Source organism: Juglans regia, chromosome 16, assembly GCF_001411555.2.
Source record: "Juglans regia cultivar Chandler chromosome 16, Walnut 2.0, whole genome shotgun sequence".
NCBI classification, from domain to species: Eukaryota; Viridiplantae; Streptophyta; class Magnoliopsida; order Fagales; family Juglandaceae; genus Juglans; species Juglans regia.
The window spans coordinates 23,748,565-23,809,731 of record NC_049916.1 but is presented as its reverse complement, the minus strand read 5'-3'; the positions used below and the strand labels follow the sequence as shown (position 1 = coordinate 23,809,731).

The window sequence follows — 61,167 nt, the reverse complement described above, 5'->3', positions numbered from 1 at the left end:
TTAAATTATCGTTATTTATTTTATTTTTAATTATTTTTATTACTCTCTTAATTATATATAATTTTTATTCAACTTGTAAATTATAAAATTAGTTAAAATAATTAATATTAATTAATATGATTATCAATAAAAAACAATTTAAAAAAAGAATAATATTATAATAACTCGATAGGTAGGTTATTATATTACATCATAATTCTCTATCTCACGCCAGCTCGATTTTTATTATTTTTTTAATAAATTTATGAATTTTTTTTTGTCATTTTTTCAGAGTATATATTTTATAGGACTGGAAGAAGAATTTGATCATTATGTGTATATATATATATATATATATATAGATATTCATCCAGATGAAATTTCTCTGAAGAAATTATAAATAAATAAATAAACAATTGCAAACATTTACAATATAATAATATATGGGACGAGCCTCCGTAACGAGGTTAGTATTTTAGTAGGACTTCGGATGTCGCTCCAAAGTTGAGAGCCAAAAAGAAGAAGATGATGATAAGATTAGGAGGCAGCTATCTTAAATTGCCTCTACCCATACAAGTTAACCGCCACCAACTACCGCCGCCGCCACAAATACTTACTCCATTATCGACCAAATGCACACTAACCAAACAAGCTCACCGCTTCCTCTCCACCCTGACCTCCACCGCTTTGCGAGACTCATCTGCCTCCGCCATTGATAAGTTGATACGGAAGTTCGTGGAAAGTTCACCCAAATCCGTGGCTCTTCGCGTCCTCTCCCATCTACTCTCTCCCCGCATCTCCCAACCCCATCTCTCGTCTCACGCCCTTCCCGTAAGTAGTATCACAGTGTGATCACATTGAGCTTTCATTTTCTCAATATAACGTGCATGCAATGAAATCTCACGTTGAGCTGTGATATAAGATTGTTCGATCCAAACGTTTGTCAACGATTAAAATGATTGCTTCATATATCGATCATTGTTTTTCACGGTTACCAAACAGAAAATTACTACTCCAAACAACAATCTCAGTACTGATGCAGTTTTTTTTTTTTTTTTTGTCATTTGGTAGTTGTACAGGAGAATCACTGAAGCATCTTGGTTCAATTGGAATCCCAAGCTTGTGGCGGCCCTGGTGGCCTTGCTTGATGAACAAGGACGCTTTGACGAATGGGAAATGCTGATTTCTGACGCCGTTTCGAAGTTAGAGCTACGAGAGCGAGAGCTCGCTCTTTTCTACTGCAACTTGATCGAGTCTCACTCCAAGCAAGGCTCACAGCGAGGTTTCGATGCTTCTTACGCTCGCCTAAATCAGCTTCTTCACAATTCTGACTCTGTTTACGTAAAACGCCGAGGTTACGAATCGATGGTAAGTGGTTTGTGCACAATGGATCGGCCTCGTGAAGCCGAGAACATGTTTGAAGAAATGCGCGTGGGGGGACTGAAACCATCACGATTTGAATTCAGGTGTGTGTTGTATGGGTATGGAAGGTTAGGGTTGTTTGAAGATATGCAGAGAATTGTGGTCCAAATGAAGAACGAAGGGGTGGGATTGGACACGGTCTGTTCGAATATGATTCTGTCGGCGTATGGATCTTACTTCGAGCTGGCAGAAATGGCTTTGTGGCTTCAGAAAATGAAAGCTTCGAGCATTCCCTTCACTGTCCGGACGTACAACTCGGTCTTGAATTCGTGCCCAAAAGTCATGGCAATGCTACAAGACATGGATGGTTTACCGCTTTCGATTGAGGAGCTGAGCAGCGTTCTGAATGGTGACGAGGCTTTGGTGGTGAAAGAATTGGTTGGGTCGCGTTCGGTTTTGGGGGAGGTAATGGAGTGGGATTCTTTGGAGGTCAAGTTGGATTTGCATGGAATGCATTTGGGTTCGGCCTACTTGATAACATTGCAATGGGTGGAGGAGTTTCGCCACCGTTTGAAGGATGGAATGCATGCAATTCCGGGGCAGGTTATTGTGGTGTGCGGGTCGGGAAGGCATAGCAGTGTTAGAGGTGAATCACCTGTGAAAGGTTTGATCAGGAAAATGATGGCTCGGATGAAGAGTCCGATGAGGATTGATCGGAAGAACGTTGGCTGTTTTGTTGGCAAGGGAAAAGGTGTGAGAGACTGGTTATGTTGATTGATATAAAAGCATGCATTGTTACTGTGGTGGTGGTTATACATCAAGGTATATGCCTCACAAATAAGAACAATTCAAATTTGAATGAAGGGAAAACTCGTGGGTTTAGTGTCAAATTTAAGATAGTATAGCTAGGCAAAAGATCAGCCGATTCTCCAAAATGAAGTTGAATGTCAAGGCATCGAGCGTACCGATGTCAGCCAGCAGATTTATGTAAAGCTTTATAACTTGCAGCTTCATCCAAGGTGACATGAAAGTAGCTGACAACATTACAGAAACAGAAATTATATACAAAGAAATAAATTACAATGAGGTACAAGTAGTCGTTTTCCACAATCTATATACACTACACAAAAGACCTATGCCTACCCAAAGGGGTATACAAAACGAAATATCTCGTATACAGAGGGTCCTTATTCTCTCTGTATCCTGACCCCTGGTAGACACCTTAAAAAGAAAGAATTAAAAAAAAAAAAAAAGAGGGCCAAGCCATTGGATTTGAGGGTATACTCTGGTGGAGATGCTGCCGGCACATCTATAGTTTCAGCGGTTGAGGTCGGCATACAGCGTACAAAAATGAGCTTCCTTCGACGGTCTCCTTAATTCATCAACAGTTTTCCACATTTCAATTCAATACTAAAAATGCCCTTGCCGAAACAAAAGCCTCAAAACTTTATAAGCAGAAGAAGAAATATCCAGCCTATCTCACCTGGACTCAAGTACAGGAGAAACCTTTCTATCCATTTAAATCCTAAAACCATGGCATCCACCATATATACATCTTACCAAGATTCTTGTGAGATACTGCTTCCGCTATTAATCGACGAGCCTGACCTTCTACAGCCAGAGGCAAAGATGGTGCTGCCCCAACACCAACAACAACTCCTTGCAACCGTGCCTCAATATTGTTGATGGCTCGCTGTAAAGATTCAGACAGAACATGGTTAGTTGTTAGCATACGACCACATATTTTACCCACAATCTGATTTCTTAAAACCAGAACCTCGCTTCAATATTTGATTAGCAAGTCACCTCAGCAATTCTACTCTTGAAAACCCTTTAATTGAAATAGATGCTGATCATAAAAAATACGTGAAAGAATATACTCTCCTGTTCTTAAAGGTTAAGAATGCTAATATATTCTACTGTTTGAAGGTTAAGGGCCTGAGGTTGCTTGCTTAAACTATCAACCCACATGTTGTATTGGCAGAAGGTTATACATCTTCCATCTCTATAACTTAGCATGTTCAAAATCAATGGTTGTAACTATTTAATCGATGAGTTAATATTTGCTATGCAACTCTTTGAGTCATAGCTTCTCTTGACCATTATATGATACCCTCTTTGAAATTTCAACTCGTTAACAATGAGTCCTTTCTCCATCAGGGTGATATTAGGTATAAAAGATGCATCAACTTTAAAAAGAAAGCCACCATGTTGCTATAAGTCAATTTGACACTCAGGTAGAATGCGGATTCAAAAACACTGTCCAATTTTAGTAAGGTTCAAAAAGATTTAATAGGTTTGGCCTCAGAATATGTGATAGCCAACTATGTAATGATGAACTAAATGTCATTGATGCTTAGTTCAAGAAAGAATGGCATCGCCACACATGATACAACAAATCAGCTCTAATAAAGGACATCAAGGAAGATCCAAACCTGTGCGTGTGGATTCTGAACTTCTACTCCACTGGACTTGTGAGATTTTGTCCATTCCACAAGCGGGTCATGAATGAAAGTTTCAAGAACACTCATCAAAGTCTCCCTGTGTGTTCTCAGGACAGACAACGTGATTTCACAGACCCTCAAGAAGATACCCTCATACCCTGTGATGCCCAAGCCATCAATCATGTTCTGCAGGTACAAAAAAGTGTCCATCAGTATCAATCCAAGTTCTGGGAATTAACAGTTAGCCAATAATTCAACTCCTTTAAATGTATAGACAGCGGAAACATTTTTGAAATTGAGTGGTCCATATAAAAATATATTTTGGCCTGTATGTGCTTAAAAAAAGTATGCTAAGTAAGAATACCTTGCCGCTCTAATTTAATACCAAACAATTAGTAATTTCACATCTATGGCAATAACTATTACTAAATAGAAAAGCACACAAAAGGGGTTCAAGTTTGCAACCCAATCACACAGAATGTATGCAAGATGGCAAAACATGATATGTTTCAGTAAATAATTCCCAATAAATTTATACCATTTCTGGTTACGCATGCTCACAAATAGTAGAGGATAATTTGGGACTTCTTAACCATTATAGAGAATGATGATAACCTAAAACGCATGTATATGTACACCTCTTTACCTGGGTTAGCCTGAAAGGCACCAGCTCCGGCTTCTCCAACTGCAAGCCTTTGTCAAATAAGCAGCTGAAATCAACATGAACACAATCACCGGTGGTTGAATCAAAAAGAATGTTTTCACCATGTCGGTCACCCAGCCCCACAATATGCCCAACCATGGACCAAACTGCAGTAGTGTGAGCATAAGCAACCCGAGCTCTAAACCAAGCTGCTGGCTCAGAAAAAGTGTTCAAGAACCATTTGTGAAATACTGGTGGAAACATTGGAAGGATTTTGGTTTTCAACATCTCCTCCTCCAGCATTTTACCTTGGCATTGATCATAAATTCGTTTAATTTGAGGATTCGTCTTCTGCCTATCAAATTTCCCACAGGTTATGTAAATGTCTTGAAGTATATGCCGCAGTCCACGAGTGTGGGGCACCCATTCTACCATACCACAGTCCTCTGTTAGAGGAATCACCGCAAAGGTGCGAATGTAAAGATTCCTTCGACGGCTTTCAGGATATTTGGATAACAAACGATTTATCATCGCCGTGAACTCCATCATTCGCGCATCTTTCCTAAGGTCATCCTTGGGTTTGCATAGGAATGGATGTTCCCTCCCATCACTGCCCAAAAGAACAATCTGAAATACAAAAAAGGGCACCTAACATTACAAAGATGACATACAAAATACCAATGGATTATTGAGTAAGTTCACAGGACATGAGAAGAGCAGTGGCCCAATGGCCACCTCCAAGAAAATCTTCACGAATTACTTTTTTTCTTTATACCCATTTCCTGAAACCTATGCTGTCATATAAATACTCCCTCCATCCTATTTATAAAAAAATGAACTTAATGAGAATCATTTTATGCTTGAGTTCAAAATAAAAAGTTACCATTTTTCAAATTCTGAATGGGAATTATTTAACTTGCCTGATTGACTTTTTAAAATGACCTTTACAATGGAACCCCCCAAAATGGAATAGAAAGCAAACAATACGAGATAAATCATAAACACCCATCAATGCACACTATCATATTGATGAAAAATTGATAATTCTACTCCTGGCTTACAGGTTAGGCCATATGAGGTATCTATCTCCATTGATTGATGAACTTTAAAAGACATTTCAAACATGTTTGAAGGCAAAAACTATCAATCCATGCCAAAGAAAGTATCCCTTCCATTGCTGCATGTTTTGTGTGTGGGGGAGAGCAACGAGGAATTATGATGCCTTCTCAAACAGAAAAACTTACTTTCTTAGGTCGCTGAAGAGAAGAAAGAATCTCAGCTTCATCAGTTATTCCTGATATTGTAGGAAGGTCTGTGGCAGAAAAGATATTAGAGGTCACGTCTGTGAAATTCACATCATATGTTGGTAGACTCACAGTAAGAGATTGTTGAATTGGCATGATAATTCCCAGTGGCATCATCCTTTTCAAGGCACTAAATTCAGTTGAGATATTAATTGTCCTTGCTTTTGGCTGACCAGGATGGAAACACAACTTGATTAGATGATCAATCAGGCTAGCAAACTGAACAAACAAATTGTTGCCATTGTTTCCTTGACTGAATCCTTTCCGTGCAGCTTGTATTATTTCTGCAGCTGCCTCCCGCCTTGACGGAACAGTGGATTTTGAAACTGCCGCCATAATCCACAGGGCTTGCTGTGGGTATTGCCGAAGCACTGAGGTAATAATGTGCTTGACCAATCGAACAATTTCTTCATTTTGATGGCAAATTCTGGAAACTAACTGAGGCAGAACTGTTAACCACTGATATATTGGCAAATCATTCAGACAGCCACGCATAATACTCATTACCTGGAAAAATAATATAAAATAAAGAATAGACCGGGAAAATAGAGGAGGGAGTCTCTCAATTTGGATATAAGAATAAAGTTCATTTTGGAAGCATTACAATTACCTTCCCATGGACGCCTTTCAAATCTTTCTTGGATGATGAACCACTTCTCTGATAAATGCTTCCAAAATCAAACCACAGGGTCAACAACCTTGGAAGTGCTTGAAAGAGATTCTTGTGGCCCCTATGTAGCCCCTTTGCATAGAATAACAATACATCAGGCACGTAAGACCACCAATGCTTCTCACTGTTTACATTTGAAGAACCAACAATAGCAGAAGTTGATGGCACCATCCTAGGACCTATATCAAAATTCTCTTCCTGACGTTTCCTGGCATCAGCGAGCAGTTCATCACAATACTTGGCCATATAGAAGTATCCTTTCTCCCACTTAGGCTGCAGTTCTCTCACCCTTGAATAAAGACTTATCACATCTTCTTTCTGCTTCTGCCCAGTGTAGTGGATCCACCTAGAATAGAGGAGAAGGGTCTTTGCAATATCTCGATTTTCATTCAAAGCCTGACTGTCGCAAACCAAGGGCAGTGGGTTCAGTGGAACTAGTGAAAGACTAGTAATTGATGATATTACAGCAGAACCTACAACCTCAACAGGCGTGTTCAGGAGAGTGTGTTGCAGCTCTGTAATGGCACCATCAGATCGCCTAGTACTCCACAGAAGCTTGGCCTTTTCCATGTGCACATTAGATGCTCCTGAAGCCTGAGCTTCAAGAATTGCTCGGTTGGCTGTTTCATAGTGACCAGCCAAGCGACAGAGCTTTGCGTATTGAACCCAGCAGTTCCCAACATGAGCACCAAGACCACTGGAACCAAAAACCAGTCTTCGGAAAGCCAAAAGTGGCTCCCTTGCCCAAAGTGATGGCTGTGTAAATCTGAGACGATTCTCCCAGTTCTCTATCACTTTGGAGAATCCCAGATCACCCAAATGAAATGATTTCTCCAAGAAAGAGTCATCAACAAGAAGACCTTGGAAGTCTTCCAGTTCTCGTAGCAAGTGAAGTTTCGCAATGAATGGATATGCCCTTGTATAGGAATCCATGCCAGCAGCAGCCAGAGGAGCAATCAGAGCTTGTTTGGACACTGCAATTTTCTCAGCAACTGAGAATTGATCCTTCTTCATCATTGCTTGGAGAATCTTTGCAACATCCATGTCAAAGGAGGCATTACTCTCAGAGCTGCTACAAAGTAAACCCTCTTCATCAGCTTCATTAAGGTATTCATCCATCAAATCCCACCTGCCAAGCCTCCATGCTGCTTGCACACCTTGCATGCACCATGTTTTCTTGTATTGTGGAATCCTTGAGATCAAACCATCCACATGAGTTACCATGGCCTGAAGGTGGCACATGTTTAGTAAACAGTTAAGCACATCTGAATGCCTCTGAACTGAAGTTGGTTCCATTTGCAGAGCCTGTTCGCATGAAGTTAAAACCTCTGCCCAGTTTCCTGCTTTTTTGTTGATTAAGAGTTGGTCTTGTAACCTTAAAGATTTACGTAAACAAGCCAATCCAGAAAGACCATCAGGCTCATCCAGACAGCTGTATATTTCCATTAGATATGAGATATCTTCGTCCTCAAAAACGCCACTCCTCTCAGCTGCAGGGTTGAAAGAACCTGACTTCTCCTGTACATGAGACTCATAGTACATTAGAGACCTTGCATAAGCCTGGCAACTAAAAGAGGCTCTGGCAAGTGTCACCTTTGGGATTGCAGTCAGCAGTTCGGAAACATATTTATACTGTACGAGGAGCTGATCCTGATCTGTCAAAGTTGGATGTTGATCCTTTGACTTGGATGCCTGCTGCTTAGAAGCTGATGACTGAAAAGACCGGGAAAGAGCTAGCTCTTGTTCAACATCATCCACCCATTGGCCAAGATTATCAAGAAGAGTGAACACAGCCTGGACGCAAACTTCATTTTGCCCACCACTGACTCCATGAACTGTAGCCCCACTATTTTCTGATGCGGCAGCATCAAGAACATATAGTATTTCTTCTGTTATGCCACTGCGTGCTTCCCTTGTACCATGACAAACAGCATCAAGGACTAAATATGGCAGCAGATACATAGCTGTTTGCATATCATGGCGCACTATACCTCGACAAGAATTAAAAATACCAGCACGAGATCCAGTTGCATGCACAGTTAGTTTTTTTATCCAAAAGAAAATCCACCTCCTGAATGACATAGAGGGGCGGTAAATTGGGCCAGTGCATGCAGAATCAGCCACATTTGGAAGCTGAAATCTAGAGGTTAAGCAGGGGGCAATTATCTCTTTAACATAATTAGAAAACCGGTCCCACAGTTTCTGACCCCTCCCATTCATCTCACTGCTACCAGTAGCACTCTTAATCCCAGTTGCAGCAACTTTCAAAGATCCTTTTTCCTTCAGTGGCTGTGACATAGAAGCAGAAGCATTGATGTCCAGTGATGCCTCACAACCTGCAATTTTTAGCAGCTCCTGTATAGCCAATGCAGCTGAGTCTTGAATAATGGTATCTGGTGCAGCTCTGAAAGCCCTGGCCAGATGCTTGTGGATCAACTCAAATATGAGGTCATCATCAGAACATTCAATTTTAAAGCGTTGGCATGAAAAACCCTTCACTTTGGCAGGGTCAACTGCACCCAGTGCTCCTAGGCAATCCGCACAGATCAACTTCAGCCGCTGTCCTACTGCAGTCCTTGATTCTTCTGCACATCCTCTTAGTAAAGATGCGATCAAAGAGCTCAAAATATCCATGTCTGAACCAGCTTCGGCAGTGATCAGAGCTGTAACCTCACCCCTTCTTAGGTTTAGCAACTTTCTCAACTCGAACACTACCATATACCTCACATTCAAGTTCTCATGATTCAAACCATCAGCAACATCTCGCAATTGATCCTTCAAGATCATGGACCCACGGGCATCTTGTATTGCTCTGTTAACTTCTGTCAAAGCAGGAATACTGGGTAATGGAGGGAACTCGCGAATACGTTCCTTTAGCGTAACCTTGTTCTTTAAAACAAGTTCTTCCAAAATTCTAACCACTTTATCCAACTTCGTTGAAGGATTTTCTTTCTCTCTCTCCAACAAAGGAATAAGAGCAGCAAAAACTTGAGAAATTACATGTTTTGTGCTAGATGGTGATACTTTTGCTAGCTGCTCAATGAAAAAAAGCAAGACACAGAGACCCTCAGTCTGTAGCGATTCTTTATCAACAGCATGCATGAGAAGAACCATCAGTTTTGGCACATAAGTACTAAGGTGAGTTTCCATCATTTTAATCAGCATCTCAATACGTTTTAAGGCTTGTTGCTGCAGCGATAAATCATCGGCATGGAGCATTTTTCTATCAATACTGTTAAGGAGGCCAACAAAATGATTCCTCAAAAATCCTGGAAGATCTTCGCCACCAGTTAGAACTCTAGCAACTTCTTTAATCATCTGAGGTACTCTTCCTAACCTGTAAACAGATACAAAACCACAACACTTGGAAGAATTACCCATTTTTTAATCATACACATAATCTGGTAATATTGTAAGTACAATATATAAGTTAAAGCTTCTAACTTCACTCTGTCGTCACTGGTCAGTGGCCTCATGAATCAAGACATACGAGTGAGAGAAAAGATAAAATGAAGTACAGCAAATGCACAGGCAATATATAAATGAATCATTATGGCCCGCATATTCACGAAGCCAACACCTACAAAAAACATGCACGGAAAACCCCAGACCAGGGAGTTTCACAAAACACAAAAGGAAGAAGAATAATCAGAGCAGCTATAGCAAATTCCAAAATTACTTGTGCTCTCGTGAACTTGTGTGGACCTTTATACCTTTCAGTTATCTCATCCGAATCACCACCATCCAGAAAGCAAACCAGTTCATCTAAAAGGGCAGGTAATGCTGCCGCAAATATTTCTTGCTTGTCAGAACCAGTATGTGTATGGTAAAATTGCAAAGCTGAGAGTAACTCTTGCTCATCAGCACGATGGAGAGCAAAAGCAAGCACTTTTGGCAGCCAATTAACTATCAGAGGCACCATATCGATATTCACACACTTGGCCAACTCATATAAGGTATCAACTGCTTGATCATTATCCTGCTGAGACACCACTACCTTTGGAAGAACAACAGGAATCATTTTCTTCACAAGTTCTTCAGTTTCAATACCAAGAACAGCTTCTGCAAACTCCCTGACCATTTTTGGACGGCTGGCAAGCCTCGCAGATAGATAATCAAATAGTTCATTTCGTATATGAACAACTTTAAGAAGGGTAAGCTCGAATCCTCCTTTAAGCTGAAAGTAGCAAGATTTGTGTATTAACCTCGATGCACTCATTCTCACTGTAACATGTTGGTTATCAAGCTGATCAACTAACAAGATGAGAGACAACAAGAAAAGTTGGCTGTGAATATCAACTGCAACCATGATTTCTGCAGTAGATTCCAAAAGAGTTTCAAAGATTTGGGGATCTTCAGCTGCTGCCAAGGCATGTTTAATTATATCCAGAAAATTTTGTTCTTTGCTTTGGTTGGATCTGCCCTCACAAAAAAACAAATAGCTGAAAATATGATCCTCAAGAAAGGAACTAATCTGAGAGCAAAAGGCTTCCCTCACAGCCTTCCTTCGATTAAGGAGCAAAAATTCAATGCATTTGGTCCATTCAGATCTTGTTTTAAGCAGAAGATCTGGAGTCCCATGTATAAGAATCCTTCGAAGAATTCCCACACAGGCAACTTGAGCCTCTTCTGATGACTCATCATAAAGAATTTCAAAGAAAAGAGTCTGTAGATGGAAGAAATCAGAATCCAAACTAATTTCTGTCTGATGCAAATCGGATGGATCTATTATTCTTGAATATAGTTCATGATTGTGTACAACATTTCGGTCACACTTCGAACACCAGAATCCTTTAGGCAAGTAATCCAATGTTTGACTATGTTTCTCATTGTTTATATTCAGAAATAACTTGCATGCACTTTTATGCAGACCATCTACAGCAGCAAAAGATCCATGAAGGCATGACAAAAAACCAAGAGAAAGGGGAATGATACTCTTAACCTTCTCATCCTTCTCTCTCCCTAAGAACCTGCAAATTGAAGATAAATAAAGAAAGAAAAAAAATTAAGTTAGAAGTCCTTGCATTAATAAACTTAAGCAAAAAAAACACAAGGGCTTTAGTGCATCTCACTTTGGCACTTGCTTAAAAAAGTTACATGAACCTAGACTGTGAGTGCATGCATAGAGCAAAGAAAATCCACAAAATCTCAGCTGACACTCAAACACCCCTCTGACCCAGAAAAAGTGCACAGACACATGTATCTATGTATATGTATATAATATTGAAACGAATAACTCTATTCTAAGGCCTTTACACCACACACCATCTACATGGCATAATTTGATTTGAAATATATAATTTAAAATTTGAATCTTACATATCAAATTATGCCATGCGGATGGTGTGTGGTATAGAGGCCTTAGAATCGCAAATATTAACCCCTTATCATAAAATATCAAGCCTCTTACTTGCACCATGATACTTCTTATTGACAGGGCTTGCTAGTAATGTGCAAACAATATTGTGCACAACTATATTGTGCACTTTACAAGTGGCCCAAGCCAAGCCTGAATTATCCATGAGCTAGAATCTCCAAGAACAGGAAAGGTATGCAGCTAGGATTTCAAATGAACCAAGCTCTGACAGCTGCATAAGCTCATTGTTTCCAAGTTATTCCATGCATCAGAAATATAAAAAAGAATGATCATGGGATCTAAGTCCCATGCTTATATGCAAACTCATTAGATCAAAGACCTAAACATAACCCCAACTTATTTTATTTATAACATCAATGTCTCTTACTTGTGTCATGCTACTTCTTATTGCCTTGAACTTGCTAGTGACGTGCAACATTCTATACATTACAACTAAATTGTGCATTTCACAAGTGAACTTGGCCAAGCCTGAATTATCCGTGAGTTAAAATGTACAAAAACAGAGGTCATGCGATGAGTATTTCAAATGAACCAAGCTTGAACAACTGCATGAGCTCATTGTTTCCATGTTAATTCATCCATCAGAATTATAAAACAGGATGATCTTGGAGTCTGACTCTCATGCTTATATGCAAACTCTCGAGACCATACACCTAAGCAATAACCCTAATTTTGAGCATGAATCTTATTTTGATTTAGTTGAATTTAGACAAGATTTAAGCCTTCGTTCTTGGTTTACGAACTATTTAATGTACAATTTTGATGCCTAAAATAATGAAATGGTTTCAAGGAAGAAAAAAAATTCATGAATTCATAAAATTTTCTCAGAGAAGCCTCCAAAAGAATTTTGATCCCTTATTCACTTCCTAGCGTTATCAATGACGGTCAAGAAATGAAAAACTCAATCAAATTAATAACAGTTAATATGTAAATACTGTGCTAACAAAAACAACTAAAAAATAAAAGAACTACAACAGTTCTTACTCCAGCCTTCTGAATATATGTGTTAGTGCACCAAGACCAGACCACAAGACAATCACTGGCATAGAAACAACGGCTTCAAGTCTAACTTCTTCAACTTCATCATGAAGGCTCAAGTCCAAGACTTCAAGACCAATTTCAGTTATTAAGCTAGGACCAAGCTTGGAAGCCACTTGAACTGAGATACATTTAGTTGTCCATCTATGATGAGGTTCAGTAACCACAAGAGAATGGGACCATGGTAGCTTTAGTACCACAGGTAAAAGGTCTGCCTTATTATCTGTATTTTTTAATATCTCGGTCTCCAAAAAAGGGGTACCTAGCAGAGAAGATATAATCGACATTACATCACAGATATAGAATGGAAGCAAAGGAGATACAGGTAGCTAATCTTCATAGGATGAGCAGTATATGGAATAGAATATCCGATTTTTTTTCAATGTAGTAAATACTCTTCTCTGTTCACAACCCTAGAGACGAGAGCTATCAAATTTTATACTTATCTCACCATCATATTTATAAGCAGCACCCTTCATGATTTCAACGTTGTTATGATTAGTTTTATAAGCACATTCAACTTAGGACTCAGAAAGGCCTGTACCATCATCCATGTACCAGAAAGCAGCACCTAGATCAATTGAAAGAAGCACACTTGCCTTAATCTATGAGAAATTTGGAGACTGCAATGAAAATTAAGAATTCAGAATGCTTTAAGAACCAGAACCATGATAACATTAACATATACATTATAAACAAGGTCGGGAAGCCTTGCTGAAGGTTAGATTCACTGCCTTACTTTGCAAAAGCAATATGCTGTGAATTCCTTCCAAGTAAATGGAAACATCAAGTGCGATCGAATTTCCTTGCTTTGCCTACATTATGTAAACCTCAGTCAATATTATGGTAAAAAGCAGTACATTTATTACCAGAGTTTGCACATTAAGCCTACCTACCAGATCGCATATCCAGGGTATCCATGCATACATCTGTTGGAAAATGCAGATTGACAGATTGGTCTCTGGGTATCTATAGAAGGCAATGCATAGCATGCTAAGAGCTGTCAATGCAACATGAGGGCTTAAAGTATCACGTCCAACATCAGGAGAGCTTAGATATCTAACAAATGAATGAAGTGATTTATGCATATCATTCGCATATTTGTCTTCTCTTTCACAAGCGACGATGCTAGTATACTTGCTTTGCATCTGAACACTAGCAACAGAAGCCATCGTTTCTAGATCCAACTTCTGACGTTTGACCTTGAAAGTATCCACATCCAGAATGGGCCTCTTTTCTCCAACCCTCAAGTTTTCAATTGATGTATCACTTGATGTTAATGAATCCTGACCACAGTAATTTGTTGCTTTGCCCCCAACACTATCAGGCCCAAGAATTGACAAAGCAACTTGAAAGCAGTCTATCAGTTGAAAGCAAGGTTCTGGAAAACAGAGCATGTGAATAAGGGATTCTGGCTTCCAGACATGAGGGGGGCAGATTTTAGCAATTCGTATGTATGCATTGCACAATGCAACCTAGATAAAGAAAAGATATAAAATTAGAAATAATTATTAAGTCTCTTGCAATATTTTAATCCCTTACATCTGTCAGCTACCCCAAAATATAAGAGAAAAACCTGATAAAAATAACAAAAGCTTGCCTAACAAGATTTAACCTTAAGCTCCTGGCTTTTAGTTCTCCACATTGACCGAGGAAAAACATTGACTAAATCTACAGCTGTTAGGTTGACTACATCATCAGAACAACTGGAGTGTAGTGCATTAAGGCAGCCACCCAAGGATGAATCATAAGCCATATTTCTGCAGTGTAGGCTTACTGTTAGGATACTAAGGGAAAATAAGCAAATAATACAGTTTCAATAACTTCATCAATATGCTTCCATAGATGGTTTTGTGATAAAAATACCAATAATAGGTGATAATAGTTAGAAGCAATCGAATCTCAGCACCAGATTTGACAGATATATAAGATCTTAAAACTAAAAAGAAAATAAAATCCAATCCAGCAGAAAAATTAACATTTTTTAGTCCAATCATTTGAAGTATAAACAAACTGAATCACCCATGGAAATGGGATTATACTAATTAGGGAATAGTATATAATGTTAAAAATGTTACAGAAAACAGAATATTGTCCAGGAGGTTAATCCACCTAAGTGACATCATGTACAACGTTAAACATTAACAGTACGAGTTCCACTAATAATTATCAAGAAGTCTCAAATACCTGAAAACAGGAAGACCCTCTTTGTCCTCACTTAATATGGTAGTTATTGACTGGATCAGATTGTGACGAGCAATAATATCATAATTTGTCACTGATCCAATGATGCGTGCAAAGTCAAAACATGCCTTCCACAGAATTTTAATTGTCAGGCAACTGTATTATAAGGATACCATGAATCACATACATAAATTAAAAGGAGCAATATTAGCCCAAGAAATCAATTGCATCAACAAGGTTATAAACCAAGTTGTATATACCAACAAGAGTTCATAGCTCTTGTGACCTACCATTTGCAAATCAGCATCGCCATAACATAAAAGAGAACATGCAGCCGAAACAAATGAAGCATGGATTAGTCCTTCAACATACAAAGTTCCTTCCGTTAAGCATTTACTGAGAAGCTTAATGATCCAAGTAGCAAAAGGTCGCCACCTCCTTTTTCCCGTAAGGTTAATCATAATACCAGCACCATCAGATGGTTTATTGCTTTCTGGAAGATCCCCAAGATGAGCAGGGTCACTTAAAATTCCCATAAAGGTCTCACGGAAGCATTTCAAAGTCAAGCAACTGGATTCCGTAATGTTTGAATTGTCAGCACATAGTAAAGCAACATACAAAAGATCTGCATGAAAGCAAAGGCACGTAACTTTCCCTTTTAGTATGGTTTTGACTAATTCATACAACTTCATGAGAAGAAGCAATGGACTTTTTATGGCTACCAAAAGTTCAATCCAGACCATGACATGATAGGATCACACACTACGGACGAACATACCAGAAAACCAATTACGACCTGTAAAACATATGAAAGAAGTGGTCCAACTAGCAGGTTTATAGGCATCAAAACGTCATAAAGATATTTTCTTACCTTCAACAACCAACATGGAATCAACGAAAAATTGTCGGTACGTGTCTCGAGCTCCAGTGCGAAGTAAGGATAAAAGGGATCCAACCGTCTCAAAAATTACTCCGTGTCGAGAGCTGAAAATTAGGAATTGCAAGCAGAATGAGCAAAACACGAAGTAACATCACCAAAAGTCTACACCAAACAGCTGAGACTTCATGAAATTTGCTAACCGAAACGAAGGCTCCGCAAAGAAAGGCAGTACTCGACCGACCGCGGGTAAAATTGCACTAGCCTTTCCGTGGTAAAAGACTCCAGGAAAATTCCTTGCAGTGTGAGCGATTAGCTTCAGTACAGCTATAACTTCTCTCTCATTCGCTGCAAGTATTAATAAAAATAAAAATCAAATCGAGATTCTCGTTTGCTTCAAATATTAATAAAAAAATTAAGATAATAAAATCGAAACAATCACTGTACTTTTAAACAAAACTTTGCGTTCGTTTTTTAAAACTTATTTGTGCATTCATTCAGTTTCAACAAATTAGCTTTAATAATAAAGTAGACACGGTAGAAAATCTCGAGTTCTTGGAGATGACATTCGTTTTCCTTTCATTTTCGTCGGTGGGAGCCAAACAGAGAGAGCCAACATAGAAGTACCAGAGGAAGAGGGGACCACGTAGGCGTGGAGAAGATTGGGGAGAACGGCGCGGAATCTGAGTTCCAAAGCGTCGTCGCCTCCGTTATTTGGAGGAGTCGATGAAGAGGCTGCTATGCGTTCTCGCAGCTCGTGTACAAGGCTGGACAGGTTCGCCATGCCCTTCCTCTCATGCGCCCTTTCCTCTCCTTCGCTGTCCCTCTCTCTCTCTCTCTCTCTCTCTCTCTTCCCTCCCAATTTCGAACGAAATGCACGAGTCAGTGCTGCTTGCTAATGCTAAGCAAGTAAGCATGAGATTTGGGGCCGTCATGGACCCGCCGTGCCTTGCTTTGCTGCAGCCTTTGTTCTTGGGCCCATATCTAATAGAGAGCCCATTCTAAGCAAACCTGAGAGCATCGGCCCAAAACCCGCCATATATTACAACAATTATTTAGTATTTATTAGGGATTGCTACAGGTAACAGAGTTTTTGCATATGAGTTAAGTTGAGTTGTAAATAATAGTATTTTATGAATTCTATTGAGTCTAATATCCTAATATTCAAATTTTAAATCACTAAACTCATCTCAACTCAAAACATCTTTACACGTAGGATCTACAACTTTTTCTAACTCAACACATCTTTATATGTGGGATCCACAATATTTTTTAACTTCTTATAAATATATATAAATTCATCTTAACATCTAAACATATCTAAACTCATCTTAGGTGGGTCCTACAAATCTCATTCTAACACCTCAACTCATTACTATTCATAAATATCTCAATTCAATTCAACATCTAAATGAAGCCTTAACTTTTTAGGTTAAAATGTATAAAATAGATTGAGATAAATTTAATTTTTTTTTATAGAAAGTTAAAAAAATAATTAATCTCATTAATAATTTATTTAAGATGAGTCAAAATAAATTGAATTTACTTCAACAACACAACTCATTTTATAACTTTGTTAAAAAGTTTCAAGTAGTAAATTGTTTAATAAGCATGAGCCTAAAGCACTTTATAAAACTATTATTGTGGTTTTCAGTGTTCATTTTTCAACAAAAATCTTAATTTAGTGTCTTGAAAAACAAAAGTAGGTTTTCGGCTATTTTTAGGTGTTTAAAAGCGTTTTCTATAAATTTTGCAAACATAATACTTTATAGTTAAAGAATTCTTAGAGTGGGTTTCGCATGATTAATGTTAGAAAATTTTAAATGGGTCAAAACTCTCTAGCGTTAACGACCCAGGATTAAAAAACTGTTATACTTAGGTTTTCTTTAGATGTTAAGTTGAGTTGAGATGAATTGAATTTTTTATAAATAGTAATGAATTGAGAAAATAAAGTAAATTTTATAAAATCTATTTAAGATGAGTTTAAATGTGTTTAAATGTTAATATGAATTTAGATATATTTATGAAAAGTTGAAAAATATTATAGGTCTCACGTATAAATATGTATTAAGTTAAAAAATATTATGCGTCTTACATGTAAAGAAGTGTTGAATTGAAAAAAATTATGGCTCACACGTGTAAAGAAGTTTTAAAGTGAGATAAGTTTAATGATTTAAAAATTAAATATTTAAATATTAGATTCAATTTAAAATTAGACTGAACAATCCAAATTCTAAACCACCTAAAAGTGAAATGTATTTTCACAGATTTTTTATTATTACTATTGTTTAGAATTGTAGTAGGAAATGGAATTCGTTATAATATAATTTTTAATTATAGAATTTTATTAAATTATTTGATTATTAAAAAAATATTCAGTATTTACTGTAGGATAAAAGTTAATTACAATAGTTTTTTTTTTTATTTCCTCAAAATTTTCTACATCTTCTCGCTTCTATTACAACCTTAGGGCTGCGATTACACAGAACCCTAACCCTGAAATCTCAAAACACATAGAGCGGCCTGAGCTCTCCTTGATCTCAATTGTTAATATCTCCTTTTTGATTAAACAACCACAACTCAAAAAGTGCAAGCCGGCAATCCATTTTACCCCTTTTGGAGGTACAACGGTCAGAAGCTCCTCTTCAATATGCCCTAGTTGCAAAATTTGTTAAGGGGAGGCCCAAGATGGATGCAATAAGAAATCATGTTATTTCGAAGTGGAACCTTGTGCATCCATCAGTTGTGGGATTGATTGATTATCGTCATGTGCTCATCAAGCTTCAGTCGGCGGAAGATCTGGCCAGAGAATAGACCCGAGACTCGTGTCATGGAGGGTGCCCTTTTTAGACTCTTCAAATGGACTTGGGATTTGTCCCCCAAGACGGAATCCACAATTGCTCCAATTTGGTTAAGATTCCCACCGCTTCCGTTAAATTTTTGTGTAAAATAATACCTAAAAGCTCTTGTTCGACCACTTGGGAAATCTGTTGAAGCCCCTGTCATAAAGGTAAATGATGGGGATAACCCTCCAAATTCATAGGCTAATGTGGACTCTAATAAGCCAACCGAAACCTCCCTATACTCCTAAAACCGATCATGCGGACCACAAGGACAATAACCCGAGCATTGTTGGTGAGGCTTTGCCTATGGAGGAGATACATATTTTTAATTCTTCTTCTATGCTAGCTAACGATCTAAATTTAAATTCTAGTACAGCTATTCCAGAAGATGAATCGCAGCTGTTAAGAATCCATCTATCTGATTCAGAAATTGTGGCACTCTCAGCTAAGAAGAAGACAGGTAAAAGAGTAACTCGAAAAACCGGTATTTTTCCCAACACAAAAACCTAGATTATTTCTTAATGAACTCTAATTTGAAATGTGAGAGACATTGACAATCAAGACACGTTGCTTCACTTGAAAAAATTAGTTCATGTTAATAAACTGCCTTTAATTGCTTGGTAAGAGCCTATGATCCATTTTTCTAAAGTTGATGATGTCCGAAAAAAACTGGGCCTTGCACACGCTTTTTCTAATGAAGCGAATGGTGGTAAAATCTGGGTTTGTGCTAAAGATGATATCCCTATTACTATTATTTTATCTGTGGAACAACATTTCACTTTTTCTATCAATTTTTTTCATTGTTTATGCCATCTGTAATTATATGCTTAGGAGAGTCTTATGAGACTCCCTTTCCAATCTGAATACCTCGGCTTCTCCTTGGGTTATGGTTGGGGACTTCAATATCATAAAGTCAGCTGATGAAAAGCTTGGATGTGTCCCTACCTCTTTGACTGCCAAATCTAACTTTATTCATTTTATCAATCATAACTCCTTTATGACATACCTTTCTTGGGTTCCAAATACACTTGATCTTGTAGATGTGATGGTGTTTACATTTGGGAAAGATTTGACTGGGCCCTCACTTCCCATAGGTTACCATGTTAAGAGAAGAAAAACTCTACTTGCAACTTGCTTGGAACCCTCGCGTAACTGGGTGCATCTTTTGATGATAAAAAATTTTATATTTTCTACCTCTCTCTTCATTTCATTCCCTCTCTCTCTATCAATTTTTTCCTACTCTCTTCTTCCTCTTATTCTCCCTCTTGATTTCACCCATTCTCCCCTTCCCATCCTCTTTCTGCTTTCTCAAGATCTGTGGCAAGGAGATTCAGTGGTGAGCTTGCCGGTGACTTCTAGGTCTAGGAGCAGCACGGTGGGTGGAGCTACGGGATGGATGAGAGGTTGCTGGTGAATAGTGTGGTGGTTGCTAGCCAGCTCGCTGGTCAGTGAGTTAGTTGCCAGACATGCCTCCGTTCATCGAATCCGGCCATGCCATCGTCTAAGAAGCTCCTCCCCGGCGACAGACAACGCCAGCAAGCTATGGAAGTTGCTTTCTCTAATTGAGATGAATGGAAGGCTCCCCAACTGACTGCTTTTTTTTTTATTAATGTAAAAGTTGATCGAGGGGAAGGAGATTGCAAATGTACGAATCAAGAAAAATGAGATTGTAAAAGTTAATCGAGGGAAATGAATAATTGAAATTGAAAAATGACTTTGTGAGAAGCAAAGTTTGTTTGAGGCATTTTACCAAATACTTTTATTGCATTTCATTTCTGCTTTCTTCTTTGGTATCATCAGATTGCTCGACTTCAGTTTTGGTTTTGATTTTTTTTTTTTTAATATATCGGCTAGCGTAGCATAAAGCCACGTTAGCCGATTACCCAGTAGTTCCTCATCGCCAGTTGTACATAGCAGAACTATTGAGAGAAACCATTTTGATCATTCTCCCCTTCGTCTCAATAACAAGAGTGCTATTAGATTCGACCCTTCCTCTTTTAAATTTCAAAGGATCTGGACAAAACACCCTTTTTTTCTGACTTTGTTTCTACTACTTAAGTCAATCATGCCATCTTTCTAGCCTTAATAAACTCAATTTTAAATTAAAATGCCTAAAAATTGCTTGAAATGATTAACTTTTCTATTTTTAGCAATATTTTTTAAAAACTTGATGATCTAAGAGAAAAAATTCAAGTTATTGAACTTTCTTTACAACATTCTCACATCGAGCCTGATAAGCTTATTTTGCACAATCTCAAAAAAAAAAAACTATGATGATGTTGCTTCAAGAAATTTTTTATAAACAAAAGTAAAAAATTCAATAGTTAGTAGAGGGGGAATAAAAACACGAATTTTTTCCATCAAATGGTTGCCATAAGAGGAGACAATCTTCCAATACTTTTCTCACTCTTCTCGATGGCTCTTCTTCCTCAAATCATTTTATCATACATAATGTTGTTTTGGACTTTTTCTGTACTTAACTAACAGTTGAACTTGTTCAGGAAACCAATCACTTACTCGACCTTATCCTCACTCTTCTCTCTTCTCTCAGAAGGTGGTAATAGTTCCATGCTTACTAGGGATGAAAACCTGATGCCATAAGAGGAGACAATCTTCCAATACTTTTCTCACTCTTCTCGATGGCTCTTCTTCCTCAAATCATTTTATCATACATAATGTTGTTTTGGACTTTTTCTGTACTTAACTAACAGTTGAACTTGTTAAGGAAACCAATCACTTACTCGACCTTATCCTCACTCTTCTCTCTTCTCTTAAAAGGTGGTAATAGTTCCATGCTTACTAGGGATGAAAACCAACCCTATTAGCACAATTTTTGACCCAAATCGACGCCGACTGATGGAGGGAATTTGCATGGAACAACTGACCATACCGGCTGATGGGTAGGAAAAATACCAGCCGTATTAACTCTGGCGATTCTCGGTCCCCCTAGCGGCAAGGTTTGTCTAAGAGAGTAGAGAGAGATAGAGAGAATGAGAGAAACTGAGAAATCGAAAAAGAAAATAGGAGGGGAAGAAGATGATTTCAAATCGAAACGACGTCGTTTGGTTTAAAATCAAACAGCATCGTTTCACTCATATTTTTTTTTAATATGTTATGTATAAAACTTAACCTAAACGATGTCGTTTTACTTGTATTTTTTTGTATATTTTAGGTATAAAACGACGTCATTTCACTTAACCTTAAGTGGAACGACGTCGTTTTAACTACGATATATATAAGAAAATATATATTTATTTAATCGGCTGGTTCGGCGGTTTGAACCAGGTTCAAACCGGAATCTAACCAGTCAATGTCTGTTTTATCTATTATCTGTCGTCAGCCAACCGGTTCTCTACCGGTTTCGGCCGGTTCTTAACTCTAATGGCCGATCTCCATCAGCGATTGTCAGTCTGGCCGGTTCTTGTTCACCCCTAATGCTTACTCCTCCCACATTGGACGAAATTAAGCAAGTGGTTGCTACTATTCCTGTTAATATATAAATTCACACAACAGAATGAGATGGAGGAAATAATTATCCCTGGCTCATGATGATAATTTGGTCATCGATACGGTACTCTTCGCAGTCATCCATGAAATAAATAATAAATATGCGTATAAAAATTGTTGAACCCAAGGTTTCAAGTCTCATATAATTATATATCTACATATAGATTTTGATGATAACAAATGAATTCAAGTATAAAGGAATCTCAAGCTCAAGTTGTCTACACAATGAAGCCAAGCACATCGAAGAACCAAGCATGAGCAAGAAAGGAAACAAGCTCGCAAATGAAGCTCTTAGAATAATTTTGTACATCTCTTGATAAAATTCGAAATTGGATTAAGGATCAAAATTAATATTTTATCATAAATCATCAAATTGCATTTTCCACTTGTGCATGACATATTTGAAAATTCAAAATTCAAGATTTGAGTTTTTGATGTCATCTTTCACATGTGTATGACATGATTAAAAGTTTAAATTTTGAAATATGATTGATTGTCATTTTTCACCTGTGCATGTTTTGTATGAAACTTTTCAAAAGTGATTGATGCTCTTTTTGACAAATGTAAAAGGTAGATGATTTGTTTGAAAATTTTGAAAAGTAAATAGTGATCCTTTTGTCATATGCGAAAAGTAAAAGATTATGTTTTAAAATTTTGAAAAGTGGTTGATGTACTTTTTGACATTTGCAAAATGTAAATAATTTTGTTTGAAATTTTTGAAAAGTAAATAATGCTCCTTTTGTCATATGTGAAAAGTGAAACTATGATTTGAAAATTTTGAAAAGTGAATGATGCTGTCTTTGACAATTTCAAAAAGAAGAAACTTTGATTTGAAAATTTTGAAAAGTGAATGATGGTGTCTTTGACAATTGCAAAAATAAAAAACTTTTATTTGAAAATTTTGAAAAGTAAATGATGTTGTCTTTGACAATTTCAAAAAGAAAAAACTTTGATTTGAAAATTTTGAAAACTGAATGATGGTGTCTTTGACAATTGCAAAAATAAAAAACTTTTATTTGAAAATTTTGAAAAGTGAGTGGTGCTCCTTTTTGACATGTGAATCTTTTTAAATTTAAAAATGAAATCTCATATGCCTATAAATAGCTAAATTGAAATCTTCAAATTTAGAACAAAACACAACAACAAGAGCATACGTACATCATTGCAAGTTTTACAACATTCATTAAAAGTTTTCACACTCTCTCTTCTCTAAGCATTTAGACTTAACCCTTTTTCATTTTGAGAAATATATAGTTTGCATTGTATTGTTCTTATTTCACTCATTGATGAGTGTTTTCTGATAACCTACCCATTATCAGCTCTTGTATCAGTAAAAGGGTGTGTATAACCCTTGTGCGTGTAGAAAGTGTTCTACACAGGGAATATACATTGAATCATCACGTGTAAGGTAATTACAAGTGTAGAGGGTATTCTACACGGATTCTTTGTAGCGATATTGCTCAAAGGTGTAATATGTTTTTATCTCCACCTGAAGGAGGTTAAATAGTGAAATTGGAAATCCTCCATGGGCAGCTTGAGGCAAGGACATAGGCAGTGGGGCCGAATCTCGTTAAAATACTGAGTTTGGTTCCTCTTACCCTTACTCTTTATATTTTACTGTTGTTTCGTATTTTGTTCATATTTTATATTGTGTATTTGGTTTATAATTGTGAATTTTTAAATACAACCTAATTCACATCCTCTTGTGTTAGTCATCTGGACAACAAAAATAAATAGAGAGACACAAAGATTTACGTGGTTAGGCATAATGCCTACGTCCACAGGTTGTTTGGGGACGAATTCCACTATGAGAGCTGATTTTACATATCTCTCATGGTCTTACATATTTCTCAATACAATGAAGAGATTTAGGATATTGAGAAGTTGAAAATGATGCTCTCTTGAGAGAATAGCTTTTGGAGCCACTGTACATGGTGGAGCTCATGCATAGAGAAGTCGTAGAGAAAATTCTCCCATATGATCTCCTCCTTAGAGATCTATTACCTTCCTTGGAATGATTGAGTCCTACTCACCTTATAAAGCATTTTCCTTATAGGAGTCCGAGTCAACTTCTCTTATCTTTAACTAAATTCTTAGCTCTATCTCTGGTTAGAAAATCACCTAAAGGGCAAAAAATCCGCTAATGCCATAAAAAACAAAAGCTAAAGCCAAATGCAAAAATGCACGCACTTTGCTAATCATCAGTACATTAGATGATTCTTCCTTCCATTCGTACAAACAAACTTCCTAGAGGCCGGCTCATTCTTGAAGGCCCTTACTACAAATTTGGCAAGTCTTCTCAAGCTTCGCACTCGAAGATCTTCATTTCTTTGCACAAACAACAGAAAACCAAGGACAAGTTCTCAGAACTTATTTTTCTATAGTTTTCTACAGGCTATCTCCACCACGGTTGACTTGAAGATTCTCAAGGCTTTCTTGTTGAGCAAATCGACTTTAAAAATCGCTGACAAACTGTTAGGGATAAAGTTGATTGGATCTAGCCTATTGAAAACATATCGCTAATAATAAGGGAAGAGATAAAGCCAATTTTAATACGTTTAATACTTATATTTTATATTTATGTTTAACACATTTTATATGTATAATACTTATAATACTTATATTTAATACATTTTATACTTATATTATTTATGTTTTATACTTATGTTTAATGCTACTTATGTTTTATATTTATCTAGCCTAGAGATAGAATCAAGAATTTAGCTAGAGAAAATGCAAATTGACTCGGACTCCTAAAAGAAAAGGGCTTCACAAGGCAAGTAAGACTCAATCACTCCAATGAAGGAAGTATATCTCTATATAAGGAGGAGACATCTACAAATCTATTGAAATCTTCTCTACATCTTCTCTACACACGAACTCCACTGCGCACGGTGACTCCAAAAGCTCTTCTCTCAAGGGAGACATCATCTTCAACCTCTCGAAACCTTAAACCATTCTATTGTATTGAGAGATATGTGAGGCCATGAGAGATATGAAAATCGCCTATCATAGTGGAATTCACCTCCAAACAACCCATGAACGTAGTCATTACGTCAAACCATATAAATCATCGTGTCTCTCTAATCATTTTTATACGCTTATTTATTATTTAGTTAATGGATGAACGCAAAGAGCACCATATCAACACCCAAATCATCATCGTGGGTCGGGGATAGTTCTTTGCTCTGTCCTAGCCTGTTGTACGAATATATGCATTAATAATTCATATTAACTCAGTCCCTGGTCTTGATGGTTTTTCTTCTTCTTTCTATTTAATCACACTCATTTCAGCCCATCAGGGGGCTTTTGTTGCAAGAAGGCTCATTTCTGATAGCATTTATTTGGCACACGAAGTGACTCACAACCTTGCTAGGCAGGTTAGGGATAATAATGTCATGCTTAAGATTGATCTGGTCAAATATTTTAATAGAGTTAACCAGCATTATCTTTCTTGTGTCCTTGCTTCTTTTGGCTTTAATAAGGATGTGATCTCTATGTTCCAACATTGCTTCTCTTGTCCTACTTTTTTGTCTACCTTAATAGTACCCACAATGGTTATTTTACCTCTGGTAGGGTTTAAGACAAGGTAACCACTTATCGCCTCTACTCTTCATTCTCATTGAAAAACCTTTATGCAAAGGTCTTAGCCATCTTGTCGAGGATGGTCACACAATTTCTTATGTTGTCTCTCGTGGTTGCACCTCTATTTCTCATATTCTTTTTGTGGATGACCTTTTGATCTTCAATAATGGTTAAGAAAAAAGCCAATAATCTTATGGGTTTCATTTCTCATCATAAAGCTATCTCTGGGTAGAATTCAATCATTTTAAAAGCATGTTTCTTCTTCATAATAATGCTTCTATATCTAAAAAGCACATTATTGAGGCTAACACTAACTTTAGTAAAGGTAAATTTTCCACTACTTACCTTAGGGCCCCTATCTCTTATGGTAAAATTCTTATATCTGTTTATGATATCATTTTTTCCAAAATTCGTAGAAAGGTTGCTAATGGAAAGGTTGTCTTTTATCTGCTATGGGGAAACTTACTTTTCTTAAGTTTGTGCTCTCTTTTATTCCAATCTATATTCTCTTTGTTCTTCGACCCCCAAAAAAATGATTAATACCATTCAAAAATATTTCGCCACTTTTTTCTGGGGGAGGTATAAAGACATTTTAAGGAACAATAGATCTCTTGGAATCTCATTTCTTGCCCCTTCTTTAAAGGCGGCTTGCAATGTTTTTAATTTCGTACCGTACCGGCCGGTACGGCCGAAATTTTTCATTTCGGCCGTCCGGCCGGTACAGGTACTAGATATATACCGTACCGGCCAAAATACCGGCCGTTTCGGCTTAAATTTCGGCCTGTACCGGCCTATATTTCGGCCGGTACCAGCCGATATTTCGACCTGTGTTTTTTTTTTTTTTTTCGTTTTTTCAAACTACAAGTTTATTTTTTGACCCCCAATTTAGATTAGACTATTTATAATTTATATGTATGTATGTATTTATATATAATTTATTCATATATAAACTATTATTTTAGAATATAATTGTTATATATATTTATATATATAATTTATTCATATATCGACTATCCCGAAACGGTACACGAAACGGTACCGGTACCGAAATATTTCGTTCCAGTGTCTTGACCGGTACGTCATCCGGTACGGTATTCAAAACATTGGCGGCTTGGGTCTTAGGAATTCTCAAAGCTCTTCATTGTAAGCTAGTTTGGAAGTTTGCATTCGAAGTCTTTTTGGGCTAAATTCTTAAAGCAAAAATACATGCATGATGTGCTCCTACTGAAACACATTATGGATAAACCTTGCACTCTAGCTCTTGGAAAGTCATCTTAAATCTCCTGCCCATCATTCACCAGAATAGCCAATGGAAAATTTGCACAGGTGACTCAAGTTTATATGTATGATAACTGGCCTCGCAATGGTTCCATTTTCTAGAATAGTTTTAACATTTCTAATCCCACCTTGCAAATCAAGAATGTTTGTTCCCATTATTGGTGGCATTGGGATCAGATTTCTAATCTTGATGATCATTCTCTCCTACAGGAAATTAGTCAATACTCTATCACTCATAAATCTAGTTTAGACACCAGAATTTGGAAGCACTCTTCAAATGGTCTCTTCACTACTAAATCAGCTTGAGACTTGGTTAGAGATCACTCTCCTCCTTTTCCCTTTGCTTTTTCTTTCATTTGGAACAAAGCCCTGCCTAAGAAAATCTCCATCTTTGCTAAACTTTAGTATAATGGTATCCTTCTTGATAAAAAGATCCAAAAGTGTGGGACTCTCATTGCTTCTAAACCCAATTGTTGTTTTGGTGGCTTTATGGAAAATTTCAATCATATATTTTATGATTGTGTTCTTAGTGATGCAGTTTGGCTTTATTTATCTTCTCTCTTTGGTCTCATTCCCACTGTTTCTACTAGTTGAAAAAATAGAACAAGCCACTAGTGGTGCTCTTTTCAAGACTTTGACCAACTCCATTTAATTGTTACGTTAATTTCGGCTCTCATTTTTGAACTTTGGCTTGCTCGTAATAGATCTTGTTTTGAGGACATTTGGCCAAACTCCATTACCATTATTAATAAGGTTAGAGTCTGGTTGAGACATCTTAGCACCCTTTTCAAGTATAAAACTTTCATCTCCAAGTCTAATACCTCCATTCTGAGGTCTCTCCATATTCATGTCATTATTGTTAGGTCTAGAAGGTCTTTTTTGCTCAAATGGTTTCCTCTCCCTTTTGGTTCCCTTAAGTTGAACATTGATGGAGCCTTAAAAGTAACCCCTGAGCCCTTAGGTTGTGAGGGAGTTTTATGTTCTTATGATGGTTCTTTTGTTACTAATTTCTCTTACTTTTTAGGTTTAAGTACAAACACTTCTGTTGAATTATCTGCTTTGAACATGGGTCTTACCTTATGTTACCATCTTAGTGTTACTAAGCTTATAGGGGAATCTGACTCTCTTATTACTGTTAATTAGCTTAATAATAATTCTCAACCTTCTTGGTATTATTCTAACATATGGGATGGCATTCTTACATTCGAAATGTTTTTTCCTTTTAGTATTCATCATATTTATAGAGAATGGAACACTTTGGTAGACAACTTTGCATCTTTTGGTTCTAAAGGTAACATGGTTAGTTTATCTTTCATCTTTGAATTACCTAAATACATGGGTGGTCTTTTTTCTATGGATCGTGCAGGTACCCCTTCCTTTTGGCATTAAACTTTTTGTCTGGTCTGATTGTACTAATTTTTTCTAGGTATATATATTTTTATAGGAGATTGGTTTTGACATTTTCTTTAACCCCTTTCCTCCTATTATTATAAGGTGTTCATCCGCCACAAGTGAGGATTATAAATAGAATTGGGGTATCAACATCTTTAAAAAAAAAAAAAATTCAATCCACTTGAACAATACCTCTAAACAAATCATTTGTTTAGAAAGATTTTGTTCTAGTTCAATGTAGTTACAGACTTTTAAAGATATTGACTACCTAAACATAATCGATCATACACGAAATCAACTCTGCATTCTATTCAGAATCTCTTTCTATGAGAGTGTATCACCAAAACTAGCAGCTACATTAATATTTAGTTTGGTCTTGTGCTTCTGTAGTCAATTAGTATTGGTTGTCGTCTAAGTACAGGGAAGTTGGGTGGAGCTCACATGAGGCATGGCGCAAACATTAATGTCGACGGGCAGCAGACGGTAATGAATGTCAAGCTCAACGAGAATCTTAATGATCTCTTCAACCAAAAGAGATCTCCTTACATACCTTTCTCCCATGTCTTGATGGCTCATTCTATGTGTCATCCATACAGCCAACTTCACTCTGTTTAACTCTACCACGTCCATGAATACAAACATGGGTGCAGGATACCAATGCTCTTTCTTGCCCTCAATATAACTACAATGGCATCCACAAAAGGAGAAAATGGTAGACAAATTAGAAACTTATATATGGACACACACACATATATATATATATATAGACATTGTGCAGCAAGCTAGGTGTTATCTTAATTCTTGCACATACCTTATAATTCTGTGTTTAATGGTTGCAATCTTCTCTGCCGGAGTTGATATATGGACGCAGAATTCGACAGCATCTCCCATGTCAGGACTGCGATAGAAGTTATTGATAGGCTTAGTAGAAAGAACACTATTCGGAAAGAAAACCTTTGTGTTGTCGTCTCTCAGAAATACGGTAGTCAAGATGTTCATTTCTTCTACAACCAACTGAAATTTTTAAATAATGGATTAGTTCCCCCCAGTATGAATTGAAAGGCAAAAACATGCAAAAATATAAACATTTCAAATATGGAAAGTTACCTGAACTCCTTCAATCTCACACCTATCTCCCACATCAAACGGGTGCATTATAAATAAGAACACGATTGCTTCAAACACCGTCTTGCAGGTGTTCCCAAAAATAAATGCAACAAGGAAGAGCTGAGAGCTTAGAAAGACAAGAAATTTGGTGGTGGCGATTCCCAGAATCAGAAGCCAAATAACTAACACAACAATGCTAACTATCACGTTCACAATGCGATTAAGTATGTTCACAGCTGTTTTGGTATCATTCAACGCCAAAGCGAGTGATCTCCGCTCTCGGAACACATTGACCTGGATTAATATTTATATGCATTTCATCTCATTATAACCACCGAGTAAAACACAACCGTCAAATCATGATGACATTTCATAAAAGTGAATCCACATAATGTGAAAATAGGACAATATTTGAATAACTATGACTCATTTGCATGAAATCCCTCTTTGCTAGTGCCAATGATGGAGTGCTCACATGAGACAAAATAATCATAAATGTGCAAAATATTAATGAGTTATAGATTATAATTAAGATCAAGCATTTGTGGTTTCACATTTTATTTTGGACACTTTCAAACTCTAAAGTAACTAGGTTTGGATCTGAGTACTGGTACTTGAACCTTGATCGAAATGTAAATTGTAAGATATTTGCACCAACTTGCATGCATAGAATTTAAAGATTGTAAAGCATGCTGCTGCTTCTAAATTATCCAATACTGAGAAAATGGGAAAAATTTTAAAGCGAAGCCATTTGTTGCCCAGTCCTTACCACCCAGTTCATCAAGGATAACTTGCTGATTCTCCTCGTCTCAGAGGCTCCTTCAAAGAGACCCATGGTCTTTAAAGCCTCATCTTCTCGCAAGAATCGCATCAAATCTTCCAAGTAGATGTACCTGACAAAGAGAATGTTAATGGAGATTGATTATTTATTAAGTGAACAAGAAAAACTACAACCATATTATATAAACAATGGAAAGGTGATCAATATCAATCCTTTTCATGATAAATAAGACTGAGAAATATTTGATCAACAAGCAAGACATTCTAAAAGCATTGTTAAAATAAGCCCTAGCATTAAAAGAATGGTTTCAAAAATTGGGTATTCATGATCCGGTTTGAATGAAGACATAAAAAGCTCAAGAAAAACCAAAGGTTAAAAAATAAATAAGGACTTACTTGGCCCTAGGCTTGGCAACAATATGAAATATCTTCTTGGCTGCAGCTTTCGCCTCTGACTCACTATAAATATGTGTCTTAGACTCGTCCTTATTCGGGGCATCCAGTATCTGTCCATCCAAGGTGGCAAAAGTCCCATTCCGAACAATCGTCATCAACCTCTTCATATTCCAAGCTGACACATTCTTTGGATTCAACTTATGCAATTGTTCAATGCTTATCCCTTGATCTTCTCCCTTCTTGGACATTGCCCGAGAAAACTTCTCATTTTTAACTTCAGGGATCCTCTGCAGAAGTCCACTACTCCCTATAACCCGTCCACTCCTTGGTGGGGGGAAAGCAGTTGCCTTGAGATCAGAGGGCATAGTAGCACCAGCATTCTGTAACTTATTGACCTCATCACAAAGTTTAGCCTCTTCTTCCTCTGCATTTCTAATCTCAATCAATGGCGGCCCTGAAAGCGTCTCGATCACATACTGAATAAACAAAGACTCGTGAATCCTATCAAAATAGGTACTAACATGAAAAGAAGAAGCCAAAACTTTCACCATAAGGGTCTTCACCAACCAAACCAAGGTACCCACCAACAAACACACAAGCACCTTAGTCACATACTTAAGCTTATCACTATGGGTCTCTCTCTCAACCTTCTTATCAAAAAGAAAATGCCAAGCTAGCAAAACAAGCCCTAACCACAGACAATTTTGCACTGCCTTTCGTACACCATATACAAAATAAAGAACCCTTTTACGTAAAGTGAAATTCCTTTCTATAAAGAAGACTAGGATCCGAATCCCCCACCCAGACACCAACCTCCCACAGATTAAGACCAGTATCAGAACTTGCCATATCCACAATTTGAGCTTCAAGAAATGCTTCTTTTTCAGATAAGGAATAAAAAGAGAGCAGATAAAAAAGGTGATCATCACAACCAAACTCACAAATTGCAAGATAGTCAAAGCGCTCAACTTCCTCTTCCTATACTCGTCTGGCAATTCATCCCAGAATGGATCGGCTTCATCATCGTCCACAGCCTTCGAAAGTAAACCAGACCGAAGCTGACCTGACCAGGGTACCCGGTCTGACCGCCTCTCTGGCTCTTCAGGTTGGTCCATCAATCGCGACTTCATCTTCGCTGATCTCGACAAGCTTGACTTTCTCTGAAATGATGTGTTTGATGTACATCTCACCACCTCTCCACCTAAATCCTCAGACCCACTGCCGCAACATTGAGCTGCTTGTTGCAACGGCTGTTGTTGCTCTCCATCAAAAGACGGTTCCTTTTGAAAAAGTCGCACAGAATCGCCTATATACTCTTCAACCGTAGTATTTAGGATATTGAGCTCCTTGGACATCTGGGGCTTCTCCGAAGACTTTGTTACCGAAGGCAAGTTGATATTCTGATGGTTGGGGAGGAGTTCATCCATTCCCAAATCCATGTCCAAAGACATCTCGCCGAACGCCCTCTGTTTGTGCAGGAACTGATCAATCAACTTCAATGAGGGGTTCTCTCTAATAACATCATTGCGAACTTCATTGTTGTTGCTTTGGCCTTCGTCTTTCCAGAAGTCATAGTTGGACTCCCTCCAAATCTTGTTCTTCTTGTCATTCTTATTGTTTGAATCTCCCTCATTGATTTTAACGACGACTTCTCCGCGGTCGGATGGCTCAACTGCCCTCATGATTGCTGTTGATCGTCAAGATCGTACTGGTTGAAAAGAATGGGGAGCTATTTGTGGGCAAAGTCGTTAGAGCAACCACTAGCAGAGATGTTCCTTGAATATATAACCATGTATTTGAAGGATTTCTCCTCTATCTTTCTCTCTCAACAAATTTATTGTACACGCTCACTTTCCATATCTTAATAGCATAGAACCATATTATAAGAAATGATGGTATAAAACAAATTATATGCAATGCACAACTAAGATTATATTTATACTTGTCTCTTTTGTTGGCTAAGCCCCATAATGCTCAATTCTAAGCAAGCCAGGCGTGTTAAATCCTTCAAAAGCCCACTACCAAGTTTAAGTTAATGCTTGAAATAGTATTTCCTCTCTCTCTGTCTCTCTCAGTGGGAAAGATTAGTGTACGGGATGGTAATGGTATTAATAATGGCTTATGGATAGCTGGGATTTATTTACAGGTCATAATTTGGTGACCCCAAATTCCAATAATCCAACTTTATGGATCTTGCTATTTTTGTTTCCCTGTGAGGTTTTGCAACAACTCCAATCCCGATCCTTTGATATTATGGGTGGTTGAAGTCAAGCAATTAGTGGAGAATATCCGATTCCATGAAGCAAAGTGCTTCTAATCAGTGGAGGAGATTGATTCTGATCACTTTCTTGGCCGCATATGTATTATATATATGAAGACTGCTTTGTATGCTTCCACTTGCATTTAATATATGATTATGCTTCCACTTCCATTACACAATTTACTGATACGCATGCTGCTCGATCCATATATTGGGTCTTCAAATTCTCAACCCCTACTTATGTATCTGGACAACTGTCATAAAAAAATCCTTACAGAATCTATATTGGAAGTCTCGCACTATAACATTGAAAACATTTTGGTTATCATCCTTTTAATCATTATATTCTCATCGTATCTTGATGTGATATTAAATGATTGATTTATAAATAAAATATAATAAATAATTTTTAATAATTAACTGTCATATTATAAAATGGTGAGAAGATAATTATAATAAGGATGATGGATAGCATTATTCTAACTTTAAATATTAAAAACCGTCTACTACATTTATTTATAATTTTTCAAATTGAATTATCTAATTTAAATAAAGAATTAAAAATTACCTCCGTCCAATGTATGAATGTAGGATTAAAACTTGGAGGCTAGCTAGACTCGAGTTCGGTCCGCCCAAAATAAGTACAAAGATTTTGTTCGGCCCTAAATTGGGGAGAGAATCTTCACATATCATAGAGCCGCAGACCATATGAGTGGCTGGTTGGATTATATAAAATCAAAATATCTTATCTTATATAATTATTATAATTTTTTTAAATTCTCATACAAAATATAATAAATAATTTAATTTTTTAAAATTTAAAAATAAAAAATAATATTAAAAATTTATATTATAACAATATTTTATTCAACTTTTAACAAAGCATCTCATCTCATCTGAACTGTGTAACCAAACGAGATAGAGCATTGGCAATGACCTAGCCATTGTCAAGTAATTTTGATTAGAACTTCAAATTTTGGCTATAGCATTAACCTTTGATTAGGTGAATTCACATTAGATTAACACCATCTTAAAGTCAAAATAATAATATAATATTATATATTTTAATAATATTTTACAAAAAAATTTGTAATATTTTGCAAATGCACTTCATATATTAATTAATAATTTAATTTTTACATAAAGTTGATTGCAAATTTCTTGCTTTTAATTACAATACTACCTCGATGTAAAATTTGCAAATAAACCATACAAAACATAAAGTTTGCAAATTTTGAAAAACACAGTTTACTATTGTGATTAAATATAAAAGATAAATGTCCTCTTTACATAAGTTTCTACAAAAGACATGCCGAGGTTATCCTTCTCTGCAGTGAAAGATGCACCTCTTTGAACTATTTTTAGAGGATGCCTCTTTTCATTGTTATTGGGGGTTGCTTGGACCACAATATTAGAATGTTGCGTTGGGGTGCTATTACAACATTCTCATCCACTTTGTAAGAGAGTGGTGAAGAATGGGTCATCATCAATTTGTATGTACATCCTTGAAAAATATTACATTTTCAAGGTGTTAGAAAAATTTAAAAATTTTCAAGTGCAACAAAACAACGAATCATGTTATACAAAGTAAACAAATGTTGCCAATATATAGATATTATATCTGCCTGCCTCAAACTGTCTCAAACTCCCACATAGTTGACTGAATTAGAATTAAAGAAGGTGGCTTCCACTATTAATTCAGACCTCCTAAGAAAGAGCAGTAGTGTAGTACTGATCTTATGTTGCTAAGAATAAATAGAAATCACCAATGACCAATATTACTTCGTCTGCTCTCTTATTTTATATAAAGGTTTAAGAAAATGGCTAATTTTCATAAACATATATGGCAGACAACTCCATACGTATCTGTTGGGGACAACAGATATAAATGTAATGAAGCATCTTTACAGTTGGAACATCAGTTTTTCATATATATTCAAGGATTAGTGCAGAAGGAAGCATCTCTACAGTTGGAACATCATCAATTTTCATATATATTCAATGTTCTAGTCAATCTGTTAATTAAGACCCCACTCAATAAATATATAGTGAAAGGGTCACTGTCAATTTATTGCCGTTCATTGTGCGAGCCAAGTCCTCATGTTTTTACACCTAGCCAATTACATTGTAACCAAAGTGGTTGTACATGATGGACTATCTAGTTCTGCAATGTGAACATATACATTTTGCAATATGCTTGAATTAAATGGATCTGAAGTCGACAAATTATTGTCAACATTATTTTTTTCTGCAGCACTTTATACATGTTGGGGAATATCCTGTGTGAAAGTGGTGACAATTTGATCTATCTGACTAATTTTGGCTATCATCATCTGTCACCACTCTCCCACACTAGCTGAATCTACACAAAATTGCATTGCATTTGATTAAAGAAACTTTGAGGTTTGATTATAGAACAATATCACAATATCTACCAAGTAAAATGAAACTTAAAAATTTTTAAGTCATGTTTGATGGTAGAAAGATGAAGGTTTTTGCATAAATATCAGAATCACTTGATAAACTCAATGTGTCAATATTATGCAAGATTGCAATTTTATACTACAATAAGCTATGGTCACTAACTATATAAATTTATAAGTCATAACAGACTAAACCATGACATTCAGATTGTAGAGACTTAGATTTTTTTTTTTTTTGGTTTAGAAGCAAGAATTGAATGTTTCTCCACAGGAAAACGTGTATTCCAAATGTATATACTTACCCTAGGCATATAAAATTAGCAGCCATGAAAAATCTATCAGAGACAATTAGCAGCCATGAACATATAAAATTAGCAGACAAGAAAAATCAATCAGAGACAAAATTAACATCCATGAAAAATCCATCACAGACAAATTCATGACCGAGAGGGAGGTTTTGAAGCCCTATAAAAATATTGCAAACAAAAAGTCACAGCCATGAACATGTTTTCCCAACCACCACAACATTCAAACCAGTTCAAGCAAAAAGAAGCTAGGTGAAAATTTGATATTTGAAGGAAAAAATAATATTAAATTTACCCTTATGAAGCACAATAGTCGTCAAGGGAAGGTATAATGTTGATTTCGGCAATCTAGGGCACAAATCGTGGCTATAAAGAAGTCTAGATACTTTGTGTTGCTGAAGTCTTCAATGGATTCTCTACAAATAGAAAGGAAAGAAAATGGGAGGGAGGGAAAGAAAAAATGTGGGTTTTCTGCAAATGGAAGCCGAGGATTGGAAGGAAAGAAAGTGTTGCAATAGATGGAAAGGAAAGGAAAAAACACAAAGGCTCGGGAGGGAGATTGTATTTAGCAAGGGTGCAGAGAGAAGATAAAAATGGGAGGGAAAAAAGAGGGTGTGATTCGACATGAGAGAAAATGAAAAGAAAAAGAAAGAAAGGGAAATGGGAGAGCTGAAAAATGAGGGAAGAAAGAGATCTTGGGACCCAATTTTAATTAATAAAATAATGTTTAGAAGAGTAACAGTGACTGGCCAAATTTAAAAAAATAGATGGAAATATTATAGCTCAAAGCTCAAGCCATTAAGCTTTCGCTAGTTCAATGTAGACCAATTTTGAAATAATTGACTATAATTTGATGAGTCATTGCTCTTATATTCCAAAGTCCAAACCATCAACTCGAACAAAATGCACGAGTCAGTGCTTGCTCATGCGAAGCAGAAGCAATCTCATTATACGGAAAAATGCCTATTACGACGATTTCATTTTTGTTGCAAATAAAATCTCCGCAATAATTAAGTAATTGCGGCGATTTAAAACTCTCCGAATGCTTTTTAACAAATTTTTAGAATTTAAACATAACTTTGTTTTTGCAGCACTTTATGATCATATAGCGACGAAAAAAGTTGACACAATTGTAAATAATTAAAAACGTCGGTATTGGGTCTGGGGTGCCAGAACGCACGAACCCTTTTTATTTTCCCCCCTCTTCCTTACTGGGTTAGATTCCCGACTCCCACACCCTTCTCCACTTCGACATTCTTCACCATTTTCGCACACTTGCAAGTCCACCCACCCTAGTTTAAGAGCACGGCTTGATCTCCACTTGATTTTCCATCCGCGGAAGCTTGGCCCTTCGTTTCCTACCCATACAAAATCATGGTTTGTGCCTCCATCTTTGTTTCGGAGTGATTGATTTTGGACAGTCCAGTATCGGAGGTCTTCATTGTCAACCGAGACTCTTGGGTTCACATTTCTTCCCAAACCACAGGTATCTCTACATCTCATTTGTATATCTCTCCCACTTCATCCTTGCTCGTTGCTTTCCAAAGAATTTTTTTTTTTTTTTTTTTTTTTTATGTTTCTAGAATAATTTTTTGTCCTCTGAATATGAAAGCATGTCCTTTCTTGCGGTTTTAGCTTTGTATATCTGCCTTTTGTGTACCACATGCTCTAAGATGTGGGTATTAGATGTGATCAATTGTAGGGTGATATTTTGGATCAGCATACCACAGATTTTAATTTCTGCCGAGTTCCCTAATTTGTCAATCAGGCAAGGACAATGCAAACTTCAATATATATAAAACAATGAGTAGGAAGAAAACTTAACACTGGTGGAATTTAAAACTCATATGGACTAGGATGGTTGGTCTTAAGTATAACTAGGAGTTTAAACAAGTAGAGTTAGAGCAAATGCTACATCCTTGACTAATTAATTTTTATTCGAATATCACTCGAGTTTGAGTCAAAATTAATTGAGTAGCTCGTTAACTAATTCAAACTTATTTGAATTAAAAATAAAATGCTCTAATTAGCTAGGTGACAGAAAAAACTTTGAATGGAAAAGCTTTCATACAGTTCATGATATATACGCACATAAATGTTCTCTTAGCTTAATTTCTAATTATTTTAGATATTATCATTAAATACCATACTGCAAAATAATCAATATGCAGTTATTTGAGTTTATATGAGTCGAATTGAATTTCATAGGAACTGTATCGTTTGATAATCGATTGTGATTTTGTATTCACAAACAACTCATTTAATAAATATGAATCAAGCTAAAAAAACTCCATTTATATTTGAGTTAATCTCAATTAGTTTTATTTATTTACAGCCCCAAGTATAACCATCAAACTTCAAAGGGAGATCCAAAACCATCTTAGGGCTAATTAAGTTAGTATTATCTCAACTTACTGTTCAAATCTCACCTAATCCCTCCTTTAATATTTAGGAGGAGACTTTTGGAAGCTGCATGCTGCTGCTTAGGCCTGAAAATCGATATTATCGGTTCGGTTTCCTCATGAAACCGAAACCGACCGACCGTCCCATTTTGTGAGTGAAAACCAATCGAAACCGACCGGCTTAAGGGCTGAAACCAGCCGGTTTCCAATCGGTTTGTACGGTTTGGGCTTTTTCTTGGGCCCTTCTTTTGGGCCTTTGTTCTATTCCAATTGGGCCAATTCAACAAACCGTTTTGAGCTTCTTCATTTTTTCTCATTTCATTATCCAAGTTCTTTTTGAGCTTTTTTTGAGTTGATTTCATTTTAAATTTTAATAGTAATATCATTTATAATTTTCTACTATTACTAACTAACTATATTAATTATTACTTACTACTTATTACATAATTAAAAAAAATAAAAATAACTTCACTAGATGTTTAGTATTACTTAATACATATTAAAAAAAACAAAAATAAAAACAAATTGTCTTAAGCATAGCAAAATGCAACTAAAAAATATAACATAATTAAATGACAACAAATTGGATAGTTGCTACTTGCTTCTTCAACTTCAAGCCGTCAACCTTCAATCTTCAATACTTGTGATGGAAACCAAGGTAGGCCTAGTATTAAAGATATGTTGCAAGTTCAAGAGATTTCATTCTCGCGGGTTCATATCAACTTGTCACGTTTGATTGTGTGCCCAACTCTATATACAAACATTAATAAATATTAATAATAAGAATAAAACATCAAATGTTAGTGAATTTGGTTTATAAAAAACACTAAAATTAAATTATAATGAAAACAAATAAAATATTACCTGATTCTACTATGAAGCTCTCCACATTATCCATAGCTTCCCAGATATCAATGGTTGTTGCTGGATGTCTTAACCAATTTTGAGTACAAATCAGTGCCTCAATAGTTCTCGGAGCCAATGAACTTCGAAAAGGGTCAAGCACACGACCTCCCGTACTAAATGTTGATTCGGACGCAACCATGGAAACAGGCATGGCCGATAAGTCTCGTGCAATCCTCGCGAGTATAGGATAGTTAGCCTCATTAATTTTCCACCAAGTCAACAAGTCAAACGATGTGGAGAGTGCCTCACAACCATCTGATAAATATCGATCTACTTCTGTTTTGGCAATATTAGATCCCATGGCGGAAGATACTTTATACCACTCGTAGAACCATTTGGTCTCACGCTTGCCATCACTATCATTCATGGTTCTAGATGTCGGATGGCGCACATGCTCTTGGCTACTCGTGGTAGAGCGGAATTCCACATTATATTCTGCATACAAATCTTTCAATACTTGTTTTACACTCGACACCAACTTCTCAGTACGAACTCATCATGAATTTTCTTCAAGTGGAAAGTAAGAAGTCCTAACTTGCTTTGTGGATCAAGCACAACTGCAATTAACAAGAACAAGTTCAGCCTGTCTAATGACCCCAATACTTATCATACTTTGTTCTCATATTTATGGCCATACTCCTCAAGCAACTATTAGGACTCTGGCTTAACTCTATCAACTCATTTTGGAGATCACAAATCTCCAGAAAACTGGTGTTGGCTGTCACATATAAAGAAACAGAAAATCTTGTAGTGGCATCATAAAACATCTCAAAAACTTTAACAAAAACCCTCACTATCTCCCACTCCCTAGTTTTAGGAGGCCCCATGTGCCCAGACCCAGGATCATCATAAAAATAAGAGAGATAATTATAATCCCCACGCTCCATCCGTCTGAAAGCCTTCTCAAACTTCTCAACCGCCTCCAACATCATATAAGTTGAGTTCTATCGTGTCTGTACATCAAGACACAATATTTTCTTACAATCAATTTTTTCTTTTTCAGCACATCTCTTAAACTTGTTTAATCTTGCGGGAGATGAACGCACATATCTAACTGCATTTCTAACCATTGTGATGGCGTCATTACACTCATTCAAACCATCATTCACAATAAGATTCAATATATGAGCACAACATCTCATGTGCATATACTTACCCCCAACAAATTCTCACTCAAAAACTGTTTCAAATATCAAATTGCAATATCATTTGAACTTGCATTATCAACTGTCACAGTAAATATTCTATTAATGCCTCAATCATACAAGCATGACTCAACATATCTCTCAATAGTTTCCCCTCGATGATTAGGGATTAAACAAAAGTTAATGATTTTTTTTTCCAATTTCCAATCTTGATCAATGAAGTGTGGAGTTAGACATATATAATTCAAATTTTGTATTGATGTCCATGTATTGGTCGTCAACGAAATCCTCATGCCACCATTTTTTAACACTTTTTTAAGTTTTTCCTTTTCACTTTCATACAATTTCATACAATCTCTTGCTACTGTGACATGACATGACACTTTAAACTGAGGTTCAAAAGACCAACACACTTTCTTAAATCCATGTCTTTCAACAATTCTAAATGGTAACTCATCGACAATTACCATCTCTGCAATCGCCAACCTCACAACATCTTCACTATATTTGTGGGTTACAAGATTCCTTAACATACCATCACTCTCTCCAACCCCCTCCTCAGGTGTTGCCTCACCTGTTAATATTTTTTTGTACCTATCCAAAGGACTACGTTTATGAGGATTTTTAGGACATGAAGGTAAATGGTTTTACATTGTTGAAGTCTCATTCCTCTTTGAGTGGCAAGCATACGTCTTGCCACAATAATTACATTTAGCCTTTGGATCATCTATAGCACAACCCTCCACCTTCGTAAAATAGTCCCAAACAATAGATGGATATTTTCTTTTCATTTCTTAGGTAATGGACAAGTAGTACTAGTAGGGGCACTAGGGGATTTTGATGACTGGGTCTCTCTCACATCATCTCCCAAGTTAATGGTTAGTATTGATGCATCAACATCAATTTGAGTCGACGAAGAATCCATCTAATTATAAAACAAAAAATAAATATTACACGTTAATACTTAATACGTTATCACGTATATTATCACAACAGCTAGCTTGCAACATAGCAAACATCACAAGTCTAAGACTCTAATCTAAGTTTAGTTCACTCATCACATTTCATGCTTTAAATTCATTGATTCAAACTTTCAAAGACTGGTAAGAAAATAAAATTAACAAACATAACCCACAATCCACAAGTCTATCACAGACACACGCACATAAATTATCAGTCTGTTACAATCACACTGTAAGCACTAAGCAGTGGCACTAAGCATAAGCTCATTTCGGCATTGCTCCATCACACACGACACAATGTCAATCACAAACCACAATATTTTTACTAACCAAGGCAAAAACAGAGGCAATATTTCATCTTCCTCCCAAAAAATTCCTCAAGAAATTAACAATAACAACGTTCAAAAAAATGAACCCAGAAAAGATGAATTACAGCTTTGAAAATATAAAACTTACAGTGGCATGTGGGCCGTGTGGGTCGTCGGTGACGAGAGAGGAGAGAGGGCTGTGGGTTGTCGGCAACGAGAAATGAGAGAGGGATCGACGAGAAAGGAGACTTAGGGAGAGGGAGAGGGAGTTTGGGTCCTGGGAGGCTGGGAGCGGCTCACGAAGAAGACGAAATGAGGAAGGAGAAATGAGAATCAGCCCTGGGGTCTAACCCTAGCTAAAAACGACGTCGTTTGGTTTAGACCAAATGGCGTCATTTCTGATATTTTTTTTTCATAGGTTTAAAAACAAAACGACGCTGTTTCATGTGAAACGTGCTGCGGTATCTCCTCAAAATAGGGGAATTAGTAGCTAGGCTAGCTATGCTGAAGGCATTGCCATTCAGCCTCCCAAAAAAACCTGAAAAATGTTTTTATTTTTTACTTGTGGTCACTCCAAAAAAACTTTTTTAATGCACTTTAATCCCCCATCATGTTTATTTTCTAGCTTTGATGTGGCCTTCTTTAATATATATTTAAATAACTACAAATTACATGTTTTTTTCCCAATTATGAGAAACTATACATTATAGAGATTATTGTATCTTTGATGTTTTCTTTGGTTGAATATATATAATGATCTTGCTTATATACCAAAATTACTAATAATTCCCAAGCTTGCACCAATTTCTTCAAGGAACCTCATAATTTTGAAAAAGTCACTAGTAGAAGGCTCCCATCTACTCATGAAATTTTCTCCACCCGTTGCTGGGTTGACAAAATCAATCTGTTTGAGCTTCCTTAAAAATCAAAGACGGTGGCCATCTTCTCATTTCTCATCAAAGTTTAAAAGGAGGCCGGACTAGTCTAAAGACATTCTCAAGGCAACCTAGCTAGTAATAGGCCTGGTATTTTTTGGGGAGGGGCAGGGAGTCAAAACCTCAGGTCCTATCAGAGTCCCAGAACCGAAAATAAAGAACCAGACTGCTCGCTCCCCTTCTCTTTGGTTTACAAAATATTTTAAATAAAGCATCTTTAGACCAAGCATGCCATCAACTGAATTTCGCTCTCAAAACACATACATTCAGCTTTTATCATTATGTCAGGAAGTTGATCTCTTAATAGATACTTAACACGTACACTAGTATAAATATATTTTCAGCCTCATGTTGTTTCAGAGCGGAAAACATTTACAGTTATTCCACAGAAAGTAAGCCCAGTACCAAGAAAAAGCTAAAAATAATTTTTTCATATTCAAGAGGCACCTTATAATTTTGCGGGTGATAAATCAAGGTCACAAGGCAGAAAGTAGCGTACAGCTCTGCATATCATCGAAACAAGCACAGATTCCAGAAGACCATTGCAACGGTCCGTTGCTGCCATGACCATGTGTAGGAATATCTTCATTGCCCAGAACAATCTCTGATGCTGAATCTGACTGTCCCGAAGGCACATAAGGGGGCGGCACATAACTGCTCTGGCTTTTCATCTTTCCCCACTACACACTCAGCCTGTAAACCGTGAAGAGTGTCTGAAGCCAAATTACATAAGTTCCCATGCATAGGTATCCTCTTTTTAATAGCAGCTTCATCATAAGATCATAATATTTCTTCAATCAAATCTACATTCCATTGTTCAGTGTTTGAATTAATAATAGCAGCCACAGATTCATCTTCATTCAAAATTCGAACAACACTAAAATATAATGTACGAACGAAGTTGGTTCAGAAATCCACTTATCCAACTAAAATATAATCTACTTTCATTCAACTTTATAAAAGTATAGTCATGAGCTAGTGCACTCATCCATTGCATTGAGTACTGCTTTCCCTTGAACTATGAATCCCGGCCCTTGCAGAAATACGTCCAGTTTGAACGTAATTATGAGTAGCAGAATTAAGGTTTCATGGTTTCCTGTTAGCAGCAGTACTCTAATATTTATTAGTCAAGGAATTTACGTTTATACGTCTACAAGAACTATCGAAAAGGACTTGTGATTTTTATTTTTTTTATGAGCAAGGTGATGCCACATGAAAGGATCATGGTCTGCGTGATATATATTCCAACGGCCTGAGATTTACGAACTTGATGCTGTGTTTTGAAGATTGTGGTTTAATTTTACATCTTCCAAATATTGTTTTATATATGGTTGTGGATACATCTTTTATCTTTATATCCTTTTTTGCATTTTAGCGGCGATTTTTGAACTCGTTGGGAAAAAGTAAACTGGGCGCTGAAAGGATATCAAGCGTTGAAACTAGGTGGACACAAAAAAATTCCGATGGTTAGCATTTTCTTTGCGGCGAACACATAAATCGTTGAGAATGTATCTATTGCTGCGGTGATTAACTGTCGATGCAAACAGATTTGGACTTTTTGTGTTCTAGTTGTATATCATCGGATGCCAATTATTGCAATGGAACTTCATCTATTTACGACGATTAATATACATCCCAAATAAGTAATTGCGACGATAACGTTTGATCGATGCAAAATGTTTTGAACATTAGCAGCGATTCAAGAGTCATTTGCGACGACATTAACAGAGTATAAGCATGTCCCTAAAGCACTTTATAAAGTTATTAGGGTGGTTTCAGTGTTCATTTTTCAACGAAAATATGTTTAGAAAGATATTGACTAGTACCTAAACAACATTGATAATACACTAAATTAACTCTGCATTCTATATATATAGAGTCCCTTTTTATGAGAGCGTACATATCACCAAAACTGGCAGCTCAAGAGACCATGCGTTAATAATTAGTTTGGCATGATAGCGTTAATGCACTCAACTAGTAGTACTGTCTGTTGTCCAAGTAGAGGGAAGTCGGGTGGAGTTCACAGAAGGCATGGTGCGGACATTAATGTCAACAGGCAACAGGCGGTATTGAATGTCAAGCTCACGGAAAAGCTTAACCATCTCTTCAACCAAAAGAGATCTCCTTGCCCACCTTTCTCCCATGTCTTGGTGGTTCATTCTGTGTGTCAGCCATATAGCTATCTTCACTCTGTTTAACTCTTCCACGTCCTTGAATATAAACATGGGTGAAGGATACCAGTGCTCTTTCTTGCCCTCAATATAACTGCATGCAATGTCAGCCATAAAAGGAGAAAAGGGCATACAAATTAGAAACTTATATATGGACAGATATATATATATATATATATATATATATAGACATTATGCAGCAAGCTACAAGTTATCTTAATTCCTTCACATACCTTATAACTTTGTGTTTAATGGTTGCAATCTTCTCTGCCGGAGTTGATATATGGACGCAGAACTCGACGGCATCTCCCATGTCAGGACTGCGATAGAAATTATTGATGGGCTTGGTACAAAGAATACTGTTTGGGTAAACAATCTTCGTGTTGTCGTATCTCAGAAATACAGTAGTTAAGATGTTCATTTCTTCTACAACCATCTGAAATTTTTCAAAGAACCAATATTTAGTCCCCCTTGCGTATGAATTGAAAGGCAAAAACATGCAAAAATACAAACATTTCAAAGATGGAAAGTTACCTGAATTCCGTCAATCTCACACCTATCTCCCACATCAAATGGGTGCATTGCAAATAAGAAGATGATTGCTTCAAATACCGTCTTGCAGGTGTTGCCAAAAATAAATGCAACTAGGACGAGTTGAGAGCTTAAAAATAGAAGAAATTTGGTGGTAGCGATTCCCAGAATCAGAAGGCAAATAACTAACATAACAATGCTAACTAACACGTTCACAACACGATGAAGTATATTCACGGCTGTTTTGGTATCATTCAATGTCAAAGCGAGGGCTCTCCGCTCTCTGAACACATTGACCTGGAATAAGTATATGCATTTTCATCCCATTAGTATAACCACCGAGTAAAACAAAACCATGTCTAAGTCAAATAATGATGACATTTCATAGAAGTGCATCCACACAATCATGTGAAATAGGACAGTATTTGAAGAACTAGGACTCATTTAAAAGAAATCCCTCTTTGCAAGTGCCAATGATGGCTTGCTCACACGAGACAAAATCATCTTAAATGAGCAAAATATTGATGAGTTACAGATTATGACTAAGACCGAGCATTTGTGGTTCACATTTCACCTCGGTCAAACTCTAAGTAAATAGGTTTGGATATGAGTTCAAAACCTAGATTGAAATGTAAACAGTAAGATATTTGCACCAACTTGCATGCATAGAATTCAAAGATTGTAAAGCATGCTGCTTCAGTGCTCCTAACTTATCCATTAGTGTGAAAATGGGGAAATATTTAAAGAAAAGCCATTTGTTGACCAATCCTTACCACCCAGTTCTTCAAGGATGATTTGCTAATTCTCTTGGTCTCAAAGGCTCCTTCAAAGAGACCCATGGTTTTCAAAGCCTCATCTTCCCGCAAGAATCGCATCAAATCTTCCAAGTAGATGTACCTGACAAAGCAAATATTAATAGATCAGATTGATTATTTATTTAAGTGAACAAGAAAAACTGAAACCAAATTGCATATACAACGTCAAGGTGTTCAGTATAAATCCTTTTCATGGTACTCCACATATAGGATAGACAAATATCTGATCAACAAGCGGGGCATGCTAAAAGCGTTGTCAAAATAAGCCCTAACATTAAAAGAATGGTTTCAAAAATGGGTGTTCATAATCCAGTCTGAATGGAAACATAAAAAGCTCAAGAAAAGCAAAACGTTAAAAAACAAAAATATCAAGGAGTAAGGACTTACTTGGCCCCATGCCTGGCGACATTCTGAAATATCTTCTTGGCTGCAGCTTTCGCCTCCAACTCACTCCTAATTTGTGTATTAGACCCATCCTCGTTCGTGGCATCCAATATCTGTTCATCCAAGGTCGTAAGAGTCCCATTCCGAACAATCCTCATCAACCTCTTCATATTCCAAGCCGATACATTCTTCGGATTCAACTTATGTAGGTGATCAATGCTTATCCCTTGATTATCTCCCTTCTTGGACATTGCCCGAGACAGCTTATCATTTTTCCCTCCAGGGCTCTTCTGCAGAAGTCCACTACTCCCTATAACCCGTCCACTCTTTGGTGGAGGAAAACCAGTTGCCTTGAGATCATGGGGCACAGTAGCACCAGCGTTCTGTAACTTGTTGACCTCATCAGAAAGCCGTGCCTCGGCCTCCTCCTCCTCTGCATTCCGAATCTCAATCAATGGCGGCCCCGAAAGCGTCTCAATCACAGACTGAGTAAACAAAGACTCCTGAATCCTATCAAAATAGGTACTAACATGAAAAGAAGAAGCCAAAACTTTCACTATAAGAGTCTTCACCAACCAGACCAAGGTACCCAGCAACAAACACACAAGCACCTTAGTCACATACTTAAGCTTATCACTCTTGGTCTCTCTCTCAACCTTCTTATCAAAAAGAAAATGCCAAGCTAGCAAAACAAGCCCTAACCACAGACAATTCTGCACGGCCTTTCGTACACCATATACAAAATAAAGAACCCTTTTACGTAAAACGAAATTCCTTTCTATAAAGAACACTAGGATCCGAATCCCCCACCCAGACACCAACCTACCACATATCAAAACCAATATCAGAACTTGCCATTTCCACAGTTTGAGCCTCCACAAGTTCTTCTCTTTCAGATAAGGAATAAAAAGAGAGCAAATAAAAAAGGCAATTATCACAACCAAACTCACAAATTCCAATACAGTCAAAGCGCTCAGCTTTGTCTTCCTGTACTCGTCCGGCAAGTCCTCCCAGAATGGATCTTCTTCATCTTCGTCCAACGCCTTCGGAAGTAAACCGGACCGGAGCTGACCCGACCTAGGAACCCGTTCCGATCGCCTCTCTGGCTCTTCAGGTGGGTCCATCAGCCGCGACTTTGTTTTCGCTCTCGACAAGCTCGACTTTCTTTGAAATGATGCATTTGATGTACACCTCACCACCTCTCCACCTAAATCCCCAGACCCACCATCGCGACATTGTTGCGACTGTGGTTGTTGCTCTCTGTCGTAGGACGGTTCCTTGTTACGATGTCGCACATAATTATCGTCTGCGGCCTCAACCCCAACATTCGAGATATTGAGCTCCTTGGACATCTGGGGCTTCTCCGGAGACTCTGTCACCGAAGGTAAGTTCAGATTCCGATGGTTGGGGCGGAGCTCATCCATTCCCAAATCCATGTCCAGAGACATCTCACCGGACAGCCTCTGTTTGTGCAGGAACTGACCAATCAACTTTGATGGGGGGTCCTCCTTCCCTTGCCCACGTTGCACAAAATCAAAACCCCCACCATTTCCATTATTCAAGTCGTTCTCTCTAATAACACCATTGCGAACGTCGTCGTCGTTGGTTTGGCAATCGTCTTTCCAAAAGTCATAGCTGGACTCCCTCCAAATCTTGTTCTTCTTGTCGTTCATAACGGTATCCACTACATCCTTACTGTTTGAATCTCCCTCGTCGATTTTAACTACGACTTCCCGGTGGTCGGATGACTCAACTGCCCTCATGATTGCTGCAAAGTCCGGGAGCTATTCGGAATCGTACTGGAGGAAAAGAATGGGGAGCTATTCGTGGGCAAAGTCACAGAGCAACCACCAGCAGAGATGTTCCTTAAATGCTTGTAGAACGTCCATGTATTTCGAAGGAGAGAGAAATCCATATTTGATAGCGATAAAATAAAATATTTGCTATTACATATAAGAATTATATATTCACCGCGCATATGTTATTTTAGTGGGGACGTTAGGAAAGTTGGTGATTTCCTGAGCTTTTCGAGAAAATCTGGTCGACGCGTGTACTCTTTAATGGAATAAAACAATGTGCAGTTTTCAAAACACAGGCGAGAGAGAGAGAGAGAGAGCAAAATCTCTGCCGCAGTGTGCTGCGCGCATGGGGTTTGGTTCGGCGTAAAAATAAAAAAATCTCCAGATTTTTCACGAAACGAGGGAAGTGCCAATCCAACACGGTCTCTTATCTTGATATATATATATTTATAGGTAAAACGATAGTTGAAAAAGAAAAAAGAGGCTGGAATGAGATGCAACAGCGGTACGGGGGGGTATTTTGGGACTAGGAGGGATTGGCTCCTAAGTACGTGTCCCAATCCAACACGGTCTCTTATCTTGATATATATTTATATATAAAATAATAATGTTATTATGTTTTTATTTTGTTATCTCATTTTTTCTATTCATGTATTTAAATTTTTTTACATATTTGAAAATAATTATTAGTATATTGATATATTTTCTTATTTTTTAATATTATTTAAAAATATTAAATAAATATAATAAATAAATAAATTTTGTCGCCATCTGTCACCACCCTAATAGTATCAAAAAACAAAAATAAAAATAATGTTAGTGGTAGATCGTTCTTTGCTGACATGGTAGCGTCAACTCGTACTATTTTGCGCCATCGATCTGCCTCCTAGGGACGCCACGAGGCTACCCGGCCTGCGTCTGTTTCCTGAGCACGATAGCCTAAAATGTGACCTGATTGTTTATGTGTTTGGACAGAGAATTGATGATATAAAAATTAAATAAAATATTATTTTTATTTTAAAATTTTTTTAAAAAGGAATTGTTATTATTTTTAAATGAGACGAATTTTTACAGTCACTATCCAAATTAGATCTTACGCTATAAACACCAAAACTCGAGGGAAAGATTGCTACGTGTCGTAGAGACCGTTTTGCCGGACTTTTTGGGCATAATTTATTATTACAGACAGCAGAGAACCAGTAATATGAAATTGACGAGTACAACAAAAGGAGAACAAATCCATGTTTTGTGGGTGTTGATGCGACTTTTTAATCGTTCATTTAACATTGATGGTTATGTGTGTCTAAATCTTGTTGGGAGTAGATGACGTCCATTTGCTTTGGAGTCAACCAAGACAGAACGGAAACAACGTATGTGTATGTTTGTTATGATTACCATCGCTATCTTGCTCACTCTACCGAACACACCAACTAAAGGAGGGTGTTTCTTTGTCGTCTCTCTTGGTGAGGGATGTCCCATTCAGATTTTATTGGGTCTTCAAATCCTCAAGCCCTACTTGTTTTGAATTATTTCGACTACATGAACTACATTTGTGTTTCATTAATTATTATGCTAATACTTTTTTAGAATTTTTTTTCTCAAACTTAGACTTTGTTATACACAATCATATTAATTATACCAGCATTTTAAATAGTGTTCAGAATCTCTTTCTACAAGAGTGTATCGCCAAAACTGGTAGCTACATTAATACTTAGTTTGGTCTTTTGATTTTGCAATCAACTAGTACTGGTTGTCGTCCAAGTACAGAGAAGTTGGGTGTAGCTCACATGAGGCATGGCGCGGACATTAATGTCGACGGGCAGCAAGCGGTAATGAATGTCAAGCTCAAGGAAAATCTTAACCATCTCTTCAACCAAAAGAGATCTCCTTACCCACCTTTCTCCCATGTCTTGATGGCTCATTCTGTGTGTCAACCATACAGCCATCTTCACTCTGTTTAACTCTTCCATGCCCATGAATACAAACATGGGTGCAGGATACCAATGCTCTTGCTTGCCCTAAATATAACTCCAATGACATCCACGAAAGGAGAAAATGGTAAACAAATTAGAAACTTATATAGGGACAAATATATATATAGACATTGTGCAGTAAGCTAGACGTTATCTTAATTCTTGCACATACCTTATAATTCTTTATTTAACGGTTGCAATCATCTCTGCCGGAGTTGATATATGGACGCAGAATTCCACAACATCTCACATGTCTGGACTGTGATAGAAGTTATTGATAAGCTTGGTAGAAAGAACACTGTTCGAAAAAAAAAAAAAAAACCTTCGTGTTGTCGTCTCTCAGAAATACAGTAGTCAAGATGTTCATTTCTTCTACAATCATCTGAAATTTTTAAAGAATGGATTAGTTCCCCCCAGTATGAATTCAAAGGCAAAAACATGCAAAAATATAAACATTTCAAATATGGAAAGTTACATGAACTCTTTCAATCTCAAACCTTCTTACAGAACACAATGTAATCTGGACAGCCACCAAAGTATGGCTGAGATACATTGCAATACTCAAGACATGCATAAAGTTGATAAAGTATGCTGCAGTACATGGAAAGAAAAAGGTACCAGCAACAACAGAGGTGATGGCACAGAAAAGATAAACCACAGCTCAGGAAATGCATGGTTGCATTCAGAGAAACATGAGGGACACGATGCATAAAGATGCATCTACTATACTGTCCATAGAAAGTTCTGAATTGATGTTGTGTACATAACCAAAGTTGCTTTTCAGTACCTTCTTTTTACTTTTCTGCTTTACTTTGTAATATATATATATATATATATATATATATATATATATATATGACTCTCGTGTAATCAAAAGAATCCAATGAGAATCAGTTTCTTCTTAACTCAATTTCTTCTCATCTTCACTTTATGTTTTTAACAGTTTCTAACATGGTATCAGAGAAGGAATAATTTCTTGCAATACCTTATGTTTTAATCATCTTTCATTGAACCTATGGCCTCCTCATCTTCCTCTTCTTCTTCTCCAACAGAAGATCCAAATAGCCCATTTTTCTTGCATCACAGTGACAATACAAACACTGTCATTGTTTCACCACCTTTGATTGGCCCCAACTACATTTATTGGAGCAGATCTTTTCTTCTTTCCATTTCAATCAAGAATAAGTCAGGATTCTTGGATGGCACAATTCCCACTCCTGACCTTGCAGATTCTTCTTATGTATCTTGGTTACGATGCAACAACATTTTGCTTGCTTGGATTTTAAATTCAGTTTCTAAGGAAATAGCCTCTAATGTGTTCTTCATGACTTCAGCTAAACAGATATGGGATAAACTCAAGGAGTGCTTTGCACAGCCTGATGAAGCTAGGATATATCACCTTCAACACAAACTTAGTGGCATAGTTCAAGGGCATCTTTCTGTAAGTGACTACTTCACCCAACTTAATGCCATTTGGGAAGAACTGCATAGCTATAGACTACTTCCTTGTTGCTCCTGTGGTTTATGTACTTGTAATGCTTTAAGGAATGTTGGTGAAGTTCAACAGAGGGACTATGTTTTCAAATTTTTAATGAGTTTAAATGATAGCTATGATGCTGTTAGAGGGCAAATTATCTTGTTAAGTCCCTTGCCTTCTCTAGATAAGACATTCTCACTTATTTTACAAGAAGAGAGGCAAAGGCAGGCAAGAAACATAGTTGTTCCTACCACAAAATCATCTGCCATGCCTGTTTATCAAGATTTCTCAAAGAAAAATGAGAAAACGGATTTGGTTTGTGAACATTGTGGGAAGATGGGACACACAAAAGAAAAATGCTACAAACTAATAGGATTCCCACCCACTTTCAAATTCACCAAATCCAAGTTTGGAAATGGTTTTGGAAAATCTGCTGCTCACTCTGCAAACCAGGTTGCTCTTGATGGTTCCACTATGGATCAAGCTGTTGTTGCAAGCCATACATCTCTTGCATCAAATGCCTCTCAGTTAAACCTCTCTCAAGCACAAGCACAACACCTCGTGGCTCTTGTCAATGCCCAATTCCCCCAGCTGACCTCAGGACACAATAAACCTCTCATGCCACCACCTGTGCATCCCTCACCAATTATTTCAGAACCTGCCTCTTCAACAACGTCTCACTCCAATCTGGCAGGTAATCATCATTGTTTTTCCAGTCCTAGCATCTCTCATAACCTTTCTCTTTTCAATGTCACAAGTCATGATAAATTCACTGCTCTTTCACAAGATTAGCATGATACATTTCATCACACACCATGGATCATGGACATAGGAGCCACTGATCACATTGTGTGCTCCACCTCATTTTTTACTAATTCTTCCTGCTGCATTCAAGCTTTTGTACAACTTTCAGATGGTACAAAAGCTCAAGTCACACACATAGGCACTGTTAAACTCTCAGACTCTTTTCTTCTCACTGATGTCCTATGTGTTCCCTCATTTGCCTTCAATTTCATCTCAGTTAGTAAACTTACTCAAAGGCCAGACACTTGTCCGTTTTTCTTAAACAATCTTTGTTTCATTCAGGTCCTCTCTTCATGGATGATGATTGGACTTGCTAAAGTCCATGCTGGTCTCTATTACCTATTATCTTCACCACCAGACAGCACCAATATTCCACCTTCAAGCCCATCTAGTCTAGCTCGAGCCAACCAAGCTATTGTACATCAAGATTTTGACTTATGGCACTGCAGATTAGGACATTTATCCTCTCAAAGAATGAACTCAATTCATTCTAATGTACCTAATGTAAAGTCCAAAGAAAAATCTCATTGTACAGTTTGTCATTTGGCTAAGCAGAAACAACTTTCATTCCCTTCAAGTGTTTCAAGTAGTTCATTTCCCTTTGATTTAATCCATTGTGATATATGGGGCCCCTACTCCCATGCTTCTCTTCAAGGATTTCATTATTTTTTAACAATTGTAGATAATTATTCTAGAGTTACTTGGGTTTTCCTAATGAGACTAAAATCAGACACAAGATCACTCCTGCAATCTTTCTTCCATCTCATACAAACCCAATTCAACAAAAATATTAAGCAAATCAGAACTGACAATGGATTTGAATTTGCTATGACTGATTTTTACAAAAAATATGGCATCATTCATCAAACATCATGTGTGTATACTCCTCAACAAAATAGTGTTGTTGAGATAAAACACAAACATCTCTTAAATGTTGCCTGAGCCCTTCTCTTTCAAGCATCATTGCCAATCCAATTTTGGGGAGATGCTATCTTAACAGCAGCCTATATCATTAACAGAATCCCCACACCTCTCCTCTCCAACAAATCTCCATATGAGATGCTTTTCTCATCACCACCTTCTTATTCTCACCTTAGGGTCTTTGGCTATCTCTCTTATGCTAGCACTCCCAAACAAAACAGAACCAAATTTGAACATAGAGCTAAACCTTGCATTTTCTTAGGATACCCTGCTAATGTCAAAGGTTATAAGCTATATGACATTGAATCTCACTCTACCTTTATCTCTCGAAATGTCATTTTTTATGAATTCACTTTCCCTTTCAAATCTGGTTCTTTTTCAAACAATGACCTGTCTTCCTTCCCCAATAATCTTGTCCTTCCTCCTGCTCCATCAGATGACATCTTCTCCTTTCCCCAAACTTCTCAAACTCTCACTCAATCACACCATGATGAAGAACCTTCTTCATCAGAACTTTCTACACCAGCTAATGAAGAACCTTCTTCACCAGCTGACACCTCCACTCTTCCCTCCCCTACTGCTCCCACACTTCCTGCACCTGCCTCCTCACCTCATCCTGACCCTTTCCCTCTTCGAAGGTCCACCAAAAATAGGAACCAACCAGCTTATCCTCACCAATATCATTGCCAACCTGCAGCATCTCAACCCTTCCTTTCTTCCTCCACAAATCACCCCCTTCATGATTACATAACTTACATAAATCTCTCTCCCTCTCACCAATCATTTTTTGTTTCCCTTTCATTACTTCATGAACCTCAGTCCTATAATGAAGCTGTCAGGTTTAAGCATTGGCAAGATGCCATGAAAGCTGAACTTCATGCTCTAGAAGAAAACCACACATGGACTGTCACCACCTTACCCCCCAACAAAACTGCAATTGGTTGTAGATATGTTTATAAGACCAAGCTGAAATCAGATGGATCTCTTGAAAGGCACAAAGCCAGACTTGTGGCCAAAGGCTACACCCAAAAAGAAGGCTTTGACTTCCAATAGACCTTCAGTCCAGTTGCCAAGCTCACCACAGTTCGGGTTTTCCTTGCCATAGCAGCTATTAAAAACTGGTCCCTCACTCAAATGGATTTTACAATGCCTTTCTTCATGGAGACCTCGATGAAGACATCTATATGCAATTACCTCCAGGCTATCACATCAAGAGTGAGCAGATTGAGTGGAAGAACTTGGTATGCAAATTAAATAAGTCTCTCTATAGACTTAAGCAAGCATCTAGGCAATGGTTCTCAAAGTTTTCAAATTCACTCACTGCCATTGGATTTCACCAATCAAAATCTGACTATTCTTTGCTCACTAAGGTCAGTCCCAATGGATTTATAGCTCTCTTAGTCTATGTGGATGACATCATAGTTGGAAAGTGACTCTCAAAGAGAAATTGATTCCCTCAAATCTTACCTTCACAGCAAGTTCAAAATTAAGGACCTTAGACCCCTCAAGTATTTCCTAGGATTAGAAGTTGCTAGGTCCTCACTTGGAATTAACCTTTGTCAATGGAAGTACACCCTCGAGATATTAGAAGATTCAGGTATACATGGCACAAAGACAGTTTCCACACCTATTGAACTGAACCATAAATTGAGCCACACCACAGAAGAAATCTTCCAAGACCCCACAACTTATAGAAGACTCATTGGAAGATTAGTTTTCTTAACCATCACTAGACCCGACATAACCTATGTTGTGAGTGTTCTAAGCTAGTTCATGGACAGACCCTCACAATCTCATATGCACTCAGCCTATAGGATTCTCAAGTACCCTAAGAGATCCATAGGTCAAGGCATTTTTTTGTCATCCAAATCAGCTTTACATCTTGATTCAGATTGGACTGCCTGCCCCTAGACAAGAAGATCTGTCACAGGGTTCTGTATATTCATTGGGGATTCACTAATAAGCTGGAAATCTAAGAAGCAAGCAACAATTTCTAGATCTTCAGCTGAGGCAGAATATAGGGCACTAGCATCTACAAGTTGTGAGATCATATGGCTTCTCAGTTTGCTAAAGGAATTTAATATTGACCATGCACAATCTGCTTCCCTCTTATGTGATAACCAAGCAGCCATCGACATTACAAAGAATCCAATTTTTCATGAAAGGACCAAGCATATAGAACTAGATTGTTATTTTGTTAGAGAAAAAGTCTTGGCTGGAATTATCACACCTATACATGTTTCCTCAAAATTTCAGTTGGTAGATATTTTCACTAAGGCCTTACCAACCTCTACATTTCAGTTCCTACTATTCAAGATGGGAATTGTTAGCATCTATGCCCATCTTGAGGGGGAGTCTTACAGAACACAATGTAATCTGGACAGCCACCAAAGTATGGCTGAGATAAATTGCAACACTCAAGACATGCATAAAGTTGATAAAGTATACTGCAGTACATGGAAAGAAAAATGTAGCAGCAACAACAGAGGTGATGGCATAGAAAAGATAAACCACAGCTCAGGAAATGCATGGTTGCATTCAGAGAAACATGAGGGACACGATGCATAAAGTTGCATCTACCATACTGTCCATAGAAAGTTCTGAATTGATGTTGTGTACATAACCAAAGTTGCTTTTCAGTACCTTCTTTTTACTTTTCTGCTTTACTTTGTAATATATATATGACTCTCGTGTAATCAAAAGAATGCAATGAGAATCAGTTTCTTCTTAACTCAGTTTCTTCTCATCTTCACTTTTTGTTTTTAACAGTTTCTAACATACCTGTCTCCCACATCAAACAAGTGTATTATAAATAAGAAGACGATTGCTTCAAACACCTTCTTACAGGTCAAACAAAGCAGCAAATCATGTTATACAAAGCAAATAAATGTTGCCAATATATATATATATATATATGTTATATCGGCCTGCCTGAGACTGCCTCAAACTCCCACATAGTTGATTGAGTTAAAATTAAAGAGGTTGGCTTCCATCATTAATTCAGACCTCCTAAGAAAAAGCAGTAGTCTAATACTAATCCTATGTTGCCAATAATAAATAGAAATCACCAATGACCAATATTACTTCGTCTACTCTCCTATTTTATATAATGGTTTAGGAAAATGGCTAATTTTCATAAACATTTATGACAGACAGCTCCATACCTATCTGTTGGGGACAACAACAATAATGCAATAAAGCATCTCTACAGTTGGAACATCAGTTTTCATATATATTCCTGGACTAGTGTAGTAGGAAGCATCTCTATAGTTGGAACATCAATTTTCATATATATTCAATGTTCTAGTAAATCTGTTAATTAGGACCCCACTCAATAAATATATAGTGAAAGGGTCACTGTCAGTTTATTGTCGTTTGTTGTGAGAGCCAAGTCATGTTTTTACACCTAGCCAATTACATTGTAACCTAAGTGGTTGCAAATGGACTATCTAGTTCTACAATGTGAACATATGCATTTTACAATATGCTTGAATTAAATAGCCGACAAATTATAGTGAACATTATTTTTTTTCTGTAGTTCTTTATACATGTTGGGGAATATCATGTGTGAAAGTGGTGACAATTTGGTCTATCTCACTAATTTTGGTTATCATCACTTGTCACCACCCTGCCACACTAGCTGAATCTACACAAAATTGCATTGCATTTGATTAAAGAAACTTCGAGGTTTGATTATAGAACAATATCACAATATCTACCAAGTAAAATGAAACTTAAAAATCTTTTTAAGTCATGTTTGATGATAGAAAGATGAAGGTTTCTACTCAAATACCAGAATCACTTGATAAACTCAATGTGTCAATATTATGCAAGATGCAATTTTATACTGGAAATGAATTCTGGTCACTAGCTATATAAATTTATAAGTCATAACAAACAAAACCATGACATTCAAATGGCAAAGACTTATATATATATATATATATATATATATATTTGTTTGTTCTAAAGCTGGAATTGAATGTTCTTCACGGGAAAGCATGTATTCCAACTAAATATACTTACCCAAGGCATATAAAATTAGTAGCCACAAAAAATCCATCAGAGACAAATAGAACATTTAAAATTAGCAGCCATCAAAAATCCACCAGAGACAAAATTAGCAGCCATGAAAAATCCATCAGAGACAGATTCATGACCGTGAGGGAGGTTCTGAAGCCCTATAAAAATATAGCAAACAAAAAGTCACAGCCATGAACATGCTTTCCCAACCAGCACAACATTCAAACCAGTTCAAGCAAAAAGAAGCTAGGTGAAAAATCAATATTTGAAGGAAATATAACATTAAATTTAGCCTTGTGAAGCATAATAAGTTATTTGAATTAAAAATAAAATGTTGGAATTAGTTACGTGACAGAAAAAACTTTGAATGGAAAAGTTTTCATACAGTTCATGATATATGAACACATAAATGTTCTCTTAGCTTAATTTCTAATTATTTTAGATATTATCATTAAATACCATACTGTAAAAATAATCAATATGCAATTATTTGAGTTTATATGAGTCAAATCGAATTTCGTAAGAACTGTATCGTTTGATAATCGATTGTGATTTTGTATTCACAAACGACGCATTTAATAAATATGAATCAAGCTAAAAAAACTCCACTTATAATTGAGCTAATCTCAATTAGTTTTATTTATTTACAGCCCCAAGTATAACCATCAAACTTGAAAGGGAGATCCAAAACCATCTTTGAGCTAATAAAGTTAGTATTATTTCAACTCACTGTCCAAACCTCACATAATCTCTTCTTTAATATTTATGAGGAGACTTGTGGAAGTTGCATGCTACTGTTAATAGGCCAGTGTAAAAGGACTCTGGATCCGATCCAACCGAAAGATCCAATTGGGTCCCGTCCAAACAAAATTGGGTTGATCGGGTTAAGCAACAAGTCAGTTTAACAACTCTTAAAGGCTGTCAAAACCGATCACCCGACCATAACGTTTTTCTTTCTCCTCAAACCCTAGCCGCCATTCTTCCTCTCCGCTTGTCGTCCCTATTTTTCATCTTCGTTTTTCTTCACTTGTTGCTTTGTTTGATCCGTTGACGATTTGTATCCTCGTTGTTCTTCGTCTCCGTTCATACCTGTTGCTTCATCCTCATCTCCTTTCGATTCTAGTACTCTCTCTTTCTCTCTCTCTCAATTCCCATTCTCAATTCCAGTCCTTTAATTTGGTTATGGTAGTATATCGGAACCTTACCCGATTTGTGAAGTGGCCCAAGACCGTTCAAATCCAGAGGAAGAAGAGAATCCTCAAGCAGAGGCTCAAGGTCCTGCTAGCTCTCAACTAGTTTACCAAACCCTTGACAAGAACCTGGCAACAAACATGTTCAAGATGCTTCTCAAGTACAAGGTTGCAAAGAAAGAGCGTCTCTTGAAAAGAGTTTGGGCAAAGGCCAAAGGAAAACTTGTAGAAGCAAAGAAGCCTATTGTGGTGACATATGGGCTCAAGCTGACATTTGCAGCAAGTTGACTGACTGAGGACCTTAATATAGGAAGCCATGAAAGGAGCTAGCCCTTTAAATCTTGATTTTTTTTATCTTCTTCTCCTACTTCAAGAGTTCTTGAAAATCCCATTAAAGGTCAAACCACCACCTACTTTTTCCTCCCGATATTATTATTTCCTCTCCTATAGCACCCATAAAGAGTAGTTTTGAAAAGAGAAATTAAATTGAGAGAGAGAGGAGGAGAGAGTAGTCAGTTATGGTTAGTTTAGGGAGTTATTATTTCCTCTATTTTGCTGTAGTCCGTAAGATTTTTATTCGTTCAAGATTTTTGATGTCGTTTGAGTCTTTTTACCCTCCAATGTGTATGGTTAGAACAAACGAGGAGAAGAAGAACCACAGATTTCGACCCAACCCTAATTTTACGAGTCGGGTCGAGTTAGTGTGGCCTTCCTTACGAGTCGGGTAGGGCTGGACCCAAATCTGGTTTGGGCGGGTCTGTGTGCAGGCCTAAGTGCTGGTATCTCTTCAAAATAGGGGAATTAATAGCTAGGCTAGCTATGCTTAAGGCACGCATGCATTGCCCTTCAGCATCCCCAAAAAACCAAAAAAATGTTTTTATTTTTTACTTGTGGTCACTACAAGAAAAAAATTTTAATGCACTTCAATCCCCCATCATGTCTATTTTCTAGCTTTGTTGTGGCCTTCTTGAATATATATTTAAATAACTACAAATTACATGTTTTTTTTTCCAATTATGAGAAACTACACATTATAGAGATTATTGTATCTTTGATGTTTTCTTTGCTTGAATATATATAGTGATCTTGCTGCTATATACCAAAATTACTAATAATTCCCAACCTTGCACCAATTTCTTCAAGGAACCTCATAATTTTGAATAAGTCACCTAATTTATCACTCTTAGAATATATTTAGATGTTTTTCTGTATACTTCTTGTGTACACAGGCTATGCCTACTTTATTCATATCAATAATATCTATTTCTTATAAAAAAAAGAAATTTTGACTAAGTCACTAGTAGGAGGCTCCCATTTTAGAGCATCTTCATTAGCTTGGTCAAATGAGAAAATTTGTTAAAATTTGCATAATTGATGTCAAAAAAATCACATATTGAATTAGGCAAATCTAAAATCATTTAGATTTTTTCTGCAGTTGTTGGCCAAAGATGGAGAATTACAATTAATTCACCAAACATTAAGATACTAATTTTTCATTTCAAGCAAATATTAAAATATTAGTTTCTCACTCTAAGCAAAAATACTATTTCGTTTGTAATTAAGAAATTTAAATAAGATTTTAGATGAGTTTAATTAAATATTTTTTGTTATTAGTATTAAATGACTTTAGAAAATATGATTTTTTTAATATTAATTTAATTAGAATATAATTATTATTAACATTTAATTGATAGTATTACGGAATGTGATAAAAATGAATTAAATAAAAAAATTATTAAGTTAATAATATTTTATATTTATATAGAAAGTGAATGAATAATTTAATGTAAAAATTAAATTTAAATAAAATTAATAAATATAAAAAAATATGATATTAACTAAATTTTAAAAATAAATTTAAAGAAATTCACGAGAATGCTTTTACTCATGAAATTTGCTCTTAAAAGGAGGCCGGACTAGTCTAAAGACATTCTCAAGGCAACCTAGCTAGTAATAATTATGAGAAACCTCAGGCGCCTTTAAAGTCTAACCAATTATGAGAAAAAAGAATTACCTTAAGAAGTATTCAATGGGAATAAAAATAATTAAATAAAATTACCTTGAGAAGTATTCTAAATACATGATTGAAATCAAAAACTGTACCTGCAAATTATACTTTGACCGTGCAGCCCTACGGTATCCACAAGGATAGCATGAGATAAAGAAGAGAAATGATTAAATATGAGATATATATAAAAATAATAATATTTTAATAATATATATATATTTTAAAAATAATTATATAATAATTATATTTTACAATTATATGTAATATTATTCGATAAAGAATTCAGGAAAAGCCAACAAAGTGCTGTCGGTCAACGAGCAACAAACAGAATGTAATTAGCTAGCCCACAAAACAAAATGGGTCAGGCACGATCCTATCAGAGTCCCAGAACTGCTCGCTCCCCTTCTCTTTGGTTTACAAAATATTTTTAAAAGAGTAATTTTATATATAATAATAAAATATATAAATATCGTATAATTATTTTTTTTAAAAAATTATTATTAAAATATTTTATTTATTTTTTAAAATAATTATATAATAATTACATCATTCACAATTACAAATATATTTTCTATTCGACTTTTATCATTATGTCAGGAAGTCGATCTCTTAATAGTTACTTAACACCAGTATAAATATATTTTCAGCCTCATGTTGTT

At 36.7% G+C, this 61,167-nt stretch overlaps 5 protein-coding genes across 6 annotated transcripts; 2 read left to right on the top strand and 3 right to left on the bottom strand.

The window, feature by feature from the left end:
* The first annotated feature begins 450 nt into the window (after window positions 1–450).
* On the top strand, window positions 451–2,434 carry LOC109006626 (pentatricopeptide repeat-containing protein At2g17033). The gene is made up of 2 exons (XM_018985971.2): window positions 451–810; window positions 1,051–2,434. The coding sequence occupies exons 1-2, from the start codon at window positions 505–507 to the stop codon at window positions 2,113–2,115; spliced, it is 1,371 nt and encodes a 456-aa protein (XP_018841516.1). The 5' UTR covers window positions 451–504; the 3' UTR covers window positions 2,116–2,434.
* Window positions 2,385–16,724, bottom strand: LOC109006624 (serine/threonine-protein kinase ATR). Its single transcript, XM_018985970.2, has 15 exons — window positions 16,506–16,724; window positions 16,082–16,226; window positions 15,873–15,985; window positions 15,292–15,626; window positions 15,005–15,129; window positions 14,433–14,577; window positions 13,714–14,292; window positions 13,557–13,632; window positions 12,764–13,079; window positions 10,116–11,372; window positions 6,343–9,739; window positions 5,673–6,239; window positions 4,432–5,055; window positions 3,777–3,971; window positions 2,385–3,034 (listed from the first exon to the last, which is right to left on the bottom strand). The coding sequence occupies exons 1-15, from the start codon at window positions 16,660–16,662 to the stop codon at window positions 2,867–2,869; spliced, it is 8,199 nt and encodes a 2,732-aa protein (XP_018841515.1). The 5' UTR covers window positions 16,663–16,724; the 3' UTR covers window positions 2,385–2,866.
* Window positions 16,725–18,334: 1,610 nt separating this feature from the next.
* Window positions 18,335–20,445, top strand: LOC109006499. 2 transcript variants are annotated; one of them, XM_018985789.2, is made up of 3 exons: window positions 18,335–19,013; window positions 19,098–19,181; window positions 20,035–20,445. In XM_018985789.2, the coding sequence occupies exons 1-3, from the start codon at window positions 18,893–18,895 to the stop codon at window positions 20,133–20,135; spliced, it is 306 nt and encodes a 101-aa protein (XP_018841334.1). In that variant the 5' UTR covers window positions 18,335–18,892; the 3' UTR covers window positions 20,136–20,445. The 2 variants fall into 2 exon arrangements, with proteins under 2 accessions (XP_018841334.1, XP_018841333.1); XM_018985788.2 differs by having other exon boundaries at window positions 18,335–19,181.
* An 8,323-nt stretch (window positions 20,446–28,768) lies between these two features.
* LOC109006628 (mechanosensitive ion channel protein 6-like) lies at window positions 28,769–32,636 on the bottom strand. The gene is made up of 5 exons (XM_018985974.2): window positions 30,767–32,636; window positions 30,360–30,483; window positions 29,591–29,884; window positions 29,295–29,497; window positions 28,769–29,165 (listed from the first exon to the last, which is right to left on the bottom strand). The coding sequence occupies exons 1-5, from the start codon at window positions 32,446–32,448 to the stop codon at window positions 28,895–28,897; spliced, it is 2,574 nt and encodes an 857-aa protein (XP_018841519.1). The 5' UTR covers window positions 32,449–32,636; the 3' UTR covers window positions 28,769–28,894.
* Window positions 32,637–44,255: 11,619 nt separating this feature from the next.
* LOC109006627 (mechanosensitive ion channel protein 6-like) lies at window positions 44,256–48,194 on the bottom strand. Its single transcript, XM_018985972.2, has 5 exons — window positions 46,317–48,194; window positions 45,888–46,011; window positions 45,118–45,411; window positions 44,817–45,019; window positions 44,256–44,677 (listed from the first exon to the last, which is right to left on the bottom strand). The coding sequence occupies exons 1-5, from the start codon at window positions 48,074–48,076 to the stop codon at window positions 44,383–44,385; spliced, it is 2,676 nt and encodes an 891-aa protein (XP_018841517.1). The 5' UTR covers window positions 48,077–48,194; the 3' UTR covers window positions 44,256–44,382.
* Window positions 48,195–61,167: the final 12,973 nt, after the last annotated feature.

Bases quoted from the DNA above. Each gene is read 5' to 3' on its own strand.
- LOC109006624 (XM_018985970.2), bottom strand. From the start codon at position 16,662: ATGGCGAACCTGTCCAGCCTTGTACACGAGCTGCGAGAACGCATAGCA. The intron at 14,293-14,432 runs GTTAAATCTTGT...TTCTTTATCTAG, and splicing joins CTAAAAGCCAGGAGCTTAAG to GTTGCATTGTGCAATGCATA. The intron at 13,080-13,556 runs GTAAGGCAGTGA...CTTCTCTGCTAG, and splicing joins CAGCATATTGCTTTTGCAAA to GTACCCCTTTTTTGGAGACC.
- LOC109006499 (XM_018985788.2), top strand. From the start codon at position 18,893: ATGATGGGGATAACCCTCCAAATTCATAGGCTAATGTGGACTCTAATA. The intron at 19,182-20,034 runs GTAAAAGAGTAA...TGCTTTCTCAAG, and splicing joins CTCAGCTAAGAAGAAGACAG to ATCTGTGGCAAGGAGATTCA.
- LOC109006627 (XM_018985972.2), bottom strand. From the start codon at position 48,076: ATGAGGGCAGTTGAGTCATCCGACCACCGGGAAGTCGTAGTTAAAATC. The intron at 45,412-45,887 runs GTAAGGATTGGT...TACTTATTCCAG, and splicing joins CATCCTTGAAGAACTGGGTG to GTCAATGTGTTCAGAGAGCG. The intron at 44,678-44,816 runs GTATGTGAAGGA...CATTGCATGCAG, and splicing joins ATTAAACACAAAGTTATAAG to TTATATTGAGGGCAAGAAAG.
- LOC109006628 (XM_018985974.2), bottom strand. From the start codon at position 32,448: ATGAGGGCAGTTGAGCCATCCGACCGCGGAGAAGTCGTCGTTAAAATC. The intron at 30,484-30,766 runs GTAAGTCCTTAT...TCTCTTTGTCAG, and splicing joins GTTGCCAAGCCTAGGGCCAA to GTACATCTACTTGGAAGATT. The intron at 29,498-29,590 runs GTAACTTTCCAT...TAAAAATTTCAG, and splicing joins GTGAGATTGAAGGAGTTCAG to TTGGTTGTAGAAGAAATGAA.
- LOC109006626 (XM_018985971.2), top strand. From the start codon at position 505: ATGATGATAAGATTAGGAGGCAGCTATCTTAAATTGCCTCTACCCATA. The intron at 811-1,050 runs GTAAGTAGTATC...GTCATTTGGTAG, and splicing joins TCTCGTCTCACGCCCTTCCC to TTGTACAGGAGAATCACTGA.